Source organism: Centroberyx affinis, unplaced genomic scaffold, assembly GCF_046629955.1.
Source record: "Centroberyx affinis isolate AG114_WGS23_722 - 3 ecotype Tasmania unplaced genomic scaffold, CSIRO-AGI_Caff_v1 ptg004881l_1, whole genome shotgun sequence".
Classification (NCBI taxonomy): domain Eukaryota; kingdom Metazoa; phylum Chordata; class Actinopteri; order Beryciformes; family Berycidae; genus Centroberyx; species Centroberyx affinis.
In genome coordinates, this window is record NW_027282390.1 from 1 (window position 1) to 72,089 (window position 72,089).

The 72,089-nt window shown below is 44.1% G+C and overlaps 2 protein-coding genes across 2 annotated transcripts; one reads left to right on the plus strand and one right to left on the minus strand.

Annotated features, from left to right (window-relative positions):
* Positions 1-1,347: 1,347 nt before the first annotated feature.
* Positions 1,348-36,255, minus strand: b3gat2 (beta-1,3-glucuronyltransferase 2 (glucuronosyltransferase S)). Its single transcript, XM_071545339.1, has 4 exons — positions 35,725-36,255; positions 18,001-18,145; positions 5,933-6,081; positions 1,348-1,434 (listed from the first exon to the last, which is right to left on the minus strand). The coding sequence occupies exons 1-4, from the start codon at positions 36,253-36,255 to the stop codon at positions 1,348-1,350; spliced, it is 912 nt and encodes a 303-aa protein (XP_071401440.1).
* A 19,679-nt stretch (positions 36,256-55,934) lies between these two features.
* Positions 55,935-60,177, plus strand: ogfrl1 (opioid growth factor receptor-like 1). Its single transcript, XM_071545340.1, has 6 exons — positions 55,935-56,145; positions 57,690-57,776; positions 57,955-58,030; positions 58,441-58,519; positions 59,346-59,412; positions 60,028-60,177. The coding sequence occupies exons 1-6, from the start codon at positions 55,960-55,962 to the stop codon at positions 60,175-60,177; spliced, it is 645 nt and encodes a 214-aa protein (XP_071401441.1). The 5' UTR covers positions 55,935-55,959.
* Positions 60,178-72,089: the final 11,912 nt, after the last annotated feature.

Genomic DNA, 72,089 nt, shown 5'->3' on the forward strand with positions numbered 1-72,089 from the left:
TACATTTTCCAATAAACCCAATGTCCTCCAGGTTTATTTCGAATGTGTTTACATTTTCTGGTGCCTAGTACAGAGGAAAAAAAAAAAAAAAATGGTTTCCGTGCATTAAAACAGTGAATAGCCATGAACTTTTTTTTGTGTGATCATCATCTTTGTCCAATGACTCTTTGAACTGTAAAGGTGCGGTTTTATCTTTTTTGAGGTTTTTACTTTTTTGTTTTGTTCCTCGTTTTTTATTTTATTTTCTTCTTGTTCCAAGGTTTACAAGAGGGTCATTTGGAATAAAAGTCGTCCTCCTGGATTTGGTCCGTTTTTTTCTTCTTCTTTTTTTTTTTTTCTCTCTTTCCTTTTCAGCGCACCTAGCTAAACGTTCGCACACGCCCACACACGTTCAAGCCCCCCCTCGTGACCTTCGGTGTTCGGGACAATGCGGCTGCTGAGAACGCGGCGGATAAAACGGTTTCCGAGCTGTGAGCCCCGGCGGTCTGTTCCGATGCATCCCGCCCACTCGATGCGTTCCTTTTCATCCCTCTGCCGGAAAGTGTGAAGAGTTCTGGGTGATTTAAAGGTGCTACATGTAGCATTTTAACATCAATAAATCATCACCACATTAACTTTGAGACATCGGTAGAATTACTGTAAACAAAACGAGACCGAGCGCTGAGAAGATCGTCAGCCTCTACCAGCTTCTACACTGTATTTTACATTGTGAGCCACCGGGGTAAAATTTTGGCGGGAAATCTGCTGGATTGCTTTACGGCACAAAACGGTTAGAGGGCGCTGTTCTTCCAGAGCAAACGGAGGTAAAGATTTCAGAGTTTCTGGCAGCAGATGGTGGAAGGGAAATCACCTCCAACAAGTTGATCGTCTTCAGTAAAGACAAAGAGAAAATGCAACATCCTCTTTGCAGCGGGGTTTATGGGAAATGTAGTCTTAATTTTGAGAAACACTAGCACTAACAAATACCACTGGTGCGAGATAGAGGCGACCAATCGGCTCCACCATGGTCTCATGCGTTTACAGCAAGTACACATATCAAGGTATCACAATTAATTTGGCCATGATATATTGATGTTAAATAACGATACACATCGCACCTTTAAATTCACCAACTTTTTGTTTTTAACACCAGCAAGCCATGGGCAGGGAAAGTGAAGAGAGTCAAAATGGTCCCAGTTTGTAAAGTTCCCGGTCCAAAGCGAGTTCCACACACGGCCCGGAAAGCTCGCAGTCCTCGTCCATCATGAGCAGGTTGTATTATCCAAATAAGGAGGGAGAAGCGAGTCCCAGCCGAGAGACGATAGGCAGACTTGTGGTTTCCGACCCCCCCCCCCTCCCCCTCCCCCCTCAGACCTCGATGACCACGTTGTCCTTCCGATGCTTGGGCTCGTTCCCGAGGTGCGGCTTCTCCGTGCGAGTGTGCCAGACCAGCACCTGGAGAGGAGGGGGGGGGGGGGGGGGAAGGGAGAGAGAGAGAGAGATAAAGGATGAGAGAATGTGCTGATGGGTGGAAATACGGGGCTCTAAAAAAAAAAAAGAACGAGCTGAGATGAGCACAAGTGGAGAGGCGGGGTTTGACCGATAAAGGTTTTGGGAAGACCGATAACTGATATTTTTGGTGGGAAAGCCTCTGAAACGGCATTTAGACCATCATGGGACACTAAAACTCTCCACTGAAACCCAGACTAAGAAATTCTTTCAGGTGGGGTCTATCATCCCTTTGAGATAATCTGATTCCATATCTGTCGCAACGCAAATGCATCACTGTGTTCTTTAAGCCTTTTGGAGCTGCTTTCTAATGGCCATTTCTCTGTTTCCCCCCTTTTCCTGTTGAATGCGATGCTCACCAGTTCTGGGCGGAAGGGATTTCACAACAAACCGTCTGACAGCTCCCGAAATGGATCAAATCAAAAGCGAGGAGCAATTTCACAGCAATGTATTGGTGAGAAAATACCGCAATGATAATGTATTGAGAGAGAGAGAGATTCAAATTCAAGTGGGTTTTATTAAGTCGGAATGTTTTTTTTTTTATACAGCCTATAATGGATGAGCGGATTTTTCTAATTCAGTTGTGTGACGTTTTTTTTTCTGTGCACACACACTCGCACTGACACTGATTTATTGTTGGCTGTGAACCCGCCTTTTGTTGCCGGGCTTCTTCGGGTGGAACGTGTCACTTCCTGCACACTGTGCCCGCTAATTGGGGCCGCTTTGCATATCTAACGAGACTAATGTAGCAGCCACTAAAGCGTCGGTGTGTGTGTGTGTGTGTGTGTGTGTGTGTGTGCGCGTGCCCTCCCCCGTTCCCCCGGACGTCCAAGCCCTCTCTTTCTCCTCCACCTCCTGCCTGACTTTCTCCCAGTTTTTCCTCCCCCGTTTTCCTCATTCATCACTTTCACTTTTTTTTCTCTTTTGCACTTGCTCTCGTTTTTTTTTTTCCTCCCTCCCCGAGGCAACTTGGAGACAAAAAGCTTTACTGGGTTAGAGCTGGGGCTTTTTTTTTTTTTTTTTTTTTTTCTCTCCTTTGCCTTAATTGGATAAGGGGAGGACAGCGTTGTTTCTCCCCAATCAGAAGGAGCTATTTGTGGGGTGCACAGTAGGGGGGTTGGGGGGGGTTGGGGGGGGTTGGATGGCAGTAGTTTCCAGGCATTTCATTCAACAAAGTAGCACAGTGATTCTCAACCTTTTTCATATCAAGGAGCCCTAATTTAGTCCACATTAGGGCCACGGACCCCCCAGTCGATGAGATTTTGTCTCTCGGACCCAAATCTGAGAATATTTTTATTGTTAGATATGATTTTGTCCAGAATTCCATGACTATCTGTATCGTAGGTAGAGAGATAACAGTGAAACTATGATCAAAACAGTCATTCTTCTACATTCTCTAACTGTGTTCTTGTAAATGAAATAATGGGGAAGTTTAATGGGGACCCCCCTGGAACCCCCTCAAGGACCCCTGGTGGTCCGCGGACCCCACGTTGAGTCAACGGTTAAAGGAGGTGAATTTAAACGAGTGGAAGTGACGTGCGTGGCAATCTGAGGGAAATGGTCGGGGGGGGGGGGGCGTTGGCAGAAGTAGGAACATTCTGGTTCACGGCCACCGCCGGAAGAAAGGCCCGACTTTTCATGCCAGCGCACTTCCCTCTCTCTCTCTCTCTCTCTCTCTGTCTTCTCTTTTAATTCTCCACCCCTTAGTCCATCCATCCATCTATCCCCTTTTTTTCTCCGCGTGGGTCCTCCTCGCTCTCCCTCGTCCCCCCCCCCCCCCCCTCCCTTCGTTCCCGGCTATCATCTGTCTCCATCTGCTTCTGGTTCATCCCTCCCTCCCTCCCTCCTCCTCCTTTCTTGTTCTGTCACTGCTGTCTGTCGCCATTACTCTCCCGCTCTAACTACATTACGGCGTCTGTCAGTCGTTCCCCCAGATACTGACCCTGGGGGGGGGGGGGGGTGTCTGTGGTTCAATCTTAGATATCTTCCTAAAAGCGAATAGAGCCTGGAGTTAAGGAAGTATCATTGCGGATACATTTTAAGTTTCAGGATTTCATTTGTGAAAAACGCGTCACTGATCAATCTCTCGCGGGATTATCGATGATGTCACACCGCCACGTGACGATGTAATGTAACGTCCAACTGAGTGATGATGTCACACGCGTGTCCCCCCCCCCCAAACAATTCCGGATTCTAAGCCAACGTGGCATCTTTTCTCTCTTCGCGGGGCTTTATGATCGATGATATCACAACGCCGTGTCTGCGCGGGACGATGACTGATGATGTCACGGCCCGCTAATGGCCCGTATTAATATCGGTGGCGGGGCCCCTCCATTAAGTTAATGGGGCTGATAATGATGATGATAGCTTCAACACTGTGCTGTCGGGGAGGGAGGGGTGGGGGGGGTAAATGATGATCCGCCAGCTCCCAGGTCTTTATCCTGTTCACCCGCCACCCAGCATGCAGCTGAGAGCACACGCTGTGATCTGCACGCTCTCTTCCACTTATCCTATGATTTTTATATTTCACTTTTTTTTTTTTTTTACACTTTGATTCCAGGTGCTGCACTGGGACGCTTTCCCCACAGTGAAAATGCCAATACCCCTAAAAGTAGGGATGGGACGATATATCGCAAATTCAGTATATCGCGATACAAAAATGTGACGATACGTATCATGGGGGAGAAAAATTATATTATATTCTGCTGTAGTAATCACAAATGAGACGACTTGACCATCACAATTTCACAAGCTCTCCATCCAAAATATATTATATTATCACTTTGTAATGACATTTTTAAATTGTTGTTTACATTCTAGCAGCCAATGCCATCGCTAGATTAGTGTCTCAGAAATAAACATAATTCTGCACAGTCAGACTTTTATCATTCAACTTTTATTTATTACATCGTATCGTGGTTGTATTGAATCGTGAAGCTCATATCGCATATCGAATCGTATCTTGACATAAACATATCGTCCCATCCCTACCTCCCAGTATATATTAATTCAATTCACTTACTTTATTGCCATGACTGTTTATCAAAACAATATCGCCAAAGACAGATTTTATTTTTTTTTTAAACTCAGATAACCCAGTTTATTCACTGCTCTAGTATATTACCTGTGAATGGGTAGACACTAGACTAGACTGGTGCTTGTATGAAACAAGTGGGGAACTAGGAGCCACATTCTGACACTTTTTTTTTTTTTTTTTTTTTTTCTTAGCTCACATGGACCTGGATAGGTAAAAATTTAATAGGAGCCATTTCTCAGAAAAGTACTTTAAGGCAGTTCGCTGAGGGGTTGTCAAGAGGATGAGTGGCTTCATAAAAGCGAGTGCCAACAGGGGCTCGGTGTGATCTGAGATGAGCCGCATCGATCTGAGCTGTCTGAGCGCGGGACTGGAGCTGATGGTAATGGAAGGCCATTTCTGTCCAATTCAAGTCGCGTGTGTCTAAGTTTAGACGGTGCCACCGGCTTTTTAGCGTGACTCGTTCTGTCAATAGTGGGGCGAGATGCCCCGTGGCTAGTCGCCGCTGTCATGGCTGCCGCTGTTATGACTGCCGTTTAATGTGTGCCCCAGACGCACACACACACACTCTCACACACACACACACAGTTTAGACTGATAAATTGGGCTGAGATTGGTCTTTTATTAAGCATTGGATATCTGTAGTCCGAGTCGTCCACCTCCGATATGACGAATAATGTTTGTTCGATTACCTATTTATTCTGTAATTGATCAATCCGATCCAATCAAGTAAGAAGTGTGAGAAGTGAAATGGAGAGAAAGTACTTTGAATTTCATCTGCTGCCTTGAAAAAAAGAACTGTTGGTCCACAAGTGGGCTGCATGCAGTGTAATGGTATTCAAGACTATAATTGTTGTTGCAATGAAACCTAAACTATAGTCATGACCTTTAAAGCAAAAATAAGTAGTTATTGTTGTTTGCCTTTGTAGGACAGATACTAGGCTGGTTGTATATGGGAAGCGCTTAACCTGAATCTAATGAGACATTTTCAGATTCCACAAAAGTTAGAATGAAAATGTGTTATTAGTGTTGTTGTGATATGAGTTTCAATGGAGAGTTTTAGTGTCCCATGTTGGTCTAAATGCTGTTTCAGAGGCTTTTCCTCTGTCTGAACATTCGGGAGGAAAGCTAGTATTTTAGGGGGGAAATGTTTTGGAATAAAAATGTTCAAATGTAAAGATCGGCACAAAGTATCGGCTATCGACAGGTTCAGTCTAAAAATGCCGGTATCTGTATCGGTCTTAAAAAAAACCCATATAGGTCACACCCTAATACACACACACACGAATAGCTTTCTTCGCCCATACGCCCCCCAATGCCAATAACACCCTTGACACACATTGTTGCCTAGTCTCATGTCAAAGGTGACGTCAGTCTATCGCCATGGCGACAACGACCCCAGTTACTGACCCGGGTGCAGTTGTTGGCCTTGGGCTCCAGCTCGGTAACCTTGGTGATCTGCTTGAGGAAGTCGGACTCCTGCATCCCCGGCTGGGAGCCCCGACGCTTGAACTGCGCCCGCGGGTTCCCCAGGATCACCCGGAGGTTCACCGCAAAACCTGCACACCGGGGGGAAAGGGGAGGACGGGGGAAGAGGGAGAGGGGAAGAGGAGGAGGAGGAGGAGGAGGAGGGAAGGAAGAGAAAATAGCGGGCAGGGTGAGAAGGCTAGCCAACATTTATTAAAAGCACATTAGTAGTCTATTGAGTCTATTGTAATCACAGCAGAAAATGATACAGTGCATTAGTGTGTTTAATGAGTATGATATGACTGATATGAGATTCATGTACCACAGGGGTCTGCATTGCTCCTGCATAATTGTACTATTGATGTCAACGCCGGGTTCAGGGAAGCAAGAGGAAGTCATACTGCACTTAAAATGCTTACAATGCCAAAGTACAGAGCTACTTTTACAGAGGGGATGGGGGGTGGGGGGGGGTGGGGGGGTGGCATACAGCCAGATTTAATCAATCTGATTGGAAAATCTGATCGGTAACCGTGGGGGAAACAATGGTTATCTGATGGAGAATTTCCTTTGAAAGCAAAAAGGATATTTAGCTGTCCTATAACCGGGAAATATGTTCAAAGGTTAAAAAGGCATTTTGATTGTCGAATTAGCAATTGAAATGTTCTATGTTTAAGTCATGATAACTATGTTCAGAATACAAAATAAAAAAAAAAATCATCTATAACTGTTCATTCTATATAGTTTGGAGACCATTTTGAGACAAAAACAAGTAAACATTACATTATGGTAGACTAACAAATGATAACATTGCTAATTACAAGTATGAGCAGGTTAGCACTCTGTGAGGCTGTGAAAAATAAAACCGCCCCACCTTCTGTTCACAAACATTAACTGAACAGTCCTAGACCATAGAGATAACACATATGATTTCTTTAACCCATTTCTATATGATTTCTTTAACCGAGTGGAGTTTCCCTTTAAGACCCCATACTGCAGCTCCCCCCCCCCCGCCAGGCTGAAAACGAATCCCATCAGCACCTTCTCTCCTCTATCCTGCCTGCTGAGTAACTCTCTCAGCCTTCCCGCTGACTCAACAAACTAGAAAAAACAACATTATAGGGGAGTAGACATACATTCCCATAAATTTGAGGTTGAACTTTACCTGGGAAATAAACTTTTTCGACCGTGACAGTCCACTATAGCACTGAAAAGTCAGCCTTAAAACTCATATTTTACAGTTCATTTTTGGCTGTCACATACACACATGTACTTGTATCTCACCCAGTCAGTCCAGTGAGTCAAGTCTTCAGTCTAATGAATCAAAACATAAACAAAGTCAGTAGATGGGCAAGTGTATTTTAACATGGGGGCTCTAACATGTCATTACACGTCCATATTGGAGGTCAGCTCACATAACTTTGGCAGCTCAACAAAATGAAATAGACATGGTTCATTTTGGTGCTGTTTTTGACTTTTGACTGATCATTTCACCACTGATCTAACTGATTTTGTGTTTTGATGTCAGCTTGTTAGCTAGCTCGCCACATCTGATTTTCTTACTAGCTAACACATCTAGTAAGCTAGCTTTTGTATTGGCTCATTGTTGCATGTTAACATGAACATCAGTTGCTTTGCTAAATTGGCCAGTTAGCTCGCAAACAAAGCCAAAAACCAACTGTTTGTAAGCTAACATCCAACTTGTAGTGCATTGTAGTGACTACGCCCAGAGGTACTAGGTATAAAGACAAGACAGTTTACTGTGTCACAGTAACCTAAATATGGAAACAAATCCACCTTATCACACTATTCACTTTTACCTGGAACTTTACTGCATGGATCTACAGCCACACCACAACATGTACCAGGTATCTTTCTTTTTCTTGCCCAGTTGATACAAATTTAGCCAAATTGTTTACACACAGTCAATTCTCCAATGAACCTCCACAATGGTGCCGGACATGGTTGCTCGGAAATGTGTTACACAAATGCTAATCCTCTATAACATAAACCGTGAAAGTGCTATTGTATGTTCTTTACAGGACAGAAAGCCAAGACAACTGGGGAGCATACAATTCTCTAGACTAGATGGCCAAGCTCCACAAATACAAGATGAATGTATGCAAATGTCTACATTCTCAACACAACATTACAGTCCCAGAAAATGGTTCTTTTGGCTTGTACCTTAGTAGAACTGTATATGGTGCTGTAAAGAACCATTTTAGAAAGATTCTCTAATGAACCATGGTCAAATGGTTCTACATAGGACCTTAAGGTGCTGTGAAGAACCCTTTAAGAAACTAAGAAATGCTCCAAATCAGCAGAATTAAAAGAACCTTTTAAGAGCCACATGAGGCTATTTATTCTCATTTGCCATTTTATTTTAAGGAGGATTCTTTGAGTCATTCCATCTCTACCCTAACCAAAGAACCGTTGACGAGCCTTCCCCTTTCTGTGCGTATAAGAGATACATGTGTGGAAGTGTGTGCGCGTTGGTACTTAACGGAATGAGTGTATATGGGCATTAATCCATGTGTATATGCAAATGAGTGTGTGTGTTGGCAGGATCCGGAGCAGTGAGCCAGAAAGCCATGCTGCATGATGTCAAATTTCCATTCTCCTTCCCTCTGATAGCATCAGTATGGCTTGTTACACTGGAACAGGGGGTACCATCACCTCCTCTAACCTCTCCACTCTTTTCCGAGTGGAGGTTTGCAAAATGATTATAGGTCCTGAGATTTATCACTTTCAACACTCACTTTCCGCCCCTCACTTTGTTTTGAAACAAAATTTCCCCACCCAAAGGAGTTACATGATTTCATGAGGTTATTGCTGAATCATTACATTTTGGTTTTACATTTTATTTTAAGAATGTAGAGATACAAATGAACGGCATGGGGAAAGAATGTGATTGTAAAACTGAAATACTGCCAAACCCGTGTAAATACAAAATGCATTCCATAAGTGCAATGCATCTCAATATTTAAAAAATTCCCACTGGTCGCCAATAGAGGTCATAGATTACTTAATGCCCCTTTTAAGATAACAAAAATTAAAGTGTGGGTGCAGTAAGATAATGAGAAAAACAACTATTTCTCTGCAGCACGAGTAGGAATGCTCAAGTTCACAGCATGAAAACGGGAGAATATTTTGGAGCGATTGTCGTGATCCTCCGTGCACAAGGTCCCGGAGTAATTACTGAATATTTACTTATGCAAATTGATAGTGGGCGGTACGCCTTGGCAATCAATGCATTAGTCTGGGAATTCAGCCCCCCTCCAATAATTCGACATCCTCTCTCCTCCTCTCCTTTTCCTCTTCCGCGGGCAGAACAGACAGCGTTGAGGTTCTGGCACATGGCTAGCAGTAGTCCTCGGAGTGCCGGGAGTGTCAGCGCGGGTCAGAGGGAGAGAAACTGTAGACATGCATATGGCTTATCGTCTCCCTGTGGGCTCAAGGTTTGCCGCATGTTAGGCCGGAGAAGGTCAACTGTCACACACACACACACGTTACACACTTGCAGAAACTCACGTCCCCACATTGTACACACTTGTAGAAACACACATTCCCACATTGTACACACTTGCAGAAACACACATTCCCACATTGTACACTTGCAGAAACTCAAGTCCCCACATTGTACACACTTGCAGAAACACGTCCCCACATTGTACACACTTGCAGAAACACACATCCCCACATTGTACACACTTGCAGAAACACACATTCCCACATTGTACACTTGCAGAAACACACGTCCCCACATTGTACACACTTGTAGAAACACGTCCCCACATTGTACACACTTGCAGAAACACGTCCCCACATTGTACACACCTGCAGATACACACATCCCCACATTGTACACACTTGCAGAAACATGTCCCCACATTGTACACACTTGCAGAAACATGTCCCCACATTGTACACACTTGCAGATATACACATTCCCACATTGTACACACTTGCAGAAACACACGTCCCTACATTGTACACACTTGCAGAAACACACATCCCCACATTGTACACACTTGCAGAAACACACATCCCCACATTGTACACACTTGCAGAAACACACATCCCCACATTGTACACACTTGCAGAAACACACATTCCCACATTGTACACTTGCAGAAACACACATCCCCACATTGTACACACTTGCAGAAACACGTCCCCACATTGTACACACTTGCAGATACACATGTCCCCACATTGTACACACCTGCAGATACACACATCCCCACATTGTACACACTTGCAGAAACACGTCCCCACATTGTACACACTTGCAGAAACACGTCCCCACATTGTACACACTTGCAGAAACACACATCCCCACATTGTACACACTTGCAGAAACACGTCCCCACATTGTACACACTTGCAGAAACACACATCCCCACATTGTACACACTTGCAGAAACTCAAGTCCCCACATTGTACACACTTGCAGAAACACACATCCCCACATTGTACACACTTGCAGAAACACACATCCCCACATTGTACACACTTGCAGAAACACGTCCCCACATTGTACACACTTGCAGATATACACATTCCCACATTGTACACACTTGCAGAAACACACATCCCCACATTGTACACACTCGCAGAAACACACGTCCTCACATTGTACACACTTGCAGAAACACGTCCCCACATTGTACACACTCGCAGATATACACATTCCCACATTGTACACACTTGCAGATACACACATTCCCACATTGTACACACCTGCAGATACACACATTCCCACATTGTACACACTTGCAGATACACACATTCCCACATTGTACACACTTGCAGATACACACATTCCCACATTGTACACACTTGCAGATACACACATTCCCACATTGTACACTTGCAGAAACTCAAGTCCCCACATTGTACACACTTGCAGAAACACACATCCCCACATTGTACACACTTGCAGAAACACACATCCCCACATTGTACACACTCTCAGAAACACATGTCCCCACATTGACAAAAAATACTGATGTCTTATGTAAGAAGGGTCAACAACACTTGTTTTGCTTGAGGAAACTGAGGTCTTTCAATGCTGACAAGACACTAATGACCATGTTTTAGAAATCTTTTGTTCAGTCAGTATTGTGTTTTTCTATGATTTGTTGGTTCGGAAATCTAAGTAAAAACTCTCTTAGCCGGATTGTGAAGCACTGCAGCAAGGTTATAGGAGTCAGTCAGGCCGGTCTGCCCCGAATTATTCAAGAGACAAGCCCTGCAGAAAGCCCAAGCCATCCTTCTAGATGTTGACCACCCACTAGACTCAGAGTTCCAGACTCTCCCCTCAGGTTCCCGTTTCAAGGTACCGAGGATTAAAACAAACAGACACAAGCACTCCAACAGCTATTAGCTTGTTAAATAGATAGGCACTCGCACTTTGCTGTAGTAATGCTTTACTGTAATGCACTTTACTCTAGACTACAACCCACTGCGATGTGTGTTTGGTTATGTCTTTTTTTAACTTTTGTATTGTTCTTTGTGTTGTCTATTGCTGTGTTGCTTTTGGCCTGCGATATATTTGCCCTCTGGGATCATAATAAAGTTGAACTAATAAAGTTGAACATTGTACACACTCGCAGAAGCACACGTCCCCACATTGTAAAAAAAAAAAAAAAAGTACACCTTTACCGTACAGACACAAACATACACAAAAGGGTTAGACTGATTTTTTTGAAGACCCGTACCAATGTTTTTGGATTGAAGCTGATATTTTGTGTTGATGTTCAATATCTTTAAAGAGTCCAAGTATTCAGTGTCTCCCCCTGGATTGTATTCTTGTCAGGGTAGAAAAGCCTCTGAAACGGCATTAAGACCATTAGACCATCATGTGACACTAACACTCTCCACTGAAAGCCAGACTAATGTAATTCCTTTAGCTGGGTTAGCTGCTCCTTAAGGCAGGATGGCTTCATTACAATTTTTTCAATATTCACCCACGCCACACTGGAATGATTTCTCTGGTCGGTTGATGGTGTTGGGGGGCTTCTTTATGTAAATTTCACAACCCTTTAAATTTGACCATTTTCATGCCAATGAAATTACAAGTATTCAGTGTTTCCCCCCAGAATTGTATTCTTGTCAGGGTGGAAAAGTCTCTGAAACAGCATTTAGACATGAAAACTCTCCAGTGAAACCCATGCTAATGAAATTCTTGACCGACAGATATCCAATTTTCAGTCAAAGGCCAATATCGGCAAACTGAAATGTATTGGTCTAACCCTTTTACAGAGACATACACACACACACACAGATCCACCCCGATATAATGCCTATACAGTAGTTAGGTCATTGTGGTATCAGGCTTATTACTGCACTGCGTGTGATACTGCAGGCTAATCAGAGAGATAAATGTGGCTCAGGTGGACTAGATAGATATGAGAGCAATTACAAGATAGACATCTCCTAACCTGCAGCCAGGCTGTGCGATATGGAGATCGCAGCTTATCTAAGCCATGTTTGCCCAGGAGGCTATCGTCCAGACGGTGCACTGACTTCGCCCCACTTTACTTTTGACCCACTCTAGCTGCCCTGTGTGTGTAGGTATAGTGTGTGTGTGTGTGTGTGTGTGTAGATGTAGAGCTCATGCCCAAAACGCGACATCCTTTTCGGAGAAAAATCGTGACCTTTAGTATTAAATATTAGCACGATAGTAGGTAGTAGCTATAAATTAGAATATTGGGTGACTATGGTCGTTCAGAAGCAACGCAAATCTAGTTCTGTCTGTCTTTGTTCCTCTCAATAGAATGGAGAAGTTAATTATTGCTGTGTCCAGTCACCCCATTTTACATGAGGTATCTTTGGCTGAAAACAAAATAAAAAAGGTAAACAAAACAAAAATAGTGTAATGTAAAATAGTGTAACTCAAAATGTGAGTGAGAATTTGACGGGATGCTGCAAGTCAATACATTTTTTCGACAAGAGGTTATGGTCTCAGTAGCTAATTTCACATCTTCTAATGCGTGTCCATATGGTGATTTTCAAAATACTTGCGTCATTAACAGGATATAACGGTTATAAAACAGGGTCGATTTCCTAGTGATTGACAGGTCGCCTGCCCAGTGATCGACAGGTGACCGATTACGGGCCAATAGTAGGTGCCGCTGTCAATAGTGGGTTCCTCCCTTTGCCTCGCTTTGGCTGCTCTGGCTCCAAAACACGTCAATATGGCGGCGACCGTAAACACAATCTCCAGGCTTCAAAACGGCCCTTAGAAGCCAATGGGTGACATCACACTCACCACTCCATCTGTTTTTACAGTCTGTGGTCTGACCTCTCCTTGGGTCCCTCCCTATGAACGAGGCAGCAGCCGCGTTAGTGCTAAAAATAAGACATGCTTTCAACTAGGCGTTAAATACCATGTGCAATCTGAGGTGAAATCAGCAGTGTTTGCTTTAGTAAATCAGACAGAAAGAGTCGTTTTATTAATTTGAATAATCTACAGCTGACACGCCTAAAAATACAGTGCATATTGATTGATTAGGTCAAAAGCGCAACACGTCTGACACACATTTGTGGCGTTTGGCCACTGAAAACAATTAGTGCATTTGAAAACACGCGTGTCTAGCGCTTACAATGCCTTTAAATGGTGCTAAATTATGATTGGCTTAGACACATTTCAGCAACATACTGTAACATATAAATTCAAACATGTGACCACATTACAGTTCAAAGTGCTGTACAGGAAAGCATCTATGCAAAATGCATAGAGGAGATAAAAATAGGAAATGGATTGAAGAGAAAATAGGCTAAAAGAAGAAGAAATAATTGCATAAAATGAAATGAAATGGAAAAACGATGCCTGTTAACTGCTTTATTGATCAGTCTTACTGTAGTGTAACCTGAGGCTGAGTGTGAGGGAACCATGTGACCATTTGCTCTCCTCTTGGTTTACATGTTAGCGTGCAGCCAATTTTATTTCGTCTTTTATTCTCTCCTGCTATTCTTCCTCTTCTGTCTCTGCCCCTCCCCACCTCTCTGCAATCAGTTTTCAATTCAAAGGTTTTTTTATTGGCATGGAATACAAAAGAGCTCATTGTCTCAATGTGACATTCAAGTAATAATTAAAAGTTGTAGTTTTCATATAAATAAATGTCCATTTTGTTACTCTCTATCTGATTGCTATAACACAATAGTGATTCAACCTATATCCAATTCAGGAAAGCTTTTCCATTTGCTGTTCTAAACACCCGGAGTCTGGTAGCTCTTTCCTGGGGAAAAATCCTCTGCCGCACAGGAAGTGATGCGTTTTACATTTCCAGTTTTTTTTAAATAAACAGAAGAAGAAGAAGTGGGTAGTTAGCATGAGCAGCGACAGCCACCATGGCTGAACGGACAGACTGTCTCTCATCTCTCCATCTCAGGAACAGGGTATAAACACTGGGGTTAGCGGGGGTTAAACACTTTCATGTCCCCATCTCAGAGAACACTCCCCAGGCACAAGTACCACTTCAGCAATGGTACAACAGTCTATCTGCGTGTGTGTGTGTGTGTGTGTGTGTGTGTGTTTGTGTGGGCATCATTCGCCCTGTTTTGCTGAGATCTCGTCGGTGCTTGTATGTGCTTTTTGGAACATTGTGTGTGTATGCATGTATAAGTGTGTGTGTGTGTGTGTGTACTGCAACATGTATGTCCACTCATATAAATTCAAGTGCCGGCAGGTGTGTGCATGTGTGTCACTCGATTCGTTGCGTAAGGCAATTGCGTGTGTGTGTGTGTGTGCGCACATATGCATAATCACACACACACACACACACACAGACCTGAACAGTTCTCCATGCCGTCATTGTCCAGGCTCCATTATGTCTGGCTAAATGAGATAGAGCAGTAGATGGGAGGCTTTAGTGGTTTGCTCACAATACACCGCTGCACAATACAACACTATTAGGACACGCACTGCCGCTTACTCACCACTCGGCACACAACCTTTTGTAAAGCCCATGAATACAGATTTAAGTGCAAATAAAGTTTTGGCCGTTCGCTCTGCGCGGCGGTTGTTGTTCATTTAGAATGAATGGCAAAAAAAAAAAAAAAAAAAAAAATCTCGCTTCGAAAAAAAAAAAAAAAAAAAAAACTACAGCCGGAGCGGTAAATCTTCGCGTCGGAAATTGACAGCGTAATTATACAGTGCGAAGTAAAAGAAAGGCTGATAATTACAGTGTGTGTGTGTGAGAGAGAGAGAGAGAGAGTTGGGGGGGGGGGTGAAAGGAGGATGGAAGGATGGGATGTCGGTCACAGGGTGGAGGAGGAAAGGGGCAGGAGAGAAAAGGAGAGGCTCGCTCTTGTTATCGTGGCTTAATTAACACTGAACCCGAGGGTAGGCCCGTAGGCAGGTGTGTGTGTGTGTGAGAGAGAGAGAGAGAGAGAGAGAGAGAGTGTGTGTGCACGTGTGCTGTGCTGCAGTGCCATCTGTACATACGTGCTTGAGAAGGTAGAAGCATGCAATGATATCATTTGTTTCTCTGCACCAGTGAGTTCCTTGTGCGTGTTTTCTACGTGTGTGTGTGTGTGTGTGTGTGTGTGTGTGCCTGGGCAAGGCACCGTCATATCCCCAGGGAGCAGCTGATGGGCTTGTTGTGTTATTGTTACAAGGGATTAAGAAAAGGAGAGGAGCAGATACTCAAACATGGCGCTCCTTCGTCATCCACTTTGCTTGAATCCAGCAGCATCATCTACTTCTAATATCATTTACTACCAAAACTAAAATAAATACATTTCTGGAGACAAAGTGGGTCAATGATCGATGACTGACAAGATAGTATCATTTGGTCAATAAACTATCAGAGGGAACATTGGTCCTGAATGCTCCGTGATTATTGAGCCTTTTATGTATTTAGATATAACTAAATAGATTTCTTGTGATTTTTGCTTGATTTTTCCTCTCCATTATGACGATAAAAACTACTAGGGCTGCAACTAACGATTATTTTCATTGTCGATTAATCTGTCGATTATTTTCTCGATTAATCGATTAGTTGTTTGGTCTATAAAATGGTGAAAAATGTGGATCAGTGTTTCCCAAAGCCCAAGATGACGTCCTCAAATGTCTTGTTTTGTCCACAACCCAAAGATATTCAGTTTACTGTCATAGAGGAGGAAAGAAACCAGAAAATATTCACATTTAAGAAGCTGGAATCAGAGGATTTTGACTTATTTTTCTTTAAAAAATTACTCAAACCGATTAATCGATTATCAAAATAGTTGGCGATTAATTTAATAGTTGACAACTAATCAATTAATCGTTGCAGCTCTAAAAACTACAAGATCAAATGTGAACTCACTGCTCTTCCCTCCACTGTTTTGTCCCTCAGTATTTCCATATAAACTCCCACCTTTACTTGAGTTCCAAAGCACTGAAATCAAAAAGGGAACAAGCACCTTAAATCGATGCAGGTTCCACACTCACTGGCCAAGCTTTCGCTCTCATTCCGGTTTTATAGACCAGGTCTCGCAGGTCTTACAGTACTGACATTCGCCTGTGACAACATTCACTACGCTTATTTGGAAAGCAAAGGCAATGAAAGCGCGGTCAGAAATATAAAGGCGAGGCAAGGAATATAAGAGGAAGCCATAAAAGGGAGGTCCAAAACAGTTAATAAAGGATCACTGCATAAAAAAGCCAGTCTATAAAAGCGAGATTTAAGAAGTGATTTAAAAGATGATAAAGCTTTAGCCAGCCGAAGCCTCTCGGTGTGGATGGCGCTTACTGTTATATATGCACTGAGCAGATTGGACACTAAAGGACAGACTTGTTGGATTTCACATGGAGGCCGAGGGAGTCGGGCTGCGTTCAAAACAGATAAAATGGTCAGTTCCCCCGATGCCTTAAAGTCTCATTCGGGAGGCCGCGGGGTTTAAAATGTAAATCCTTCTAATCTATCTCTAATCCAGGGTAGAGGATAGTTTTGCATAAGTAGACTACGCAATTCTGCTTTCTGATTTGTTTCAGGCAAACAGAAACTGTGTGGCGAGGTCAACAGTCAAACATAAAATTGGAAAGATCAGATCTCATTTTATGGCAAATTAATCCGCGACGAAACGGAGAGTCCGCAGAGAAACTGTTTGGAAGTCTTCAAGGTAAACTCACAGAAGGAGCGGGGTTTGTCGTTTCTGTGCTCTGGCCTTGATGAAAGCCAGCAGGCCAAAACACGATCGGTTGACTTGAACCGTTCCCTTATGAACTGGCTGATGAATAAAGGCTTTTTGACTTGTTTCGCAAAAGCTTTGGCGAAGTCGGTGCCGAGGGAGAATGAGGAACTGAGCTTCATTCACACTCCTCAGACAGAATACAATTGAATCTACTGACGCAGTATAGCTCTAATTTCCTGGAGGGCATAACCTATTCAATATCAGCACAGAACTGGAATAGCTACAGCGGGCTTTCCACAAAGCCGTCAGTCTGTTTCAAACATCCCCCGCTGTGTCGGTCTCTCGCAGCATCCCGTCATGTTTCTCTTCCTTGCTCTCGTCTGGTCTAGTTCTTTTTAAAAGATACATTTTTAGGTGAAATACGACAAACAGTGACAGGAATGATGAAGAGACGGGAGATGACATGCGACATAGGAAAAGAGCAGGAAAAAATATGGAATTTCATCTTGTATTGAGTCCTAAAATCAAATTTTTCTTCAAAGAAGCAAGAAATTCTGCCAATGGGGTGGAGATGATTTAGCTTGTTCCCAATCGAAATCAAAATGTTCTTGAATCAGCTTTGGACATTTTCTTGATACTAGTGCCTTATTTTGTCTTATTTCAAGATATTGACACTTGTTTCTGGAAAATATCTGAAATAACTGAAATTGTATTGGGGAAACGTGAAATTAAGTACATATTCGAATCTAGTATATATCATTCTTCTGGAACACAACCACTAGGGGGCGACAAGATGACTTTTCCAACGTATACCAAACAATTTTGCTTTTTTTAAAATTCGTATTCGAGTGCTTATTCCGCTCGGTGTACATCTACGAGTTGTTTCTTACCTGCCATGTCGGTGGCGAAGGGTCGGTCCGGTCTCCAGCCGGTGTACCAGCCCACCACTTTACCCCCGGACACCAGGGGGCGCTCGTACGCTCTGCCGCCCACGAAGCCCACGGGCCACACCGACACGCCTCGAGTGCTGCGCATCTGGAAGGAGGAAGACGCAAAGGGGGTTAGTTCACTCACCACAATCCACAACTGCATTCACACAAGCTAACAAACACACCTACAAACACATGAATGCACAAAGATCAGTCACGTCATTAAAAGTCCATGTTGGTTGAAATTATAATAGTTCAAGCATTTTGGTCTAAAAGTACATACAATTTGTGCTTACTTAAAATGATCCATATGAGGGTAAGATCGTTATATCGAGCCAATATTGGCCTTTAATTAAAGGTGATATATGTATCATTTTTAAACATATATCTTGCTATAATTACTGTTAACAAATGAGACCATGGTCGAAACGATTGGAAGCCTCTATCTCACACCAGTGGCATTGTTAGTGCTAGAGTTTCTCAAAATTAAGACAGTTCCCATAAACTTTATTGCTTTCTGTCACTAGAGGATGTTGCTTTTTCGATCAAAGGTTTACTCTTTGTCTTTACTGACGAGGATCAACATGTTGGAAGTGATTTTTTCCATCGTTCTTTCCCTCCTTCCACCATCTGCTGCCAGAAACTCTGAAAGCTTTATCTCCGTTTGCTCTGGAAGAACAGCGCCCTCTAACTGTTTTGTGCCGTAAAGCAATCCAGCAGATTTCCCTCCAAATCCGACCTGGTGTCTCACAATGTAAAATACAGTGTAGAGACTGGTAGAGGCTTACAGTCTTCTCACAGATGGTCCCGTTTGTTTCAGGTAATTATACAAATAAAAATTAATGCAGTAATGACCTGCGATATGATGTAGGTTCCAATGTTTTTTATAAACTAATTCTTCATTTAAAGACAGTATTGTATCCTATAGTTTCCCCTACCATTTAATAGGACCCATGTGTCTGGTTTTACAGTGGGGTGTAGAGGGAATAGTGGAGGCTTATAAACCTAAATGCAATAGCAAAGTTGAAAAAGATTGTATTTTTTTGCTTTGTCTACTGTGTGATGTACTGAAACCTGAGTCGACCCATTTGACAGTTGTGTTATTTGGAAAATAGCAGGAGGCCGACTGCTCCGACACCCCCCTCTGTGAGGCTCTTTAATAGTAGATGTTGTACTGCAGCAGCAACAGCTGCGGTGCCATCCAAGGCCATGCCTCTCGCTGATCCACAATCAGTTTTCTGGTCAGTCACATTGCCGTTCCAGGGGAAGTCTGGACCTACAGGCAACGTCCACCCCGATTCCAAAAAGTCGGCGAATATGTGTGAAGACGATTCTGCAGCGTGTTACTTGTCGGTTTGCGCGAGGGACTGGAGATCTTTAATTTCATCTGAGACGGGGGGTGAGAGCTGCACGCGGGGTCTCTGTGGCTAACTGAATATACGGCTAAATGAAACTGTGCAGAGCGGAGCTGCCTTCCATTTTCACAGTGAATGAATTCACACACAGCCGGAAGCGCCGCGACGAGAAACGAGATGGAGAGAGAGGCAGATAAAAGAAAAGAGAGAGTGAGGAAGTGGACTGTGTAAGGATGTTGTCTGAATATATATATATATATATTTTTTTTTTTTTTTTGTGTGTGTGTTGGAGTATGAGACATCTGTATCTTGCCTTTGTGTGTGGATGTGTTGTGTGTGCGTGTGTGTGTACATGCTTGTGATTCTATTTTCCATCCCTGGCCACCCTGAAGCCCATCCATTCAGACACTGCTCCTCATCTCTCACCCAAACAGCCTCCAGCCAGTCTCTCATGACAAAACAACAGAACAAAACCGAGTCAGCGAGCGGCACTGCATTACTGGACCGAGCCATCACAGCCAGAAAGCTACAGAAAACCTAGTATATGAACGTATAGAGGTTTTGCACTTGCGTCACAAATCTCCTAGCAATTATAGAGGTCCATTGCAGAATTGGCTGTGCACGAATAATGTCTAAATATATAACAACCAGGCTAGGAAAAGAGTGACAGCTGAAAAGGTTGTTGTGACGTGGATTTAGGTCAATTCAGTAACGTTCTCAGTAAAAGTGAATAGTGTGATAAGGTGGATTTATTTCCAAATGTAGGGTACTGTGACACAATAAACTGTCTTGTCTTTAGCTCTAGTCTCTACTCCAAAACACTCTTGAGTTATATTGTTTCAAAGTTCAGCGTGGTTCTTTACGAGTCACTCAGCGAAACGAAACGATTCTTTTCGTTCATTTCGTTGATTCTCGTACATTGAAAGCCACTCTTTGTATTGTGAGCGATGTCATGCCTACCAATTACCACTAGATGGCAGCCTAGTGTATTTCAATCAATGAGAACCGTGTAGATTAGAAGAACCAAGAGACGCTTGAATGTCATTTGTCGAAACACTCTGAGTTGTAGTGTTTCAAAGTTCAGCGTGGTTCTTTACGAGTCACTCAGCGAAAGGAGACGATTCTTTTTGTTCATTTCGTTGGACGAGAATTGAAAGAATCGGTTGACTCCACATGATTCTCGTCATTGAAAGCCGCTCTTTGTATTGTGAGCGATGTCATGCCTACCAAGTACCACTAGATGGCAGCCTAGTGTCTTTCAATCAATGAGAACCGTGTAGATTAGAAGAACCAAGAGACGCTTGATTGTCATTCGTCGATTCGTGAACATGTGGCAGCGAACGAATAATGTCTTATTTCAGTAGCATTACTTTTGCTTTCCATAATAAATATCGATAAACATGTCTGCATCATTTACAGCGAACAGGAGGGTAAAGTACTGTGACTTTGTCTTTCTCCTTGGATTTTCTGTTGATGCAGTTTGAGTTTCTCTTTTCTTTGTCTGTTCAGCCATGGTGGCTATCGCTACTCATGCTAACTACCCAGTTCTTCTTCTGTTTATTCCAAGCAAACCGGAAAACGCATCACTTCCTGTGTGCCAGAGGATGTTTTTTTTAACCGGAAAGAGCTACCAGACACCGGGTGTTCAGAACAGCAAATGTAGAAGCTTTCACGGAACTGGCTATAGGCCGAATCGATGCCGTGTTACAGCAAATCGGCGAGAGAGGTTATTATTTCTATGAAACTGTCAAGAGATTATTACTTTAACGTATTAATTTACCTGTCAAAAAAAAAAAAAAAAAAAAAACGTGAAGTGCACTGATGTTATCTTGGGATTCGGCGGAATTGAGTGGAAGCTGATAAAGTGAATATTGAGTTACTGTCCGACCTCCCTTCCAAAGCGTCTTAACAAGAGGGATGCCGAGCGTCTTCTCACTTCCCTCACCTCTTCTCTCTCTTTCATCCATCTTCCTCTTCCCCTCTCTCTCTCTTACCCCCCTCCCTCTGCCCCCGAGCGACGCCTGCAGCTTTGAAGACCCCTTTCTTCCGTTAATGCCGCGGCCCCCTCGAGTTCGCCCCGGCGAGCCTGCGCTGCGCTAAACCCCCCCCCCCCCCCCCCTCGTTTCTCTTTTGCTGCTGTCTGCCTTTCTCTCTTAGGTCATTTTTCAAAGACGCCAGCTCCTCTGCTTTGTGAAAACACAGATGAAAAGAGAAAGAGAGAGAGCGAGCGAGAGAGAGAAAGAGAGAGAGAGGCCGACTTTGTGCGTTGGTCGTTCCTAGAGTGCGATCGTTATTTTGGCTTAGCGGTTAAGTCTTAGTTTGACTGCTAATGATCGCCTGGTTTGAATGCGCCGCTTCTAGCCAAAGCCTAGTACAGTCTGACACATTATAAAAGAGACTTTAGAAATGAAACATGGACCATGCATAGAGCAAACAGCGTTCAGAGAAACATCGGCTAGATTTACACAAGCTCCAGCAATTTCGTTTTTAACACTTTCGAGGCCAGATTTGATTTTGGCTGTCCAAACAGAAAGAAACTATGTAGAATCTGTTTGTTTTTCTCTGCTTAGACTGTCATGAGAGACCAGATTTGCACCACAAAGGGTTGAAAATTATTCTTATTTCCTGTATAAGCGGGTTAGGGTTAGGATTTATGTGTATTTTCTATTTCTTTTCAGTGTATTGTAAAAAACACAACAACAAAAGCAATCCAAAATGTATTAACCAGCCCATCTATGGCTGTTTAGCTGCCAGTTGTTGTATCAACCCCTTAGAATACATTTCAGAATGACAAACGGTGGTTGATTCAATTACATACTATGGCTACTGGTGAGAGAGTTGGGCTATGGTTCGGTTTGTCATTTCAATGCAAATTTTCCAGATTTGATTATCTATTAGAATAAAAGGGAAAAGGGAAAATGGGGAGCGCTGCTGGGATACACATAGGTAAAAAAAAATCTATGTAAAAGAGGGGTTATTAGTACAATCCAAAAAAACAAAAAGACCAAGGCACTCTTTCTCTTTGATTAAAAATGCCTTTATTGATATGGCATGGGAGTGTGAGTAACAAACAAACAGGCACACATTCTGTATATGAGAGAAGAATTACCCCAATTAGAGGGGGGAGTGGCCACAACATACCTACATAAAGGCATTTTTAATTTAAGACAAAGAGTGCCTTGGTCTTTTTGTTTTTTGATTATCTATTATCTTTTTCCTGCCTTTCCTCTCAATGTCTTTATACTGTTCATATACACATTTTGGCTGCACTGTGTCCAGGCTATGTAGGTATGCATCTGTGTACATTGTGAGCCTGACCAAGTAAGGCTGAGGTCTCATTGGATTGCAATACCAAAACCAAACCCAGGATCATCCAGATCTTCCTGTTAAAAAAAAAAAAAATCTCTGCAAATCTGAGCAAACCCAGCAAGCATTTCACCAACAGTTCAACATTAACCCAAACAAGCACAACATTTTCACAATACGATACTGTGGCATGGTAAAAATCCAGATTCAATCAGCTTTGGAAACGGTTTAGAACTGTTAACAGAAAGAAATTTAGGTCTGCGGACGTCGTCTCAATTTTCTCTGTCAACACTGGTGCATTTATGTAATGTCAAGATGTTTGCTGGGAACCAAACAAAGCCGTGCAGTGACAGTGTTTCAACAGATGGTACGTTATCTCCTCTAGTGACTGGTTTAGTAGACGGCCGTATCTGTGTTACCATCTGCAGACTGCTGCTGGCACAGGAAAACTTTGGTGTCACCTCAATCTTTTTTTTTTTTTTTTTACTCCTGCCAACAATATGTATTCAAATTGCATCCTGCAATTTCAAAAGTATGTGGGCGTCAATTGGGAAAAAAATCCTGATTTGATTTCTTATTGTTAGGAGATACCAGACCTTCACCTGAGAGAAAACCGATGAGGAAGATTTTGTTATTGTATAACCGCTACTGAGTGCTGAACTCCATATTTAGGTTTACAGAAACTTGAACAGCAGAATTTCAAGACTGACTGAAACGGCAACAATCTTGGGGAAGTATGGAGTTGGAGAAAAAAATCAATACAAGCTCTAATGTAATCCGCTTCACAGAGAGGCTTCTATTTTGGGAAATGTGTGTGTGTGTGTGTGTGTGTGTGCTTTTTAATGCCGGGAAGTTGAGTACAAATGCGTTATTTTACAGCAACACACCTAGAAAGTTGTTACAGGAGGAAGCAACGTACTGTTAGGGATGTTTTCAACCTGATGAAAGTTGTATGAAGATTGGGTTTTGAGAGGAAAAGAAGCATAAATTGCTACTTTTCTGAAGATATTATAGATTTTTTTTATAAGGCTGGTTGTTTCTTTATGATGATTTCTGACTGGAGGTCATAGTTTACCCTTTTATTTTTATTTACCACTACATCACTGGCTGCAGCACACATCCAAATACATGAATGCTGCCAGGTATGATCACGGTCCAAAAAGAAATCAATGTAACCGTCCTCATAGAGAAGCTTCTATTTTGGGAAGTGTGTTTTAACCCGTATTTTACCTTGGGACGTTGAGTAAAATGTGTTATTTTACAGCAACATCCCCTAGCTGCCAAGTATGATCAGAGTTTTACTGTAGTACTGTAGTTCTGTGCCGCTAGAGAAGGAACAAGGGTTAAGTGCAACACCGCTCGCTTTATGAATCTTACATGCTATTCCTATGGTCTATAATAGTCCGATCCATATTTGCGAACGCGGAACAACTCTTCCCCACAGCCGCAAACCGCAGAGCTCAACCCTGTGATCGAGTTTGTCCTCAAGTACAAACTCCGCAGCTTCCCCCGCAGGGAAGGAATTGGAGAAGGAAAAATAGTAAAGGTGGCTGTGAGAGCGTACAAGGGGGATTTGGCAGAGATAAAAGTACATTTTCTGCTTCAGACCTGCCAGAAAGTCCCATAGAATGAAGCTCTCCTGTGGTGTGAAATTGCTACAAATGTTCTGCGGGTCCAAAAATGTCCACAGTCCAAGGCAGAGGCGGGAACTCGAGTCACGTGACTTGGACTCGAGTCACAATTTGAATCACTTGAGACTTGCCTTGATGCATGAAGAGAAGACTTGAGACTTGACTTGGGTTCTGGTGACTTGGGACTTGACTTTGACTTGTACTTTGATTACTTGAAAAGGTTTCTAAAGTCTTGACAAAAGATCTTGTGTTTGCCTAAATGACTTAGATCAAACTCATGATGCACTTTATATCTTATTAAAACCATATTGCATTGAAAAGTACTAGATATTTAGTTTTCTTTAAGATATTAAATTGATACTGGACTCTTGATTTGTTCTGACTTGACTTGCTGTTCTACATACAGACTTGAGACTTGACATTAATGACATGGGCTTTCACTTGGTAATCTACATTTCGACTTGGGACTTGACTTGAGACCTGTACCTGAAGACTTGAGACTGACTTGGGACTTGACTTGAGACTTGTATCTGAAGACTTGGGACTTGACTTGAGACTTGTACCTGAAGACTTGGGACTTGACTTGAGACTTGTACCTCAAGACTTGAGACTGACTTGGGACTTGACTTGAGACTTGTACCTGAAGACTTGGGACTTGACTTGAGACTTGTACCTCAAGACTTGAGACTGACTTGGGACTTGACTTGAGACTTGTACCTGAAGACTTGAGACTGACTTGGACTTGACTTCAGACTTGTACCTGAAGACTTGAGACTGACTTGGGACTTGACTTGAGACTTGTACCTGAAAGATTTGAGACTGACTTGGGACTTGACTTGAGACTTGTACCTCAAGATTTGAATCGGACTTGAGTTAAGTTGACTTGGTCACACCAATGGTCCAAGGTAATGAAAATCAACTGACTAGTTATATTCACACTAATACAATCAACTCTACTTATGAAAAGCGAGCAATATCTGCTGTGTTTATGGTTGATTTTAAATTCTATTAGTTCCTATGAGTTTAAGACATTGTTCCCGCACCATACATCACATCTTCCATGGGTTTAGGCTTGATAGCTGAGCGTCGCCGGCAGACACTGTCAACCGTTAAGGAATCTCTGTAGCTCCTGTCTCATTATCAATATGGATATCTACACCAGAGGGCAGACACTGTAGTGAGATAACAAATAATTCATCATCGCCTCGGATACCGAATAATTTCAGATGCAGCCGGGCGCACGACAACCTGTAAGTCCTGACAAATTACAGTAGCGGCGGCTCAGTCAGTAATGCGTGCCATTTACAAGTAAACAAAAAAAGAAGAGCCGGAGTGAAAAATACAGCGCTGAGAGGAATCGCATTACATTTGACTCCCAGCCAGGACACTCTATCCCGGGGCGGCTCGGCTCGGCTCGGCTGGGTAATCGACGCCGACTCCCTTTCCCCTCAAACAAATAGGTGAAGAAGTGAATTGTGTGTACGCACACAATGAGACTCTTAATGACGAAGTATATGAAATCCATTATGGATGTACTCAGTTTCCCGCCGCCCTGGCCCCCCCGGGAGAAAGAGCCGTCACCGGCGTTGTTTGCGCGCCCGGGACGAAGCGTTCGGGTGGCTGGGCCGGGCGTGATTTTAATCAAGCGTATTTTTTATCTGTGCGTTATTAATATGCATGGCGGAGGCAATGGGAGAGAGAGAGAGAGAGAGAAAATGAATGAATCAAATTAGTGGGGTGGTGGGGGGGTTATGAAACGGTGATGCAATGGAGCGTGATATGTGAGCGGGTTGAGTGCATGATGGGTTTAGATGAGCAGGAAAAAGAAAAAGATGAAAATGCATGCATATTGTGTGTGTCCTTATATTTCTATGTAGTGTACACCAAATGTCATCACAAATACAGAACAATGAGGAAAATACTATAAAGTAGGAATGGGACGATATATCGAAATTCAATATTGCGCGATACAATTTCACAAACTCTCCATCCAAATGATATTATTTGCACTTTGTAACGACATTTTTAAATTGTTGTTTACATTCTAGCAGCCAATGGCATCTCTAGAAAGATAAGCATATCGCCCCATCCCTACTACAAAGTGAAGGCATTTTTACAATGGGTTAGGAGGTTTAGGATTTGGGTTTAGGTGTAGATTAGAACTAGGTTTAGGTTAGGCTTAGGAAATGAATGTATTCCATGGAAGGTCCTCACAAGTATAGTACTGCAAGCATGTGTGTGTGTGTGTGCATGCATGCGTGTGAAACTGAGTTATCTCTTTGTGTGTGAACGTGCACACATAATGTCATAATGCCTCTTGTCTCTCCAACACTGGAACCAGCTCTGTGTGTGTTTGTGTTTGTGTGTGTGTGTGTGTGTGTGTGTGTGTGTGTGTGTGTGGTGTGTGCATGTTGGAGGATGGAGGATGGAAGGGCAGGCAAATCAGGATGGGGGTTGGGGAGGACAAAGCTGGCATTCAGATACACTCAACCATGTGGGTCCCCAGGCAGAGAGAGAGAGAGAGAGAGAGAGAGACAGAGATCCTCCATGCCACACAGCCTGTAAACCCTTTACATGATTTGTTAAATTTGCATCTCTTTTATTATTATATCTTATCACTTTATGCACTGTTATCGTTATATCTTTGTATGTTATATTTATTTTATTGTTTCTACACAAACACTAACACACTACTTACACATCAAGCTACTGGCATTCACTGTGTGGTGAAGAGTCTGGTTATGGGAGCTGAATACGCAGCAACCCATAGTCTACACTGTCCAGGTACTGACACACACACACACACACACACACACACACACACACTGATACAAGGAGGAAGGGATTTTAATGTGAACATGTTGATCCATATCGCATGTACTGTATTGCTTTGGCAACATTGGTTTCTTCGCTGTAATGCAGATAAAGCATATTTGAATTATTTGAATGAGAGACAGAACCAGTGAGAGAGAGATGGAAGAATGCAAATGAGCAAAGATGAGCGGGATGAGTGTTGGACATCACGGTTGATCGATGTCACCTTACAGGATTTTATGGGTGTTGAAGTTCAGATTTTTTCAACCAGTTACCTCTTCCTGCCAAAGTCGCCTAGTGCAGCTTCACACCCAGACTAGAATAAATTGTAATGCATTTTCTTAAAGGATAAGGCTGGTGTTTTTTAATGCATTTCTTACCGTCAACAAATCCTATGATAATAACACAATCAGCAGTGAATTTGTTTTGCTAACAAGTCTCGTCCATGTAGCCGGTGCCCAATGCAGCCATGTCCCAGCAGCCACAGAACTCCATTGTATTAAAAAAACGATTAAAAACACGTCACAGAGCCATGCTGTTGCTCTGGGCAACATATTTCATCATTGCGATGCAACTAAGTCGACTGTAAACACGTTTTCCATCTCAGGAAAGTAGTTCCGTAGCACAGAAAATAGTCCCCGGCGTAATGAAGAATTTGTTCCCATTTGAATTTGATTTGGTAATAACTACAACAGCCTGACTTTTCATGGTAACAGTTAGCGATTTTTAAAATTGAAACTATGTCTTTGTGAGCTGTATTTAAAGGTTTTAGCTTACAATTGGAGCCAATGACTTCTGGGTTCACGGCTAAAAACGGAATGTGGGAAGTTAGAAAGTAACAGGAGTAGAGCAAACGCTTTGTTGATTTTGTTATTTTCATAGGATTTGTTGACAGTAAGCAATGTATTAAAAAACACCAGCCTTATCCTTTAATGTTTGCAATGTTATTACAGTTGAAGCACTGTATTGCTTTGGCAACATGGACTCTTTCCTGTCGTGCCAATGAAGCAAATTTGAATTTGATAAGAGCTAAGATGCCTATAATGTAAAATGTCATTGATCACTGTGTTGAAATGACATTCTGACACCAACTAACTAGAAGGAGAGTGCAAGCCACTTCACCGCCAACGCTACAAAACAATAATCATGTCACGGCAGTAATCCCAGATGTGGATCACCACCAAAATCGGATCAATTGCTCCTTGGCCCGAGCCCCATCTGTCCACCAAATTTCATCCAAATCTGGTTTTTAGGTTTTGGAGATGTCCTGCTGAGAGACAGACAGACAGACAAACTAACGGATTCCAGCCTCGGCTAGAGACAGCAGTGAACTGGAAGAAGAAGAAAAAAAAAAAAAAAAAAAGATTCTATGACGCATAGGTGAGGCCAGGTATTCAAACTAATACAGAAAAAGAAGAAATAATCAGACAGCTGGTGCACAACCCCCTCTTTTTCAAACGTTCACATCGGCCCTTAACACCCCCCCCCCCAAGGTCTTCTTCCTCCCTCCTCCCTCCTCATCCTCCCACCAGCTCAGCCACGGACAATTTCTCTCTCCCGGCGAGGTTCGTTTCCTTTCTGCTTCGCTTCCCTCACATTACAACACCCCCCCCGCCCCCCCTCCACCCCCTACTCCCCCCTCTCCCCCAGCTCCCCTTCGCTTCTCCCACTACAGTATGTAATTATGATAATTGCTCGCAGGGGTTTGATGAAATTGAATTTCCCATTTCTCTCTGGTTCCTTCATTCCTCCGGTTTCTCTTTGTGCCCCCCCCCCCCCCCCTCCCCTCCCCTCCCTCCTCTCTGCAGGCCCCGGAGTTTCGCTCCGAGATACTTCCACTCTTGATCAAATTTGTCCTGACTGTTTGCCAGTGTGTCTTTAGACCGTTTCCTCCTCACACAGAAAGTCTTTTAGCAAACCTCACCCCCCCCTTCCCCCCCCTTTCCCCCTGCCCCCGAGGGACGTAAATCATTTGGTCAAAGGAAATGTTCACAGCGCCGAAATGTAATGAAACTGTCAAAAAAAAAAAAAAAAAAGAGACGTCCAATCCATGCGAGTGTGCGTTCTTAAATATGACGTGCAGTCTTGACTTGAAATTGAAAGGTTTTCAACAAAGAAACTCCAACAATTCCAACAATTGAATAGCTAGACACAACTAGTTTTATGGTATATTTATACTTTTCAAATGTTACTTCTGCCCTTCTGGTGTCCCTTTATGATGTTGGTTGTCTTGTTTCTGTCCTTGGCTTTCATTTTAATGGCCCTGAACTGTTTTTAACCATGTGTGGGGTTACACTGTTGCATGAAATGTGCTATATACACAAAATTTGATTTGAACAATTCCACATAATCGATAGAATACATTATTTTATCCCATATTTTGATTTGGTGTGGAGTAGTCAGTGCAGAAATGTGACGTTAAAGAAAATTAGGTTATACTACTGTCCAATAGGCCTTTACATATGCAGTTTGCCTCTGCTTCCATGTGCATCAGACTAGAGAAACCAAGGTGCATTGACCACTTCAGAGGATTTCCACAATGAATATAAATAGGATTACAGCAAAACTAAGAAATCACCATCAAAACCAAGCATGCCTACGTTTGAGAAACGAGTCTTTGTCCTGATTCACGCTTCAGCCCTGAGCGCTCGCTACCTGCTCCTTAAAATAGTCGGGCAGCAGACTGAGCGCGGAGCTCTCGGGCCTGGTGGAGTTCAATTATTCAAAAAAGGTCTGACAAAGTCCTGCCTGGCTGACAGGCTGCTGCAGCCGACTCCGGCAGCTCTGCTACAATGAAAAACCCTCTATCTCCAGTGAGTCAGCTTTTCAGGAACGAACGGGGGCGAAAGAAAAAAAAAAAAAAAACACAACCTCATCTCGCCGATTGACATCCCTGTATTTTTGAAGTCACACCGGCGAGATTGAACGGGATCCTCTGCCCTCTTGGGGGCTGTGGAACTGACCCAGCACATAAAGCGCTAGGTTTAGAGTTATATGTGCCGTTACCTCAGCCGTTTGTTTTCAACCGCGTGTCGTGATTGTCCGACAGCGCTCATAACAGCCGTGTACGCACTTATATGCTTTATAACGCCAACAGTATCACAGTGTGAATGGAGCGAAGCGAGCGAGGATGTGAATTGCTCAGCAGCCCTAACTCATTTTTTCTGTTGGAGGGGGGCCAAAAGAACATTATTAAATTAAAACCCAAAGCTTGTATCTCTGTTTAATGTTTGCTACTGTTGTAAAAGTGTTGGATGAAAGCAATAACGCACTCAAGGTCATGCTACACTGTGGTTATTGACACCGGTGTGCTGATCTACGACCTGCAGCCTATGAGCACACACACACACTAGTGCCAATGATCACACTATAGCATGACGTGAGTGTGTTATGGCTTGAATACGCCATTAAAACAATATATGGGTTAAGATTTTACTCAAAACCTGCAGTGAAACCTGCCTTAAGGAACTTAATTTAATTAATCTGGCATTCAGTGGAGAGTTTTAGTGTCCCATGATGGTTTATAAATGCTGTTTCAGAGACTTTTCCACCCTGATGACAATACAATTCCGGTGTAAAAATCGAAATCCTTGTACTTTGTAGGACTTTTTTGGCATGAAAATGGTCAAATTTAAATATACTGAACACCGGCACAACATATCGGCTTCAGTCCGAAAGTAATGAGTTTCCCATATCAGTCAAAATCCCATGTAAACAGTTAATTTGAGTGAAAGGGAGAGAGTTACAAGGTTTTTTCCCATGATGGCAGCACGCTGACTCCTGAGGGCGAAAATGCAAAGTCACCGTAAGACATCCCACAGGAGAAAGTGTGTGTGTGTGTGTGTGTGTGTGTGTGTGTGTGTGTGTGGAGGCGTAATTGCATGGAGGGGCATTAAAAGAGCAGCCTTCCGCTCGCTGACACCCATATCGACTGCCAGGAGGGAGGCTTCAGCCGGAACGCCGAGACCTGACTACTGTGCAGAACGGAGCATACACCCCCCCCCCCAACACACACACACACACACGCACACACACACACACACACACCCCTTAACTCTCGTCTTAATGCAAAATGCCTTTCCACCTGGCTTCTCCCACGCTGACTCCGCCGCCCGAGAGAAAGGGGGGAAAAAAAAAAACCGCGGGGAGGCTTGTAAAACATTTGCTACGTCCCTGATGTTTTTTTCATAAGGGGGGAGGTGGGGGGGGGGGGGGTGCAGTTGTAACAACATTTTTGCTCATTACGCCGCGGTGGGTTTTGTAGCCTTGTTCCTGAAGCAAAAAACAGCCCGGGCAGCTACTTTGATGTAATCAACAACCCGGAGTCAACAATGAGGCTGATTTTATCCCGGCTGGAGCTCCTCGTTTGTTAATTGAGCGACTGCGGGTCAGAAATCCCCCCCCGCCTGCATGTGCTCTACAGTCGCTGAAACATAAAAAAAAAACAAAAACAAAGGAAATTGGTCCAAAAAAGACTTCTTTCGGGGGGGGTAAAGTCAACACAGTTCCTCACATAGCCATGAGTCAACTGGGCTCACCTGGGCTCATGTCTAAATATACATCATATTAATTATCAGTTACATAATTCTCGCTTACTCCAGCTTGGAGGAATTGAGGGTGTTGCATCTCTCCCCATGTTACAATTATCTCTGCTCTCTGCTGAGTCGCTTTATACGCTGGAGGTTTATATCATACAATGAAAAACTGCCTATATTTACATTCCAAGTGGGTTTTTTTTTAGAATTCTAGGAAAGTATTTAAATGTTTAGGAAAGGTCGTGGGAGGATGAGTTTAAATTTAAATAAAAAAATCGCAATTTAAGGTCTTTCTAGTGTTCATGTGAAAATGTTTCAGATCCTAAAATGACGACTTGCTCTTACAAAAGGAAATAAACCCCCCCCCACAATGGATTACTATAAAAGCTATTATAACAAAGGGACTTCGGTTACAGAAGAGTCATTTTTAGATGTTGCTTCAATCACCATCAGGTATCAATTTTCTCCCCGAAATGATGTGAAGGTTTCTAAAATGAACCCGCCACCCACTATCAGCGCAATTCCCGTCATCAGTCTCGGCCCTGCAGACAGTTTCTGCAGGTTATTACCGCCGTATGACAGCTTATTATCTCTCTATGACAGGCCATTACCTGCACAGAGGAGCCGGGTAATGAAACAGGCGGGAAGACAGAGAGGAGACAGTGTGCTATCAACAAATCAAACAGATGCTCTTTACAGCCGAGCCCCCGGGCATGGGAATCTAACGCTGACTCTGGGTCAGAAGAGACCCGGCCGCGGATCGATACGCCGCGCTCGTCTCAGTGGGGGGAAAGAATCTAAGCACTGTTGCCCAAATACTGCAGGGGAAAAACCCACCGAGACTCACGTGCAAAGCAGTTTTGAGTCAGAACAGACTTTATCACGTACATTTTTATGGCATAGATCTGTAGCAGTGGTTCTCAACGTGGGGTCCGGGGACCACCAGGGGTCCGTGAGGGGGTCCCCAGCAAATTGATGAATTGTTAAACTTCAGCATTATTTCATTTACAAGAAGTTAACACAGTTAGAGAATGTAGAAGAATGACTGTTTTGATCATAGTTTCACTGTTTTCTCTCTACCTACAATACAGATAGTCATGGGATTCTGGACAAAATCATATCTAACAATAACAATATTCTCAGATTTGGGTCCGAGAGACAAAATCTCATCAAATGGGGGTCCGTGGCCCTAATGTGGACTAAACTAGGGGTCCTTGATATGAAAAATGAAAAAGGTTGAGAATCACTGATCTATAGTAGGCTTATATATCATTCTAAGTAGCATCAAACTGGTGTAAGTTATATAAGGATAGTGCATTTTAAGGTGGAAGAAGAAGAAATTAATGCATTTCTGATAAGTGTAAATGATTTTTGTTTCTATTGGTGGTTGTTTGCTTCCAGGCGTTTAACGGCGGCGACACTCAGGAGGCGGCCAGGTTCAACACAAACATTTTCAAATATTAAGAAAAATTCATATCAAAACAGCTTTGGAAACTGTTGAACACTTGAACTGACATCAGAAAGATATTTAGGTCCTGATTTCACAAAACGATGCAGGTAGAAGCTATGGGCGACTATGGACGATGTCTCAACTTTCATTTTGGCGCTATATTTACACAGGATTTCAGCATTGGTACAGAGCATCCCATCAACATCTATTCGGAATCAACATGTTTGCAGATGATCACCTTTTTTATTTACCTGCTGAGGTCAAGTTTGAAGGTACTTTCACTATAAGCATTACAATGTTTGCCATGTTTAAAAGTAAATATCCCAACTTAATGTTTTACTATATTCCATTCCATTCATTGCAGAGTTCCTAGCTTATTTGAATGAAACCGTTTCCCATACGGAACATTTTATTATTTCACAAAATTTTCGATTGTGGGGGCCAGCCATCTTTTAAAAGGCGGCAATCAGAGCGAGCAATCAGCAATCAGAAAACCATTCTTCCAAAGTGAAAGGAGTGAAAAGATCGGCGTGTTTCTTCTCCCGCTGCTACCGACTCATCTTTCTTCATTACCTGGAAGTCTAGAGCGTACCGTCTAGTGAAGCGGGGCAGTGCAGCCATCTTTTACAAGAAACGAGAGTTGATGCTGAATGTTGATGTGCGAAGAGATGGGCCAGGATTCACTCTACCCCCCTACACACACACATGCACAAACAGAAACCCTCTCACATATAGGGGTTAGATACTGGCAAACCCATATATTGAACTTATAATAAAAATCTGATGTCGGCATCACTGTTTCCCGCATGATGGAGGTTCCTCCCTGACCACAGCTAGTCAATATGTTATTATTATTATTAATTTTATATCAGATGTCTGACCAGAGGACTCATTCCAGTGTGGTGTGGGAGGATTTGACTCGACAGTCTGTAAAAGCTGCAGTGAAACCTGACTCACTCTGCCTTAAGGAGCTGCTGACCCACCTAGAAGAAGTTCATTAGTCTGGCTTTCAGTGGAGAGTTTTAGTGTCCCATGATGATCTGAATGCTGTTTCAGAGGCCTGACAAGAATAAAAGTCTGGAGGAAACACTGACTACTTGGAATTTTGAGGCATGAAATTGGTCAAATTGAAGATATCAGCATAAAATATCAGCTATCGGCAGCATCAGTCCAATCGATAACTCTAGACACATATCCACAGACGGCTAGCTTGAGGAAACAAAATCATCTAGTGTGAACACACACACACACACACACACAAGCGTGCCTATTCATTCTGTGCTTCTTCATCTTCCAGTTGCAATCACCGGCAAGTGGATCAGCAGAAAATTGGACAGCAATGTTGGTGAGATAAAGATGTGAAAGAACTCGCAACCCTGGTGAACCAGTACACCCCACACACACACACACACACACACCACCACCACCTGTGTCTCTGTCGGTCTTTCTCCCTCTCTCTGTCTTTCTCAAACTGTCACTTCTCTCTCACACACACACATACACACACTCCTCTGTCTGTTTTTTCTCTCTCTCATTTGCTCTCAAGTTCTCTCTCTCTCTCTCTCTCTCTCTCTCTCTCTCTCGCTCACACACACACACAAAGACACACACAGGTAATATCAAGCCTGGTGGTATGGCTTAGGTCCACCTAGTTTTACCAGTCAATAGAATGGCTTTGATAATGGCTTAATTCTACCTTAATAGGATAAACTAGTCACGGTCTAAACTATATTGGCTCTCAAACTGAGGTCTGGGGCCACTCAGGGGTCCTTGAGTGGGATCCAGAGGGTTCCCATCAAAATGAAGAATAGTTTAATTTCACTATGATTAAATTCACTAGAAATTATCCCAATTAGAGAATGTATGAGAATGAATTTTTGTACATGCTTCGGATAAAGGTGATAAAGGTGTCCGTCAAACAGTATACAGTATATGCTATTATAATACTGTATAATGTAATATTGTAATCATAGGTTTCACTCTCACCACTATTATCTCCCCACACACAACGTAGACAGTTGTAAGATTCAATACTGAATCAACAGCAACAAAAACCTTCTTACATAGCTTCTTTGGGATGAAATCTTATGAAATGGGGGGTCCTAACATATCTGTGCAGAGGATTTTGCAGGATTTATTGGCCACCAAACCGGACTCAATCTGCTTATATTCAAATAAAAGAAGCCAAGTTGAGTGTCCATAGTGAGTGTTCAAGCAATGAGGCAACACATAGGACTACAAATTCTCAATAAATAGTACCTAAATGAACTGATCTGGTTATCAGCCACAAAATATCATATAATTTTTCACCAAAACTTCCAAACCTGCTTCTATAAAAAGAGCAAGTTGCTGGTAACAAAGTGGGACAATGACTGATGAAAAGATATTATTATCTGGTGAATGTGATCAATTACAAGCTTAGAGGGAACATTGGTCCTGAAAGACTGAGACTTCACCTGAGTTAAGACTGACTCAGGTGAAGGTATGGAGAGTGCCACACCTTCCCATACCCAGTTGACACCCATGATGCTTTTGGCCACAACATGCTCTGAACCTGAAGTGTATAACACAGGTGATAAATGAGCGCAATCTACCTCTTCAAACAGCTCCAGGCTGTACGTGTTGTCGTCATCGGCGAAGAAAACCACCCCGGCGTCCCGCGCGGTCCGGTGCTGCCTGAGCCACGCGAGAGCCACGTTCCTCTGCTCGGTGGCGCGTGGCATGCCGGCGCGCTTGAACCGGCGGGGCGTGAACACGTGCAGGTGCGTGTACGGCACGCCGCACCGGGCCAGGAAGCGCGCCACCAGCTCGGTGCGCGCCGTCGAGTCCTCCACCACGATCCAGTGAAACCGGGGCACCTGGCGGAAGGCGTGCGCCAGCCGGGTCAGCTCCGCTTTCTGCACCGGACGGGTGTAAGTCGGGGTGATGGCGTAGATCACCGGGAGGGCGGATTGGTTCTGGTTGCCGCCCGGCGCGCCGGTTCGGGCCCCCCGCTGCTGCGCCCTGCCGGTCCGGCCGGCGGCTGGAGCCCGGACCGTCCTTTTAGTGTCGATATCGATCATGATGATGACGATGAGGACCCAGGGCAGCAGGATGAAGAAGCGGCTGAAAAACACCGATTTCATGGCGAGGCTGAACTTGCGGTGCGCCCTCGCTCTCACTCACTCCATCGCAACGGGCAAGCACCGACCAACCGACCGACCGGCCGTCCGTCCGCAACTCCAGGAACCCCCCCGGTCCAAACCCCTTCTCTCAAATCCCGTGGTTGTATTCTTCACTATTAGACCCCAAAACCCGGCAGGCTGAGTCCATATCCAACTCCGTCCCGGCGAGGCGCACAACCATCCGTTGCGTCCCCCCCCTCCCTCCCCCGTCCCGGCGGGACCGATTCCCCGTCCCTCCCGGAGTCTCCCCTCTCTCGGATGGGACTTGAGCGCTTTCTTTTTCGTCCTATCCCCTCCGGCGCACTCAGCTCGCGCAAAGCCCCGTTAAATTCCCATGTTCGGGCGTCCTTCGGTGCGCGTTTCCAGAGGCGAAAACAAGACGGTCCCGGTCCTTCCTCCGGCGGGCGGTGATACCTACCGACGTGCGCCGCCGAGGAGCATCACTTGTCGGGGGATGGAGCGCTGGCTCCGAGTCGGCGGATAATAAGGCAGGAGGGGAGGAGCAGGTGCAGAGCAGAGGAGGAGAGATGGGATAGAGGAGAAAACCTGGGGAGGGAGAGAGACAGAGAGAGAGAGAGAGAGAGAGAGAGAGAGAGAGAGAGAGAGGAGGGGGAGAGGGAGAGAGGCTTTGTTATGTTGTGCGCATCAGTGTCCGCTGAGGATAAAACCCAGCTGATAGAGAGAGAGGGGGAGAGAGCGAGAGAGAGAGAGAGAGAGAGAGAGAGAGACGTTGCCTTGGCTCGTCCTTTGTTTGCGTTTGACAAAACAAGAAATGAATCAATCAAATCTAAAATAAACATGAGCGCTTCCAGTTTTTGCCGGAGTAGCTCGGGCCAGCGTTTACCACACCGGGGTCTCCAGGGGGTCCTCATGCAGCAACAGTCTAGTTTTACTATAATTGAATGCAGTAGAAATGATACCAATTGGAGAATGTATAAGAATGAATATTCTAATCATAGGTTTCACTCTCACCACCTACAGTGTATATTATATTATACAATTCAATACTAAAATCAATAACAAAAATCTTCCTATGACAAAATCCTATCAAACCTGCCCATTGGGGGTCCTCATATTTATTTATTTTTATTTTTTTATAAATATTACAAATAAATATGAGGACTTTGAGTTTAGCTTAAGGCCAGTGGTTCCCAAACTGGGGTCTGGGGACCTCTAGGGGTCCTTGAGGAGATTCCAGGAGGTCCTCAAGCAGCAAAAATGGGGAATATTCCTTTTTTTTATTTTTTTATTTTTTTATTTTTTTATTTTTTTAAAGACATGACCACAATGGGAGAATGTATAAGAATGACCGTTTTGGCTGTGGTTATCACCCCACCTATAGACAGTTAACTCTGTACTACCACATTTCTAACAACAAGCACCTTCTCAGACGGGGTTCCTTGAGGCGAAATCGTATCAAACGGGGTCGGTGGTCTTTAGCTGTGGATCTATTTAGGGGTCCTTGACATGGATAAGCACAGGAACCCTGGGTTTTAGGCTGTTCTCCACTTCAACTGAGCAGCTAATCATTCTTGGTTAATTACACACACAACACAGATCAAGAGATCCGTCTGGTAGTGAGAGAAATCACCGAGCTACACTAATAGAGTCGGTTCACACCAGACTAATTGCAAGCGAATAAGCTCATAATTTCACAGGATGAAAGACTACCTTTGATTATCTGGATTAGGTAGGGCCTGGGAATGCTGTTTAGGGAGTGAGGTAGAGACCAGTGGTGTTTTCTAGCACTATGTTTGGCACTTTGAGAGTTATTGAGCTTATTACATTGCCCTCAAACAAAATCCCTTTTTGAGGTTTAATCAATCTCACGCTCACTGATTTGGTTGAAAACCAAGTAATGGGCTTATTCAATCATAAATCACTTTTAAGTGACTGATGTGATGATGGTGAACGCTTTAATAGGCTCTATTCCAATATTATATAGACATGCTTTATCGACCTTGATTGCATGTTCTTCCATCTGTTCACACACAATGAGCACTTTTGAAATTAACCAAAGATGAATCATCTGGCAAAATGTAATTTTAAATGAGATCATTTAGATTAATATTGCTTCAGATATTATTAGTAGCTAAATCAGAGTAAAAGTAGCTTTTTTATGGTATCTTGGATGAGATTGGCCACAAAGCACAGTCACTAATCTTGTCCACACAGTGGGTGAATTTCTGAAGTGGAATCTAATGATGATCCTTTCAACAACAACTGCACATTCAAAAATGCCATTTAAAAAGATAAAAGGGGAATTAAAGTCACACTGAAATGAAAAAAGATACTTTTTTTAAGCTCATTCTTGTTATCATACCTATTTGAAAATTGATTTAAAAAAAAAAGAATAAAAAATCATGTATTTTTCTTGTAAGTACTTTTACTTCCTGGAAAATGGAAAATCTTTAGTGGTGACATCATCGTGTACCAGGAGGCGACATAAAAACTCAAACCAATAAAACCATCACAGTCCCGTCCCTCCACCCTTCCCACCTAATTAAACTTTGTTTCTCCCCGTAACTGATATCCAATTGGTTTACACTTTTGAATGATCCCTCCCCACGTTATGCCCCACCCCAATATCCTGTTTCAACAGGAAATACATCACATTAAGGAAGCAAGATGCTCTCAAAATGCGGTTTCATTGTGACTTAGTAAAGTCTAGCAATCTATGACTTTTATTGACCTCTATCAGTGACCCACAGGAACTGGAACAACATCAACAAGTCTCTGGCACAGCTTACGGTAGCCTGTGATTGACACAAATAATAAAGTCTCATTTTCATAATAGAGACGAGTAAGCAGAAATATCTAGTGAAAAAGTCATACATCACCATGCTAAAAACTGGAATAATAATACTGCTTTGTCACTTACTTTTTTGGCTGGAGAACAAGGCTTTTTAACCTTCGTAGCTAAAGGAGAAGATTGTCTTTAAACTCCAATGGACCTGGTGACATAATCATTGAGTCATTGGTATTGATCAACAACCCTATCAACCCCCTGCAGACATATTACGGCCATGTAAAAATCGTACTAATTGCACCTTTAAATCCTGCCGTCAAAGGTTGCACTCATAATGTCAGTACAATGTCAAGTCATGACTCCCTTCCATGGAGTTGTTCCTACTCCATCAATCATAACATCTTCACCCAACCCCTCCTCCTGTCCTGCCTTCATACCTGTCAATCATCAGCTGTCACCCAAACTGCCTCGTCAGTCCCCATCCCCACTATTACAAACATTGTTTTATTCATAGGAAGTAAGTGTGTGTGTGTGTGTGTGCACATGCAAGTGTGACGATTGACTGATATGAAGGTGTCAAAGTAAACTAAGTTAAGTATCTAGTTTTATCATTTATTCATTATGTTCTGATATTACCTTTCACCTATATTATGGACAAAGAGACCCTAGTAGAGACATTTAAGTGAAACCAGATGTTGAGGCTCTGTTTTGAAGGTGTCCTATAACATGACTGCATGTATGACAAACACATGTGGTAGACGCATGATCAGGGGATGCCCTCTCTCATGGCTTTGTGCCAATTGGTTGAAAGTATTTAAGAAAATATGTATTGACCAACCACAGATCATTTCTTTGTCTCTTAGAAAACTATATAAGATCAAGTATTCTGTTTTTTAGTTGAGACATACTGATGTAAGCTTTGGGTGTGATCTTATGTCTCCTTATTATTGACTCAATAATAATCTCATTAATCTTCAAAATCAATAAGTGGCTTGTGTCTTTACTTTGTGTATGAGTCCAGTGCTTTTGACAGATTTCCACGACAAAGGGACAATTGGGCCAAACATGCAGTGATGTATATGCATGCATAACTGCAATTTTCTGTGACACTTTGTCAACCAATCCTGCTGCAGAAATGTCACACTCTGCAATGTAGGCCTAAGGATCAGCTATTGAAGAGCAGGTTCAAACAAATTACCTCTAGCATGTAGTTTTCACATCTAATATATTTTTTTTTAAGTAACTAAAATTATTTACAATTGGCAAAGCATTGTCAGACAATATGTGCACATTGTAGTTTTAGTTCTACAAACAAGAGCTGCTCTGGAGGCAGAAATAATCCATTAGTGGAGGTAAACCTCAATGAGCGGAGCCAAAGAACCACAGTTTTTCTGGCTACTGTTAGACTGAAGCCTAGTGAAATAGGCAAGAGGTGAGAGAGGAGGAAGCTAATGCTATGAAGCCTAGTGTCCTTGATAACCTACTAACGGAAAAAATGCAATATAACCATACTAAGTTAGCTAGTTAGCCTAGCTGACCTTCAAAGTTCAAACTAACCACACTAGCCGAAAGCTATCTAGGTAAGCTAGTTAGCTAGCTGCTGACCTTTTTACTTAGGGGAGCTCCGGTACGAAAGTAACACTTTTTCCCAGTTTACTCCGGTATGGTCTCACTGACTAGCCTGTTATTCTCATAAGGTAAGCTAACAATTGAACAACTTTAGTAACCTTAGCAGCTCAGGTGAAAAACATTACACACACACACTCTTCTTTCCTAGTCTCCACTAGGGCTGTCCCGAATACCATTTTTTGGGCTTCGGAGCTTCGGTAGTAATCAACAGCGAATATTCGAAGCTTCGGCCGCAGCGGGGGGGGGGGGGGGGGGTTAAGAGTCACGCACCTTCAAACTGCTTGGCGTCCCATACACGGGTAACAGTTCACCCGACAAAGTTCACACATAGTCACAGTTCCTCCTCACAAAAAGACAGCGCTGAAAACATACTTAACATACATATAACTTCAATTAAGAGAGAGAGAGAGAGAGATGGTCGAGCGAGCTAGAGAGAGAGAGAGATGGTCGAGCTAGAGAGAGAGAGAGAGAGATGGTCGAGCGAGCTAGAGAGAGAGAGAGAGAGAGAGATGGTCGAGCGAGCTAGAGAGAGAGAGAGAGAGATGGTCGAGCGAGCTAGAAAGTGAATGAAGAGAGGGAGCGGTAATAGCGAGAAAGCCGTTGAATCAGAGAATTAAAACGTTCTTTTCTGATTGTTTCACAGCGGTTACGTTCTAAAGCGCAGAGAGAGAGAGAGGGAGAGCCCCGTATCAAAATACCGGTAGCCTACCTTAGAAAAAAGATTAAAAAAAAAAAAAGATCAATGGAGAAATGTCTTGCTGCTGCAGTTTTGTTCAGCAAATTTGAAACTGATCGCTTGAATTTCAGGTCGTACTTTTTTCTCTGTGCCACCATGGCGATCAGCAAATGTGACTGACATTTGAATGAAAGTTAAAAAAAAAAAAAAGAAACTGCTTCGTAGCGTCAATGGCAACCGGTTTACGGATTACATATAAAATTAAATTTAAAAAAACGAATATCCGAATCCCAAAATTGAAAACCGAATACCTACCCAACGAACGAATATCCGAATAGTCGAATATTCGGGTCCAGCCCTAGTCTCCACCTTCTTACCTGGGCCAATTACCCACTACGGTGAACACGTCCCTCCAATGAAATATGCCAGCAACACATGAACACATAACATTTTGTACTTAGCCCCTTCCTGTCTCTAATAAATCCCCCCCCCCAGCTTCAATGTCCATAACCCAGCGTTACAATATCATTGTTACTTTCGTCCCTCCCGGTGTCTGCTCTCCATTCAGCCTGGATAGCATGCTAAATGTGGTAGCCTGTCTCTTGAAAACTATTCTGACATTGAGACAGTAAAAGTGTTAAGAAATCCCCATAAAGTTGGATATTGATACTTGAAAGAATAAAACATAATTCGGAAAAAAAACGTCCCGCTTCCGTATTTTTACTTAACGCATGACAAATTCGTTTTCGTTCAATAACTTTGGGAAGGCAGCACCGATTCACATTATTTTTGCTATACGGATAGCTGTCGGAGATACACACTCACTGACTTCATCACTTCACTTCTGCTCATGTGTGCTTCGAGAAAAGGTCCGTGTTACTTTCGCGGCGCGAAAGGGGAGGTCCAGTACTTTCGTACTGGACCTCCCCTATATTTTGACCAGAATTCCTTCTTTGTCATTCAAGTTTGCCAGTTTGGAAAAACTGATTTTGGCTCTGCCCATTGAAGTTTATCTCAACCAATGAGATTATTTCTGCCTTGCTCTGCCTCTGACAAATGTCTGTAGAACTAAAATTCCAAAATGCCAGGATTACCTCGGTTGCCTGTCACTAACGTGTGATGGGAGTTGACGCAGTATTTTTCTTGTTTGGTTCCAGGGAATCTAGTGCATGACTCTTTAACCATACCACACTCCTAGACCCGCTCTTTACGTTGCGGCCATTGAAAGCTTCATGTGTAGCGGAGCAGTAAACAAATCGATGCCAGTGAAGTAACGCCAGGCGATGTGCTTTCCTGTGAAAGGCCGGCCGTTATTACCTTTGACTCCCGAGTTGCGTCAGTCGCCTGTCACCGACGTACGCTCGCGTTCGGGGGAGCGCTGTTGATTTGACCCAGAAGACGGGGGCCATTATGTGACATCATGTCAAATGTCAGGAGGCTGTCTGATTGAGGGCGACCGGGGACAGCGGTGACACACACTGATGTGGACTGCTGAGGGCTTCTAGTGGCAGAGCGCTGCCACAGGATGGATCTCAAGGTCTCAAGAGGGAACACATGAACATTACATCCCCAGCCGCACAGGCATAGGCACAATGCTGTAGATAGGCCCAGTGCAGACACATTAAAGGACTGTACAGACACACAGAACATGACAACACACACACTGTATGAACATTCTTAGGTCAAACTAATATATCAGTTCACTGCAGTTTGATTACATATTTATTGTAGAATTGCTCAATGCTACACTGGTTGTCTATGGGAAGCCCTTAACCTGAGTTGATTCTAATGAGACATTTTGATCAGATTCTACACAAGCATGCATGAATACACTCTGTTATGATTGGGATTATAATATATGATTAGGTTTCAATGGAGAGTTTGGTCTAAATGCTGTTTCAGAGCTTTTCCACCCTGACAAGAATACAATTCTGGGGGAAACACTGAATTTTTTTAAATTGCTGTTGGCATGAAAATGGGCAAATTTAAAGGTATTCAATATCGGCACAAAGTCCAAAAATATGGGGCTTCAAAAACCCATATTGGGTGATTTCTAGTACGTATGTGCAGATATAGGCTACAGACTTACATACAAACATACACACATGCCTATATAGTACAGTGCAGGTAGACAGGATGATTGACTGGCACATACAGAGAGAGAGAGAATGTGTCAATGCCAGACGCTGAGAGAGAACAACGGCAGAGAAGAAAAGATGTACGTGTGTGTGTGTGTGTGTGTGTGTGTGTGTACGCGCACGCGAACTCATTTCAGGCTATGAAGGAGGTAGCGCCATAACCCGGAGGGCACCTTACTGTCATCCCTTCAAACGCAGCAGAGAGAGAGAGAGAGAGAGAGAGAGAGAGATGGAGGAGGGGAAGTAAAAAAAAAGAAGCAAGCGAAAGCGTCGGAAGGGCCGGGAAAACGGAAAGAGACAAGAAAAAAAGCATGAATGAACGAAAGGAAGAGAGGCGGAATGAAAGAGACAAAGCAGGAATAAATGACAGAACGAGGGGAAAGAGGGATGGGGAAAAAGGAGGGGGGAAGATTGATGTTTACGGGGAGGGAAACATCCTGCGGCGTTTGGAGTCGGAGCAGCCCGCGGAAACGCCACCGACCGGCTAACCGGAGCGCCGCGGCCCCCGATGTGCACATAAATCACGGCTGAAAAATGCAATTATATGATAATTCACAGTTCAATTCAATTCGGCGGCGGGGTGGGGGGGGGGGGAGGGGGGGGACAATTCGAAATCCGCTCCAAAAAAAACGGCGACCCGATCACAACGCATTTGTCAACACCATTAGCATAGAAATAAGTTTCTGTCCGGCGCTCTATGGAGATGGGTGGGGTGAAGTCGTTTGGGCGACGGCGGTTTGCATTAGAGTAAAAGATTGTAATATCCCATTGGTTTATTTTAGAGGGGTTCAATATTTTTTTTTGTTTTTTTCTAAAACAGTTATTAATGACAAGTGTTTCGCATCGGGACCCCAAATGAATGAATTCGTCCCCATACAGCCCAGTGTATAAGATTACACATTTATTTGCCTCTCTAAGTTCTTAGTTCACAACCCTGTCAGAATTAGGGCTTGACGGATATGGGTTTTTTTGCGGGTGCTGATATTCAATATCTTTAAATTCTGACCATGTTCATGCCAAAAATGGCCCAAAAATTCAGAGAAATTACAAATATTTTACACAAATTTCATTCTGTTCAGGGTGGAAGAGCCTCTGAAACAGCTTTTAGACCATCACGGGATACTGAAAGTCTCCACTGAAACCCAACAATAATAATAATAATAATAATAATAATGATGTATTCATGCGTACTTATGTGGAATCTGATCAAAATGTCATTAGAATCAGGTTAAGGGCTTCTCCTAGACAACCAGTGTAGTATTGATCAATTCTGCAATAGCTATGTAATCAATCACACTGCATCATATACAATGTTTAATAAAAGGCCAATATCGGCCCCATATATCAGTCTAAACCTAATGGTGACTCTGAATTCTTCTTTAAAGGGAAATTCCAACAAAATTGATGCTTAAAAAATATGTTATGCTCAGTTATGCTCCTATACGGATATGGATTTGTTTCAGGATTCTAGATGTTAACATAGGTACAGAGAAGTGCAATCTCCAAATGACAGGACTACATTCCCCCATTTTGAGCTTAAAACTCATAAAACTACTGAGCCTACTTTTGTAGCATAACAATTTCAAGGTCAATTCCCTTTATTTTCTTTTACCCCAGAGGTGGATTCCAATAGCCTGAAACACATTATTATCTATTAACAGCATATAGGATTTGTTTTCAGTTTGATACTTCCAGTTTGATATTAACTAGTCCCTTTGGCTTTTTGGATGAAACCTGAACAAAGTAAGTACATCTGAAAAAGGCTGGAAAAAAGCTAAATCCACCCCCTCTGTGTTCAGGCAGAACCTGGCAGTGTATTGAATTTACTCTCTGCCTCTGAAATCAAATCAGCGAAATGACTGGAATTTTGAAAAGAAGTTTTTGCGGCCCCCTTTTTTCTTACCAGACCGACCGGATCAAAATGAAGTACAGATTCCCCTCTCGCTGTCTTTCCCTGTTTATCAATTTCTCCCTATCTCTCTCTCTCTCTTTTCTTAACCCCTTCCCTTATATTCCATTCGGTATCACTCTCTGTGTCTTCTCTCTTTCTGAAGGCACTGAAGCAATCTGAGCTGATTTGTTTGAGAAGAGCAATACAGTGGGGAGATTTGGAAAACGCACACACACACACACACACACAGCAGTCAATTAAGACCCATCCCAAAAGGGCCCATCTGCAGCATCGATTCGGACGATCGGCATTGACAGATTGTCTATCAAGCGCCTTTAAAGTGTACTTATCTAAGCCTGGCACGTAAGGACGACAATATCTCCCTCTCTTCTCTCTCTCTCTCACACACACACACACACATATGGAGCTATACCCACCCTACTCTTTTGCCTTTGACTGCGTTCCCTGGCTCGCCGCCTGGCTTTTTTTATTGTACACAACACAAGGACCGGATTGCAAAACAAATGCTCTACCTAGCGCTGTCTGTGCGATGACATTGACGGCTGTAGGCCTGCCAGCGCGCTGTCGGCCCGGGCCCGGCGCGCGGGGAGAGAGAACTCTCTGGAGCGTGCCCAGCAACCAAACAAAACTGCTGTTTGGCTAACCTTGAATCGCTGGCAATATCTGGTCCGATTTGCATAACAGAAGAGACCTTCCCCTTAGAAGCGCAGTGTCGATGTTAAAAAAAACAACAAAAAAAAAAAAACAAGACACAGAGCGCGTGCGTCCGATGTTAAGTAGGCGCGGCGTGCGGGCGAGTAAATGAGTTGTGTGTTTGAAGTGTTAGCGGAGGTGTGTGATTTTTTTTTTTTTTTTTTTTTTTCAACATTCTGAGGCATTTGGCGGAGGCTTTTCTCCGGAGGGACTTGCAGGGAGCGAGCAGGTGTCACGGTTCAGCGTGTCGCCGTTTCCATATAGGACACATTTGGCTGTTGCCGAGATCAAACCTGTGATGACCTTCTGGTTATGAGATGATTGCTCTAGCTGCCCTGTGCAATAGTTAAAGCTGCACTAGGCAAGATTTGTATCTATCCATCCATTTTATCAGTCTAAATCACAGAGTGGGGCTGCAACAGAGGAGAGCGTCCCATTCCCACTAAATCGAGGGCTTGGAGTAAGTGCAATTTTGGGTGAATATGAGTATTATGTATCAATTGAAAGGTCTCAGTGAGATCTTTTCAGTGCCAAAAGGACACAACTGAAATCATGACCCATAAGTTTTAATTTAACAAAAACAGTAAAAGTAGGGTTTTGTTTGCTGCCAAAAGGGTGTAACTGCACTTACACCCTTTCTGATCTTGTTTTATATTTCAGTGTTGATTGAAGTGTAATTGCTAGATTTGTATTAAAATGAATGTGTTTTACAATTGTTTACTTCCATACGCCCATATTCTGCATGGCTCTATTGGGACAATGTTTGTGCCAAAAAGGCGTATTTCACTCTTTTGCCATTTTTAAAAAGGTTAACAAATATAAGTCAACTTAAACTGTAGCAGTATTGTTTTTATAGTAATGCTCAATCTGATAACACAAAAAATTTAAATATTGTGCTTAGTATGTGGTAACAGCAGCTGATCCAAGTTTGATAAAAATTTGTTTTGGCTCTCCTGTAAAATCTACTATAACGCACTTACGCCCCTTTGGCTCCAAGCCCTCGAAATGAGACGCTGTAGATTCACCCGATTTACCCAAATTCAATTCTGGTGTCAGTGTCGTCACTGGTGGGAAATCTTCTCCAGCACAGGACGACCCGAATCGAAATCTAAGAATGTAATTCAAAAGTGTCTCCTGAACAGCACTCTGTCCAGAGAAAGCTGGACTCACCAATGATGGCTGAACCTCTTCACCACCTCCAGATAGTAAAAAAGACATTTACTTTACTGGCTTCACCTTATAGGATCTCTGGGTAAAGTCCTTCACTACCTCCAATCCCTCACTGAACTACAACTAACTGAAAAGAAATCAAAATATGGGTGAAAGGTTTTTATTTTTCATCTTTTTGTTCATGCGTGCGGTAAAAAAAAAGAGTGAATTAAAGATCGAAGTTCATCTGATCCTGTTCCTTTTGTTCCTCTAAGGTAGAATCACTGGAACTTCTGTTTTTATTTCCTGCTCGGATCGAGTGTCTATCCAAGTCTGATTTCTTGATGATGTCTGATTTGCATGTGATTCTACTTGGATGACAGTTTGTCACGTAACATATTTATGGGGAATTATCATATAAGAGTAATGGGAAAGATGCTTAATCCTCATTCCTGTCTTTCATGTATGATTTTGGTAATGACTTGAAATCCCTCAAATACGTGAGATGTAAAAACAAAACAGTATTTTCAGGTCAATGTCTCAGTCTCCTATTCTAAATGCTGATGTATATTGACCTCCTACCTCATATTTGAAGAATGCCAGTTGTTCTCGTGCCCCTAACTTGTAATGTACATTTGATTTAATTTTGATGAATTTATTGATTGAATTGATGTACCCGCATTTGTGGCCAGCATCTGGTGCTCATTCTCCACCAGCCAGGGCGAACCCAGCGCCGCGTGACGGATGAATGCGTTACCGCGGGCCGGCGTTCACGCCCGTAGACTTTAGTGTCTGTAAACAGGTCAGCGTGGGCAACAGCCTCATCTGTTACACTGACACTTAGTCGTTAGCCATGAGCCAGACTGTCGGGCTGAGAGATTAGCTGCTAGCGCGCCGCTAGGCCTACTTAAAAAAGCTCCGGGGGGAATAGAAAATTGAGGTGAAGCCGGACGCGCTCGGAGAGGGGTCGAGACGAACCTCCGGCGGCGAGTTCCACGGCTCGGGAGAAAGTTGACGGAGCGGCGTACTCTTTCTCCGCTTCGCGCTCATAGAGTCACAAAGCAGATTAGCCGGAGATCAGCGAGAGGTCCTAATTACCGAAGCGGTGAGATAGCGATTCTCCGTGAGCTATAATCTTTGCTGATTGCTGATTGTTAATCCTAATTGACTTTACACAGTGGTCATAGATTGCGATACTCATTTGCGGCGGCGCTGCGTGACGCTAATGGTCCAGGTGTCATTCACAAACCCGTCAGTCCTGGTCCTGTTGGCATGAGAGAGCCACGCTACAGAACAGTATTTCTACCAGAGGAGGGACTTTTGCTGACGTCTTTAACTCCATTGCAGGTGCTGTTCTCTCTCTCTCACTATTGAATTTCACGTCAATCTCCAGTACTGAAATCTGTTTCCATAGTTTCCAGCGTATGACTTAAGACCTTTTCTGAATCGTTAGGGTCGGGAGCGTATCCATGTTCCCAGGGTCCTGTGTTCCTAGGGTCCTATGTTCCCGGGTTCCTATGTTCCTAGGGTCCTATGTTCCCAGGTTCCTATGTTCCTAGGGTCCTATGTTCCTAGGGTCCTATGTTCCTAGGGTCGTATGTTCCCAGGGTCCTATGTTCCCCAGTTTAATATTCTGTTAACACACATTAACCCTCCTATTGTTTTCGGGTCAAATTTGACCCGTTTCAAGTTAAAATATTTCATAAATATTATCCTTTTTTTTTTATTGGAACAAGGCTTCAAAACAGCTATATGAACACAACAAAACCAATAGTTTTTATTTGATTTTGAAGGTCCCTAAACCTAACCCTAAACCTAAACCCTAACCCTAACCCTAACCCTGAACCCTAACCCTAACCCTAAACCTAAACCCTAACCCTAACCCTAACCCTGAACCCTAACCCTAACCCTAGAACTGGGGAACATAGGACCCTGGTAACATAGGAATGACTTTGTTAGGGTCCAGCGGAAAATTTGGCACACACATGATCCACCAAGCAACAATTACTGCAATGAAACTTCAAGTAAAGGCTGAAATGCGAAAAAGCTTTGATATTTTGACGTAAATAAAAATGTTGCTACTCTGTATCTCACAGTTAATAGTGATTCAACCTATATCCAGTTCATGAAAGCTTTTACATTTGCTGTTCTAAACACCCGGTGTCTGGTAGCTCTTTCCTGGGAAAAATCCGGTTTGTAGAAGTAGAAGTTTGAAGTAAACAGAAGAACAAGTTAGCATGAGCAGCGACCTACAGAAACTCAAACTTCATCACCAGAAAATCCAAGGAAAAAGATCTCTCTTTTCTCTTCCTTCTCTCCTCTGTGTTTGGTCCCAGGTCTCCACCTGCCATGTGGGGCTACGCCTGTGTTCCTTTTGCACCTTTCAACATTCACACACACTACACTTCATTCATCCATGCATTGCAGACATGACTGATGGTTTACATTTATTCCCACCGATGCCTTTTGGTTTATTTTTGGTTCGCTTGAGTTTAATTAAGTTAAAATAAATTACTTTTTGAATTTGGATTCATGTGTGGACTCCCTCTTTGTCACTTACTACAGTGGTTCTCAACCTTTTTCATATCAAGGACCCCTAATTTAGTCCACATTAGGACCACAGACCCCCATTTGATGCGATTTTGTCCCTCGGACTCAAATCTGAGAATATTTTTATTGTTAGATATGATTTTGTCCAGAACTCCATGACTATCTGTATTGTAGGAAGAGAGATAACAGTGAAACTATGATCAAAATAATCATTCTATAATTGTTCTTGTAAATGAAATAATGAAGTTTAACGATTCATCAATTTGCTGGGGACCCCCTGGGATGCCCTCAAGGACCCCTGGTTGTCCCTGGACCACACGTTGAGAACCACTGACTTACTAGACCCGGTTTGAGACAAATTGGGGGGCTCGTCCAGTTCTGTTGATAAAGTTCAATTGGTGACAGATTGGAAGTTTATCTAGTGTTGGTTGAATCTTGCTGGCATTTGTTTGAGTTCCTGTTGGCTTAATCTATATGTAGGTGGGCTAATTGGTTGAGGATTACCACTTAAAACCCGCCAGCTTCCTGCATAGCGTCGATGCTGCACGCACCGTATCGGAGCATATCACGCATCCACGCATAACACCGGCCCCCGCCAGGAGAGCTGGGCTCAGCATGTACTCTGGATCAGCAGGCACCAATGTCCTAGGTGTCCTTCATGCTAGTAAGGACTATAGCTTCCTCTCTGGGTCAATCCCCAGTCTCAAACCCACAGGTCCTATTCCTGCCAGCATGACAAACGGCGGCGCCGGCAGCACCCATCGAACCGAATCAAAAGGGCACCCTTGAATTAGCCGAGGGATCGTATTCTCGTAATAGGATAGAGTTAAAGCGGCACTTTCATCTCTATTACGCCTATATTGCGATAATCCTGCTCCATCTTCCATTTGCGGTCGAAAACTGAAGGGCATAAATGAACCAGTTTCCAGGTTTGCTTGGAATAAGCAGAAGAAGAAAATCCAAGCTCCGCCCACACTGTGTGATTGACAGGTGATCTCTGGGAAGTGCGGTGCAGAAACACCGCAGAGACGAGCGCTGAGCACCAAAAGATGAAGACAAAATTCAAAAAATAATAAAAACAGTAATGAGTGCTTAGTACTTAGTATCAATCTATTCAGTCTATTTCTGTACCTCCCATTTCTCCTTCCTTCCTCCTTTCACTCTGTCACTCCATCCTGCTATGACATGAGCAGCGGCCCCCGTCTCTTCACAAAGAGACAGCTGCTTACCCTTCAATCTCACACACACACACACACACACACATACGCACATGCACACACACACACATGTATACACAGGTTTGGTCATGATGGTTGATGTTTGGCTTCTCGGACTCAGCCCAGGTAATTAACATGTTGTTAATGGCAGTGTCTATGCCACTGGCACACCCAACTCAGTCCCTGCCCAAAGACCCATCCATAACAGCGTTTAACACACACACACGCACACGCACACACACACACACACACACACACACACACAAATTGCAAGGCAGGCAGAGAATACTGAGCTGCCCATTTCACTTAGAAGCCTTTTCTCAGCAGGATGCTCCTTTGCTGGTACTTTAGCACCAACCAACCCTACATTATGTGTGTGTGGCTGTGTGTGTGTGTGTGTGTGTCTTTGCACACACACACGTGTGAATGTTCATGTGCTTGCATCTGCCTCTTAGATTTGCTGTTTTGACCTGTCAACACTATACATTATCAACCTCCTTCACTTGCTCTTGCTCTTCCTCTGGCAATCTGCCCATTATCACAAATACCTACACACACACACACACACAGTAAGCGAGAGAAAGCGTGAGATGGCCTGGCAGCATTACATAGGAAACACTGCTCCCTGGTGGTGAATATAGGCATAGCAGGACACCCAAACCCATCACTTTCTCACCCTCTTTTCACCTGAATCCTACATCCTTCAATGACCCCATTCATCCCACTGTTGTTGTATTGTCATTTCCGCCTTTGTGCACTCTCTTTTCTGACCAAGTGCTCACCATCAAGGAAGATAATGGGAATTAAAGGACAAATGCTGTTTTTTCCATGTGATATTCAGATGATTCTGGTGTGGAAGTAGTCTAAGAAACAGGCAAAATTGCAATGTACATCTATGTTTCAGATGTTTTTGCTGCATTAATGCTTGGTTTTTAAACTACTACACTGCCATAGAACTGTCATATATCACGTATGACAGTCACTATTTAGCAATACACAGGATCTGGTGCAGCTTTGCAAGAGCACCTGTGTAGAAAGGTAGCTGGGATAGCTGTGATATGTAATTGTATGCAGGTTCAGACTGAAAGCAATAAAAATGTGTTCTGGCAGCAAACTCCTGGGTGACAGACACAATATTGGAGCAATAAAGGGATAAGAGTATGTAAACAAAGAGGCAACTGCAGAACTGTCCCCATTCATTTTGTGCTGTGCTGTATGGATCAAATTATTGATGAAACGCTGACATCCTTGGCACCTTTACAGCTCCTCCAGCCTCAGATTAGGAAAAGATCAACTTTGAAAGATGGCACTGTTTACCTCCGCCAACAAAACCCACCCCAGACCCCTGTCTGTCTGTTTGGTAGCAAGATATCTCATAAAGTTACAAATGGTTTTGGGTGAAATTGAGTAGACAGATAGCCCTTGGCCTATGTTTTTCACTTGAGTAGATTTTGGTGGTGATCCGGATCTGGGATTTCCGCCATTTAGTAAATATAGTTTTTTCATCATAACTTTTATGCTGCATGCATGCATGTGCTGGTGGGAAAGTCCGACATCCTGGACTTCCTAGTTGGCTACTAAACAGTAAATTTAAACCCGCAACACAAACAATAAACCACATAAATATAAAACCTGCAACCTGGAGAATTGTTCAGCGTTGGTGGAGATTTGCTCTCTACCTAGTTTGCATATTGTTTTTGCATATTGTTGCATATTGGGCGGCTTGGTGTTACAGGTGTCGCTCGCGATAGCAAAGAGCATAGCTTCCATTCCTGTGCTTGCCGGCATGACAGAGGCCCTGCTGTCGATAGCACCGGCCCCACTTCGCTCCAAAAGCGAGCGCTTGATTTCCACATATAATCGCTTTTCTACCAGAGGAGTGATTCCCCCCCCCCCCCCCCCCCCCCCCCCGACTTCTCCAACTCTGTTACACCCAATTCACACATTGCAGCGGCAGCAGCCCCAGCTGGAGGGCTGGAAGCGCCTTATAATCTGAGTCACGACACCAATGTCACAGGTGTCGTTCACGCTAGAGAGAGCTGCAGGTTCCTCTTTCCAGACCAACAGGCGTGTGCTTGGCAGCGTGATGGGTGGCCGTTCTACTGGCTGAGCCAAATCAAGTGCATGCTAAGGTTAGACTCGTGGGTGTTTGAAGGCCGATGTTCTTTGGATTGAAGCTGCCAATTATTTACTCTAAAATTTACCATTTTCATCCCCCGAAAAGTCTAACAAAAATCCAAGTATTCAGTGTTTCCTGCAGAATTTGATTCTTCTGAAGCAGCATTTAGACTATGAGACACTAAAACTCTAAATTGAAACCCATGATGATATCAATACTAATGCTAATACTAAAACTAATGCTGATACTAAAACTAATACTACCACTAATACTGCCACTAATATGAATACCAATATTAATACTAATGCTTATTTAATTTAGATTCATTCTTTCTTGGAATCTGATCAAAATGTTGCAGGTTAAGTGCTTCCCATAGACAAAGAGTGTAATACTGATCAATTATACAATAAATATGTAATCAAACAAACTGCATCATATGACACTGATTGGACCAGATCTCATTTTTAATCGAAGACCAATATCAGTGCTGACAGCATTATATTTACTGGTATTCTTTATCCTGGACCTTGTCACCTGAAAGACAAGTGCTGTACACTCTATTCTTAAATGAATGGACCCTAGCCTAAATTGTAACGAAATCCAACCATTTTATTTAATTAGATATAAAGTCCAGTTTTCGAATGGGGGAAAGGTTGACAAAGTACATTGTGCATTTGCAGGATTTTCCCAACAAGGGAACTAAAGGGGGTAGCCTAACAGTGCTTCTAGCTGCTGTTTCCTCAGAAGTAATGGAGTAGGAAATCACCATCTCTTCACACCAAGTAAAGGTCAGAATGTTGATTGTTATTATTACAAGTTCTACAACTGTCATATTTTCTGTCACATGGTGTAGGAACTGAAAAGCTGAATCATATCTAAAAAAAAAAATCCCACAGAAAGGGCTAGTAGACACTACTAACAAAAGGCAAGGAACTGAAAAAAAAGTAATTCACTACTTTTAACATCTTTCATGTCTTTTGTCATTGACAATTTGTAATAATATATGAATATGTCCAGGCTTTCATCATGGCCTGAACTACTGTATTTTGGCCTAGAAGCAAATAAGTAACCTGGTTGGAAAAGACAGCTACTCATATATCATCTGTTTGGTTAATGCCTTAATACCTGGAAATGATTACCCATGCGTGGTTTATCTGAAAAATACATGTTCCCTTTCCATTCTCTTTCCCCCTTTGTTCCTTGTGTGACATTGATTATCTCAGGGGAGATACTGTAACCTCCTCCAGTCCCAGTGTCACGTGACGCAGCTCTGGTCCTGATGCTGCTGTCACTGGGACTGCCTGTATGGGAGGTGATTAATGCCACAGAGAAGCAGGAGGAGGAGAAGCAATAGTGCCCTCAATCACATTGTGGAAAGTAAGATATTAGTTTTTTCACTACTCTGAGAGGGGAAGAAAAAAGACTGTAGCACATACAGTCTACATTAAAGTTTTGTAAAGCATGCGATATGGAAAAAGAAAGGTACAGTTATTGAGAAATTATTGACACATGTATATATATATATATTTATATGCTCACTTTCTGTACGAACCAGTAGTCCCTTAAAATAACCTTACATTTACATTAATTCATCCCTTAATTCATGCAAAATCATCATAAAATTAATTAAGGGAGTTCTTAATGGAGGAAACCCCATCAAAACCACCTTAAACACCCCTTAATTTTAACTTTCTATCCCTTAATTCCCTTAAATTCCCTTAAAATCCCTTAACTACTAGTGTCCATGAATCAACCCATAAATAAATCCCTAAAAAACCCATGATACTAAGCTTACTTTTTTAAAGTTATGTTATTTTTAATGGATAATGCTTATGTAATGGAGAAATGTAGGTAGTGACATTTCAGAGATAGAATTAAGGGGTTTGGTTTCGTAGTGTTTGGTTTGCAGTGACAATGATATAAGACTTCTAAAAATGTTCCTTCTGTCTACTGTTATGCTGTAAACCTGAATAACCGCCACCACCATCAGACAAACATGAAGTTACTAATTAAGCACAGTTGCTGTTTCTGTTAAGGAAAAAATTTGCTTCTTCACTTCGCTCTTTTTCAATATATACACAAATTGATTACCTACTTGAAATCATACTCTATATTCCACTTTCTTGTGCAATTGTGGCATACTTCCCCTCTTTCATTTGCTCTCTTTTCTTTACTCACCAGGGTGGAATTTAAGGATTTTGGGCATTAGCCTACTGGTGCAGCAGAATGAAATTTCTACTAGCCCAGACAAATTATTAGTAGCCTGGTATAGATAATGTAATGTAATGTTCAAGTTCAATGAGGCAGATCGAGCTCTAAAATTATATGTGTCTGTAAACCTTTATTTAAGTCTTGGGGTGCATTGTGGGATGAACCCTCATTTACAATGCAGTCGAGAATATAATGATAATCAAATTAAGTCAATTAATCCCTGTTAAAACTAAGGAAGTAAATACAGTATTAATTTAAAACACTACATAAGTTTGTGTTCTTTTTGTGTTTAATATTTTATGATTAGGGTACTAGCTCAGTGTAAGTAATGTAGGCTAATGTTCAAGGTTAACAAGGTACATGCGTAGCTTAGTTTACACTAGGCAGTCCTGCTTCTGCTCTTTCTGCCTCTCAGTGGCATCAATCACCCCCCATACCGACACGCTCATCGTCGTCGCTGAGCTGGAAATTCCCCCCTTTTCTGCCATTTAAAAAGCTCCGCTCCGAGGGCAGTCCGAGCCCGACGCTCTGTCAACCGAAGAACGGTGTTGTGAGCAAAATGATGTAGTACGCTGTGGAAAGAAGAGGATAATAAAAGAGGCCCGGCGTTGCGTGGTTTTAAATGGGAAATCTGATGGGCAGCTGGCGCTACAAGGAGCCGAGCACCGTGGAGGAATGCGACTCGACGTGGGGGTCGGACTCAGAGAGCGACGAGCCGGCGGGCGAAGATGACAGCGGCATCTCCGAGTCCGTCAGCCCGGCGGAGAGCGGCCGAAGCGCCGCCGACCCCGGAGACATGTCCCCGCAGGTACCGTGGAGTCGAGATGTGATGCGTTTGGGGGACACCGTGGGGGGTGTGGCGCGGGCGGGGGACACCGGGACACAACGCGGTAAATAATACATGTGCCACCAGCAGCGCACAACATTGACAAGGCCAGAGCACAGGAAGGGCAACCGGAAGAGCAGCCCCGGTACACGCCGTGGTCTTGTTTGGAGAGAGCGTCACGCCAACTCCAATTACCAAATCTGTCAATTTAACGTAGCTTTAGTTATAGGCAAAGGTACACACCCACAAGATGTGACTCATGGCATTTTCTAAGTTTGTTAAGACCCACGCTTCAATTCGGCATACATAACTATAATCCACCAAGCAGCACTTTAGTAAAATGTCAACTTTTATTTGTCCGCCTGTTTCCTGCGATCTCCTTCCACCAAAATACACTGTGTAGGTGGCAGCGAGTGAGTGAGCGAGTGTGAACCAAGTCTTGACATTTTATCGAAATGAACTGCTGCTTGGCGGGTTATTTGTATACCGAATTGAAAAGTTCCTCCTAACCATTAAAAAAATGTTTTTAGTCTAGGTCTATATAGAATTGCCAGTAGCCTAACCAAGGTCACATTAAATTGACAGTTGTTTTTTTTTTTTTAAAGGAGTTTGGGGTGACGTTCTGTCAACACATTATGGACTTGGTGAAGTTTACTAAGGCTAATGTCTGTTATTTCCAGTTATTTCCCCCCATATTGCTTTCCCATGTGATAGCCTATTCCAGTGCCTACTGGTTTACAAGGAAATAAAATCGTTTTTAAATCAGGGTCAAATACTACTGACCTGAATTGCGAGAATACTTGACTGGATGGTTTTCAGATATTCAGGCTACTCCAGTCTATTTCAGACTATTAAAAACTATATCAAACTACCTCAGGCTGTTTCAGACTATTAAAAGCTACATCAAATTGTGTCAGGCTATTATAGACTATTAAGAACTATATCAAACTATGTCAGATTATTTTTTTATTAGGTTTTGCAGAATTTCTGAGAGATTACTCAGCCCAAAAATGTTTGATTTTGCGAGGGATTTTCTGAAAATATTTGTCAGTCTTTTTGTAGTAAAACTGCAGGAACTCCTAGTCGAGGAAAAAATACTACCAAAGGAAAGAGTGTAGGCTTGTGCACACATGTGGAGCTAAAGAGGGCCAGATATAGCAGGATTAGGCCCAGTGCAACACTGCATGCCTTTCTAAGTGACCCACAGAAGGTAGCATGACCCAGATTTTTGCCGGGAATCAGATCTAGTTTCTAACATCCATTTGTAGCCGATGTGAATTGTCCTCCTTTTTTTTTTTTTTAGAGAGAGAGAAATGGATGGTGACGGCCCCCGACCTTAAAAGCAGAGTCGGTGCTTTTAATTCAGCTGAATGGCAGATGAGCGCTCCGTGGCATCTGTTAACTCTGGCTGTTTTTGTGTCAGGACTGCATTAAGACTGAAGTCTGAAGTGTTTTCACGACAAACCTGTTTGAGTCAAGCTTCTGTCTTTCTTTCTTTCTTTCTTTCTTTCTTCCCTCCCTCTCAGCTGACTGGATCTCCAGAGTCTGCTCCGAAGATGAAGAGGAGTTTCTACGCTGCCAGGGATCTCTACAAATACCGTCACAGCTACCCGGTACACACACACACACACACACACACACAGAATCTGAAACACAAAGATGATCTCACTCTCTGCCTGTATGCACACACACACACACAGTTTCTCTTTCTCACACACACTCGTTCTCTCACATACGGACAATTAGGCATGCAGTGTGATCTCTGTGATCTGTGTGTGTGTGTGTGTGTAGAACAACAAAGAGTCCCGGCAGCCCGAGTACCGTAACCTGCGCTTCTACCTGAACAAGATCCCTCTAGTGCCAGATGGTGAGTGGCTGCGCACACACACACACACACACACACACACACTCACTCACTCTCACTATGTATGCCGACCTTGTTGGTTGTCGGGCTTAGTGAGTTTTGATTGGCTAAAGGTCATGTTTGTCTGGGAGAGACTAGCGGATTAGTGGACTGATCCCGTGTTTAAACATGCTCTCCCTCTCTCTCTCTCTCGCTCACACACACACACACACACACACACACCACACACACACACAGGCACACATACACACAGAGAACAATTAAACAGTATTATGGCTCTCAACTTTTACATGTGAAAACAGCCTTGCTTTCCTATATTCTCTCTCTCACATACACACACACACACACACACACACACACACACACACACACACACACACACACACACAGCTAATTGGCCTGTCTTTCCTCAGGTATCTACATAGAGGAGATTCTGACAAAGTGGAGAGGCGACTATGACAAACTGGAGCACAATCACACCTACATTCAGTGGTGAGACGTTTCATCTATCTGTTCTCATTTCTATACACTGTGTAGAATGAATGAATGTGAGTGTGTGTGCACTAACTCCTCTGGTTCACTGTGTGCTTAACTGACACAAGCCATTCATGGACATGTCAAACTGTATTTTTGCATTAGCTATTCATTTAAATTTTTACAAATACGCCTTTTTAATTTCCATACATCATCATTCACATACAAATAATGGGTGTCAAGAATGTTATCTATCTATCTATCTATCTATCTATCTATCTATCTATCTATCTATCTGTCTGTACATCTATGTTGGTGTATTTATCTATCTATGTTCGTCTATCTATCTATCTATCTGTCTATCTGTCTATCTGTCTATCTATCTATGTTGGTCTATCTATCTATCTATCTATCTATCTCTATCTATCTATCTATCTGTCTGTATATCTATGTTGGTGTATTTATCTATCTATGTTGGTCTATCTCTATCTATCTATCTATCTATCTATCTCTATCTATCTATGTTGGTGTATCTATCTATCTATGTTGGTGTATCTATCTATCTATCTATCTATCTATGTTGGTCTATCTATCTATCTATCTATCTATCTATCTATCTATCTATCTATCTATCTATCTATCTATCTATCCATCCATCCATCCATCCATCCATCCATCCATTTGGAGACTATATATTTTACATTTGCATTATAGACATTTCGCTTTATTGCTGGGAAAAGAAACAGAATAAGAGCTAAGCAGAGAGATGGAGAGGATTTTTTTTGCACTTACATGGTGTGTATGTGTGTGTGTGTGTGTGTGTGTGTGTGTGTGTGTGTGGCAGGCTATTCCCATTAAGAGAACAAGGGCTCAACTTCTACGCACAAGAACTGACTCAGGACGAGATCAAAGTAAGACACTCTCACACACTCCAAAATCCCTCAGAGGTTCTTGTCTCCTCTGCTTGCCTTTGTCCTCCTTTCAACCTGGAATTAACATGGATGGAGTCTAGATACGATTCAGCCGGATTACATGTACACCTGACAGTAAACGGTGTCTCCAAAATGCATATTTCTGCACACGTCACTCCTTCCCATAACACTTCTGGCCTTTAAAAATTGACAGTAAACACCTCGCCTCGCTTGTTCCCCATCCAGCAACATGACAACCCATTCTATACGATTCCATACTATCTGAGCTGCCTGCCACCTGTTTGATTCGCCTGCACTTCCTCATTGCAACCGCGTGTTAAAGTTCATTTCTGTTTACTAGTGTTGAGCGATAGTGTACATCCTCCTGTCAACCAATTCATCAAAACATACCTTTTAAAAGGGATATTTGTACATTTTTGATGATAGTGTAAATCCTCACAGTCAAGAAAAAACTGATCAACAAGTATCAGCTTGTTGGGCTCATTTGCACCCAGATTTCATGCGTTTTTTCCTCTACCCCAATAACAAATCCAATGCATATAATAATACCAGGGCGTAAAGGAGGTCTTGTACCTTTCTGGGTTTCCCCACCAGGAATTCCAAAGCACTCGGGAAGCCAAGCGGAGATTCGTAGCGGCCTACTCCCTCATGCTGGACTTCTACGGCATCAAGCTGCTGGATAAGAGCGGGAACGTCGCCCGCGCTCCCAACTGGCAGGAGCGCTTCCAGCACCTCAACGAGTAAGTGCACGCACACACACACACACACACACACACACACACACACCTGCTGCAGCAACTCAGGGGGTATGAAACTGCAGCCAAAATATTAGTGATTTTATCGCCTAAGTGGCAATCACTGCTTTTGCGCCCTTTAGCAAGGCAGTTAGTCTAAATCTCTCCCGCGCGACTTAATTGGCGCCGTATCAGCAGCCAATCGTAAGGCGACACATGTTCCCGTCGACGAACAGATGCTTAAAGGGCAATTCCTGATTTTCGCGTTTTTGTCTTTCGCGTGGCATTCGGCTCGTTCTTTGGCCTGAGAGAAGTCGTTGCTCTTTTCCACCAAAGAACCATCTGAATACCACACTTCAAAAAAAGACAGGTTTCTACTTTACTATGTAGAATCCGTTTTTCTCTTTCTACCCAGCAAGTGTCCCGGTACAAGTACTATACCTCCTGAGGGGCAGACGCTCCTTCTAAAGCCTTTTTCCCTGGCAGTTAATTGTCGCCGTTATCCCAGCCGCATGCAAAACAACACATTTTTCATCGTGAAACAGATGTTCAATGGAGTTTTCTCCCGTTCCCCCCCCGCTCTCGATGTCCCAACAAACATGCGTAACAACTTTGGCATCTGGTGCATTGTGGAGGCTAGACTCCTGTCAGGCTAAAGAATCATTAGAAAATCCTAGGAAAAAAACAGGAGCTATTCTTTATAAAGATTTGATACTACACACGATATTAGATGCCTTGTATGAGACTTAAATTTGCAGTGAACTGATACAAACTACATAGTGTGTCTTTTTAGTGTTGTGGTATATGATTGCACATTATTCATATGGTTTAGGGCAGTGATTCTCAACCTTTTTTCATATCAAGGACCCCTAATTAGGGCCCGAGCACGACTTCGTGCGAAGCCCTATTGAAACTGAAGGAATTATTAGGGCCCGAGCACGACTTCGTGCGAAGCCCTATTGAAATTGAAGGAATTATTATTATTATTAGGGCCCGAGCACGACTTCGTGCGAAGCCCTATTGAAACTGAAGGAATTATTATTAGGGCCCGAGCACGACCTCGTGCGAAGCCCTATTGAAACTGAAGGAATTATTATTACGATTTTTATTTTTACAATATGATCGCATTTTTGAGGGGCTAAACGTGCTCGAAAAGTTGTGCAACTTTGCACACACATCAGAAGTGGCGAAAAATTTGATATTTTATGGGTCTTGGACATGGGCGTGGCAAAATGGCTCAATAGCGCCCCCTACAAAATTTCAAAACCAAAGCCCCCGCCTTTCTATTTCAGCTAGACGGACGAAACTTGGTAGGCACATGTATAATGTCCAGACTTAAAAAAAAGTCTCTTGGAGCCCTGGCCTAAACCCAACAGGAAGTCGGCCATTTTGAATTGATTGCGACATTTTTGGGCGTTTTTGGGCGTTTGCAGGGGTCGTACTTTAACGAACTCCTCCTAGGCGGTTCATCGGATCCACGTCAAACTAGGTCAGCGTGTATAAAAGACCTGGACGATGAAAAGTTATCAAAAGCTTGAGTTTTCGTCACACGGCGTGGGCGTGGCGTGGCGTCGAATTTCCGCGTTTCGCCACGAAACAGGAAGTGGCTTGTAACGCCACTGTACATGGTCACATCTGGCCGAAACTTCACACATTTGATGAGAGTCCCAGCCTGAACACGTCTACGTGTGGATATTCGGTTATAGTCATAGCGCCACCTACTGGCGACAGGAAGCTGTGTGAATTTGCAGGGGTCGTACTTTAACGAACTCCTCCTAGGCGGTTGATCGGATTCACGTCAAACTTGGTCAGCGTGTATAAAAGAGTTTGACAATGAGAAGTTATCAAAAGCTTGAGTTTTCGTCACACGGCGTGGGCGTGGCGTGGCGTCGAATTTCAATGTTTCGCCATGAAACAGGAAGCTGCGTTAACTTGAGTTTACGTCGTCCGATCAGCACCGGATTTCACATGCTGGACAAGAGACCGGGCCTGAGGACATCTACAGGCCGATTAGGAGCAATAGTCATTGCGCCACCTACTGGCGACACGAAACAGGAAGTGGGTTGTAACGCGACTGTACGTGGTCACATCTGGCCCAAATTTGACACGTTTGACTAGAGTCCAGGCCTGAATACATCTACAGGCCGATATTCGGTTATAGTCATAGCGCCACCTACTGGCGACAGGAAGTTGTGAGAACTTGAGCGTACGTTGTCCGATCTGCACCGGATTTCACGTGCTGGACCAGAGTCCAGGTCTGAGGACATCTACAGGCCGATTAGGAGTCATAGTCATAGCGCCACCTACTGGCGACAGGAAGTTGTGTGAACTTGAGCATACGTTGTCCGATCTGCACCGGATTTCACATGCTGGACGAGAGTCCAGGCCTGAGGACGTCTACATGCCCCGCGGCTGAGGCACACCCCGACTTGCACACGGAGGCGAGGGCCCGCTCATCACTGCTTGCAGTTTTAATTATTATTATTATTATTATTATTATTATTCGCCGGACAAAAAAATCGGACTTTTGAGGGCCTAAACGTGCTCGGAAAGTTGCGAAACTTTGCACACGCGTCAGAAGTGGCGAAAAATTATATATTTTATGGGTCTCGCGCATGGGTGTGGCAAAATGGCTCGATAGCGCCCCCTACAAACGATACCTCGCCGTACGTTTCCCCTAGACGTACGAAATTTGGTAGGCACGTGTATCATGTCCAGACTTAAAAAAAAGTCTATTGGTACCATGCGCCTAAACCCAACAGGAAGTCGGCCATTTTGACATTTTTGGACGTTTTTTGCCATTTGCACGGGTCGTACTTTAACGAACTCGTCCTAGGCGAATGATCGGATCCGCGTCAAACTCGGTCAGCGTGTATAAAAGAGCTGGACGATGAAAAGTTATCAAAAGCTTGAGTTTTCGTCACACGGCGTGGGCGTGGTGAGGCGTCGAATTTCCGTGTTTCGCCACGAAACAGGAAGTGGGTTGTAACGCCACTGTACATGGTCAAATCTGCCCCAAACTTCACACGTTGGATGAGAGTCCCGGCCTGAACACATCTACGTGCCGATATTCGGTTATAGTCATAGCGCCACCTACTGGCGACAGGAAATGACATGTTTTATACTGTGGTGTACTACTCCCAGCGGGTTAACCAGAGCCACCTCAAATGTGGTCAGAAAAGCCGTAGGACCTTGATGACGCTTCGTGGTGAAGATCGGGAGCTTTCGTGGAACGGCGTTGCCCTGGCGGTGCGGCGAATTTCGATGTTTCGCCGTGAAACAGGAAGCTGCGTTAACGTGAGTTTACGTCGTCTGATCTGCACCAGATTTCACATGCTGGTCCAGAGTCCAGGCCTGAGGACATCTACAGACCGATTGGGAGTCATAGGCATTGCGCCACCTACTGGCAACACCAAACAGGAAGTGGGTTGTAACGCGACTCTACGTGGTCAAATCTGGCCCAAACTTCACATGTCGGATGAGAGTCCCGGCCTGAACGCGTCTACGTGCCGATATTCGGTTATAGCCATAGCGCCGCCTACTGGCGACAGGAAGTTGTGTGAACTTGAGCGTACGTTGTCCGATCTGCACCGGATTTCACATGAGGGACAAGAGTCCAGGCCTGAGGACATCTACATGTCCCGCGGCTGCAACACACCCCGACTTGCACACGGAGGCGAGGGCCCGCTCATCACTGCTTGCAGTTTTAATTAGGGCCCGAGCACGACTTCGTGCGAAGCCCTATTGAAACTGAAGGAATTATTATTATTATTATTATTAGGGCCCGAGCACGACTTCGTGCGAAGCCCTATTGAAACTGAAGGAATTATTATTATTATTATTATTAGGGCCCGAGCACGACTTCGTGCGAAGCCCTATTGAAACTGAAGGAATTATTATTATTATTAGGGCCCGAGCACGACTTCGTGCGAAGCCCTATTGAAACTGAAGGAATTATTTTTTGTTTTTATTATTATTTTTCTTCTCCTTACTCGGACAAATAAATCGGACTTTTGAGGGCCTAAACGTGCTGGAAAAGTTGCGAAACTTTGCACACGCGTCAGAAGTGGCGAAAAATTATATATTTTATGGGTCTCGCGCATGGGTGTGGCAAAATGGCTCGATAGCGCCCCCTACAAAATTTCAAAAAAATACTCACGGCCGTACGTTTCCCCTAGATGTACGAAACTTGGTAGGCACGTGTATCGTGTCCAGACTTAAAAAAAAGTCCGTAGGTACCATGCGCCTAAACCCGACAGGAAGTCCGCCATTTTGAATTGATTGCGACATTTTGGGGCGTTTTTGGGCGTTTGCGGGGGTCGTACTTTAACAAACTCGTCCTAGGCGGTTGATCGGATCCGCGTCAAACTCGGTCAGCGTGTATAAAAGACCTCGACGATGAAAAGTTATCAAAAGCTTGAGTTTTCGTCACAGGGCGTGGGCGTGGCGTGGCGTCGAATTTCCGTGTTTCGCCAAAAAACAGGAAGTGGGTTGTAACACCACTGTACATGGTCACATCTGGACCAAACTTCACACGTTGGATGAGAGTCCCGGCCTGAACACGTCTACGTGCCGATAATCGGTTATAGTCATAGCGCCACCTACTGGCGAAAGGAAATGACATGTTTTATACTGGGGTGTGCTACTACTAGCGGGTTGACCAGATCCACCTCAAATGTGGTCAGAAAAGCCGTAGGACCTTGATGACGCTTCGTGTTGAAGATCGGGAGCGTTCGTCGCACGGCGTTGCCATGGCAGTGCGGCGAATTTCGATGTTTCGCCGTGAAACAGGAAGCTGCGTTAACTTGAGTTTACGTCGTCCGATCGGCACCGGATTTCACATGCTGGTCCAGAGTCCAGGCCTGAGGACATCTACAGGCCGATTGGGAGTCATAGGCATTGCGCCACCTACTGGGGACACAAAACAGGAAGTGAGTTGTAACGCGACTCTACGTGGTCAAATCTGGCCCAAACTTCACATGTCGGATGAGAGTCCCGTCCTGAACGCGTCTACGTGCTGATATTCGGTTACAGCCATAGCGCCGCCTACTGGCGACAGGAAGTTGTGTGAACTTGAGCGTACGTTGTCCGATCTGCACCGGATTTCACATGAGGGACAAGAGTCCAGGCCTGAGGACGTCTACATGTCCCGCGGCTGCAGCACGCCCCGACTTGCACACGGAGGCGAGGGCCCGCTCATCACTGCTTGCAGTTTTAATTAGGGCCCGAGCACGACTTCGTGCGAAGCCCTATTGAAACTGAAGGAATTATTATTATTATTATTATTATTATTATTATTATTATTATTCCGCGTGTTTGATTGCATTTTTGAGGGCCTAAACGTGCTCGAAAACGGACCAAACTTTGCACACGCGTCAGAACTGGCGAAAAATTTGATATTTTATGGGTCTCGCGCATGGGTGTGGCAAAATGGCTCGATAGCGCCCCCTACAAATTTCAAAAAAATACTCACGGCCGTACGTTTGTCCTAGACGTACGAAACTTGGTAGGCACGTGTATCGTGTCCAGACTTAAAAAAAAGTCCGTAGGTACCATGCACCTAAACCCGACAGGAAGTCCGCCATTTTGAATTGAGTGCCACATTTTGGGGCGTTTTTGGCCGTTTGCAGGGGTCGTACTTTAACGAACTCGTCCTAGGCGGATGATCGGATCCGCGTCAAACTCGGTCAGCGTGTATAAAAGACCTGGACGATGAAAAGTTATCAAAAGCTTGAGTTTTCGTCACACGGCGTGGGCGTGGCGTGGCGTCGAATTTCCGTGTTTCGCCACGAAACAGGAAGTGGGTTGTAACACCACTGTACATGGTCACATCTGGCCGAAACTTCACACGTTGGATGAGAGTCCCGGCCTGAACACGTCTACGTGCCGATATTCGGTTATAGTCATAGCGCCACCTACTGGCGAGAGGAAATGACATGTTTTATACTGGGGTGTGCTACTACTAGCGGGTTGACCAGATCCACCTCAAATGTGGTCAGAAAAGCCGTAGGACCTTGATGACGCTTCGTGATGAAGATCGGGAGCGTTCGTCGCACGGCGTTGCCATGGCGGCGCGGCGAATTTCGATGCTTCGCCGTGACACAGGAAGCTGCGTTAACTTGAGTTTACGTCGTCCGATCAGCACCGGATTTCGCATGCTGGACAAGAGTCCAGGCCTGAGGACATCTACAGGCCGATTGGGAGTCATAGGCATTGCGCCACCTACTGGTGACACCAAACAGGAAGTGGGTTGTAACGCGACTCTACGTGGTCAAATCTGGCCCAAACTTCACATGTCGGATGAGAGTCCCGGCCTGAACGCGTCTACGTGCCGATATTCGGTTATAGCCATAGCGCCGCCTACTGGCGACAGGAAGTTGTGTGAACTTGAGCGTACGTTGTCCGATCTGCACCGGATTTCACATGAGGGACGAGAGTCCAGGCCTGAGGACGTCTACATGTCCCGCGGCTGCGACACGCCCCGACTTGCACACGGAGGCGAGGGCCCGCTCATCACTGCTTGCAGTTTTAATTATTATTATTATCTTTATTCTGACTCTTAAATCGCATTTTTGAGGGGCTAAAAGTGCTCGAAAACTCACCAAACATTGCACACCCGTCAGAAGTGGCGAAAAATTTGATATTTTATGGGTCTTGAACATGGGCGTGACAAAATGGCTCGATAGCGCCCCCTACAAAATTTCAAAACAAAAGCCCCCACCTTTCTGTTTCACCTAGACGTACGAATCTTGGTATGCACATGTATCATGTCCAGACTTAAAAAAAAGCCTCTTGGTGCCCTGGCCTAAACCCGACAGGAAGTCGGCCATTTTGAATTGAGTGCCACATTTTGGGGCGTTTTTGGGCGTTTGCAGGGGTCGTACTTTAACGAACTCGTCCTAGGCGAATGATCGGATCCGCGTCAAACTCGGTCAGCGTGTATAAAAGAGCTGGACGATGAAAAGTTATCAAAAGCTTGAGTTTTCGCCACAGGGCGTGGGCGTGGTGAGGCGGCGAATTTCCACGTTTCGCCACGAAACAGGAAGTGGCTTGTAACTGGCCTGTACATGGTCAAATCTGGACCAAACTTCACACGTTGGATGAGAGTCCCGGCCTGAACGCGTCTACGTGTCGATATTCGGTTATAGTCATAGCGCCACCTACTGGCGACAGGAAATGACATGTTTTATACTGTGGTGTACTACTCCGACCGGGTTGACCAGAGCCACCTCAAATGTGGTCAGAAAAGCCGTAGGACCTTGAGGACGCTCAGTGGTGAAGATCGGGAGCGTTCGTCGCACGGCGTTGCTATGGCGGCGCGGCGAATTTCGATGTTTCGCCGTGAAACAGGAAGCTGCGTTAACTTGAGTTTACGTCGTCCGATCAGCACCGGATTTCACATGCTGGTCCAGAGTCCAGGCCTGAGGACATCTACAGGCCGATTGGGAGTCATAGGCATTGCGCCACCTACTGGCGACACCAAACAGGAAGTGGGTCGTAACGCGACTCTACGTGGTCAAATCTGGCCCAAACTTCACACGTCGGATGAGAGTCCCGGCCTGAACGCGTCTACGTGCCGATATTCGGTTATAGCCATAGCGCCACCTGCTGGCGACAGGAAGTTGTGTGAACTTGAGCGTACGTTGTCCGATCTGTACCGGATTTCACATGAGGGACGAGAGTCCAGGCCTGAGGACATCTACATGTCCCGCGGCTGCGACACACCCCGACTTGCACACGGAGGCGAGGGCCCGCTCATCACTGCTTGCAGTTTTAATTATTATTATTATTATGATATTTATTCTTATTGTTTCATGGCATTTTTGAGGGCCTAAAGGTGCTCGAAAACTCACCGAACTTTGCACACGCGTCAGAACTGGTGAAAAATTTGACATTTTATGGGTCTCGGAAATGGGAGTGGCAAAATGGCTCGATAGCGCCCCCTACAATATTTCAAAACCAAAGCCCCCGCCTTTCTATTTCAGCTAGACGGACGAAACTTGGTAGGCACGTGTATAATGTCCAGACTTAAAAAAAAGCCTCTTGGAGCCCTGGCCTAAACCCGACAGGAAGTCGGCCATTTTGAATTGATTGCGACATTTTGGGGCGTTTTTGGGCGTTTGCAGGGGTCGTACTTTAACAAACTCCTCCTAGGCGGTTGATCAGATCCGCGTCAAACTCGGTCAGCGTGTATAAAAGACCTGGACGATGAAAAGTTATCAAAAGCTTGAGTTTTCGTCACACACCGTGGGCGTGGCGTGGCGTCGAATTTCCGTGTTTCGCCACGAAACAGGAAGTGGGTTGTAACACCACTGTACATGGTCACATCTGGCCGAAACTTCACACGTTGGATGAGAGTCCCGACCTGAACACGTCTACGTGCCGATATTCGGTTATAGTCATAGCGCCACCTACTGGCGACAGGAAGCTGTGTGAATTTGCAGGGGTCGTACTTTAACGAACTCCTCCTAGGCGGTTGATCGGATCCACGTCAAACTTAGTCAGCGTGTATAAAAGCCCTCGACGATGAAAAGTTATCAAAAGCTTGAGTTTTCGTCACACGGCGTTGCCCTGGCGGCGCGGCGAATTTCGATGTTTCGCCGTGAAACAGGAAGCTGCGTTAACTTGAGTTTACGTCGTCCGATCAGCACCAGATTTCACATACTGGACAAGAGTCCAGGCCTGAGGACATCTACACGCCGATTAGGAGTAATTGTCATTGCGCCACCTACTGGTGACACGAAACAGGAAGTGGGTTGTAACGCGACTGTACGTGGTCAAATCTGCCCCAAACTTCACACGTTGGATGAGAGTCCCGGCCTGAACACGTCTACGTGCCGATATTCGGTTATAGTCATAGCGCCGCCTACTGGCGACAGGAAGTTGTGTGAACTTGAGCGTACGTTGTCCGATCTGCACCAGATTTCACATGCTGGACAAGTGTCCAGGCCTGAGGACATATACAGGCCGATTGGGAGTCATAGACATTGCGCCACCTACTGGCGACAGGAAGTAAGCCTTGCGTGACGATCGCCACATGATTTACATGGAATTTTCATGGTGTGGGCCACGTCGACCAGTCGGTCTCCGGTAACGACGCCGCGGCTGCAGTACACCCCGACTGCGGCACACCCCGACTGCGGCACGCCCCGACTTGCACACAGAGGCGAGGGCCCGCTCATCACTGCTTGCAGTTTTAATTAGGGCCCGAGCACGACTTCGTGCGAAGCCCTATTGAAACTGAAGGAATTATTATTATTATTATTATTATTATTCGCCGGACAAAAAAATCGGACTTTTGAGGGCCTAAACGTGCTCGGAAAGTTGCGAAACTTTGCACACGCGTCAGAAGTGGCGAAAAATTATATATTTTATGGGTCTCGCGCATGGGTGTGGCAAAATGGCTCGATAGCGCCCCCTACAAACGATACCTCGCCGTACGTTTCCCCTAGACGTACGAAATTTGGTAGGCACGTGTATCATGTCCAGACTTACAAAAAAGTCTATTGGTACCATGCGCCTAAACCCAACAGGAAGTCGGCCATTTTGACATTTTTGGACGTTTTTTGCCGTTTGCAGGGGTCGTACTTTAACGAACTCGTCCTAGGCGAATGATCGGATCCGCGTCAAACTCGGTCAGCGTGTATAAAAGAGCTGGACGATGAAAAGTTATCAAAAGCTTGAGTTTTCGTCACACGGCGTGGGCGTGGTGAAGCGGCGAATTTCCGTGTTTCGCCACGAAACAGGAAGTGGCTTGTAACGCCACTGTACATGGTCAAATCTGGCCCAAACTTCACACGTTGGATGAGAGTCCCGGCCTGAACGCGTCTACGTGCCGATATTCGGTTATAGTCATAGCGCCACCTACTGGCGAGAGGAAATGACATGTTTTATACTGGGGTGTGCTACTACTAGCGGGTTGACCAGATCCACCTCAAATGTGGTCAGAAAAGCCGTAGGACCTTGATGACGCTTCGTGATGAAGATCGGGAGCGTTCGTCGCACGGCGTTGCCATGGCGGCGCGGCGAATTTCGATGCTTCGCCGTGAAACAGGAAGCTGCGTTAACTTGAGTTTACGTCGTCCGATCAGCACCGGATTTCACATGCTGGACCAGAGTCCAGGCCTGAGGACGTCTACAGGCCGATTGGGAGTCATAGGCATTGCGCCACCTACTGGCGACACCAAACAGGAAGTGGGTTGTAACGCGACTCTACGTGGTCAAATCTGGCCCAAACTTCACGTCGGATGAGAGTCCCGGCCTGAACGCGTCTACGTGCCGATATTCGGTTATAGCCATAGCGCCGCCTACTGGCGACAGGAAGTTGTGTGAACTTGAGCGTACGTTGTCCGATATGCACCGGATTTCACATGAGGGACGAGAGTCCAGGCCTGAGGACGTCTACATGTCCCGCGGCTGCAACACGCCCCGACTTGCACACGGAGGCGAGGGCCCGCTCATCACTGCTTGCAGTTTTAATTATTATTATTATTATTCGCCGGACAAAAAAATCGGACTTTTGAGGGCCTAAACGTGCTCGGAAAGTTGCGAAACTTTGCACACGCGTCAGAAGTGGCGAAAATTATATATTTTATGGGTCTCGCGCATGGGTGTGGCAAAATGGCTCGATAGCGCCCCCTACAAACGATACCTCGTCGTACGTTTCCCCTAGACGTACGAAATTTGGTAGGCACGTGTATCATGTCCAGACTTAAAAAAAAGTCTATTGGTACCATGCGCCTAAACCCAACAGGAAGTCGGCCATTTTGACATTTTTGGACGTTTTTTGCCGTTTGCAGGGGTCGTACTTTAACGAACTCGTCCTAGGCGATTGATCAGATCCGCGTCAAACTCGGTCAGCGTGTATAAAAGACCTGGACGATGAAAAGTTATCAAAAGCTTGAGTTTTCGTCACACGGCGTGGGCGTGGTGAGGCGTCGAATTTCCGTGTTTCGCCACGAAACAGGAAGTGGGTTGTAACGCCACTGTACATGGTCAAATCTGGACCAAACTTCACACGTTGGATGAGAGTCCCGGCCTGAACGCGTCTACGTGCCGATATTCGGTTATAGTCATAGCGCCACCTACTGGCGAGAGGAAATGACATGTTTTATACTGGGGTGTGCTACTACTAGCGGGTTGACCAGATCCACCTCAAATGTGGTCAGAAAAGCCGTAGGACCTTGATGACGCTTCGTGATGAAGATCGGGAGCGTTCGTCGCACGGCGTTGCCATGGCGGCGCGGCGAATTACGATGCTTCGCCGTGAAACAGGAAGCTGCGTTAACTTGAGTTTACGTCGTCCGATCGGCACCGGATTTCACATGCTGGTCCAGCGTCCAGGCCTGAGGACATCTACAGGCCGATTGGGAGTCATAGGCATTGCGCCACCTACTGGCGACACCAAACAGGAAGTGGGTTGTAACGCGACTCTACGTGGTCCAATCTGGCCCAAACTTCACATGTCGGATGAGAGTCCCGGCATGAACGCGTCTACGTGCCGATATTCGGTTATAGCCATAGCGCCGCCTACTGGCGACAGGAAGTTGTGTGAACTTGAGCGTACGTTGTCCGATCTGCACCGGATTTCACGTGAGGGACGAGAGTCCAGGCCTGAGGACGTCTACATGTCCCGCGGCTGCAACACGCCCCGACTTGCACACGGAGGCGAGGGCCCGCTCATCACTGCTTGCAGTTTTAATTATTATTATTATCTTTATTCTGACTCTTAAATCGCATTTTTGAGGGGCTAAAAGTGCTCGAAAACGGACCAAACTTTGCACACCAGTCAGAAGTGGCGAAAAATTTGACATTTTATGGGTCTTGGACATGGGCGTGGCAAAATGGCTCGATAGCGCCCCCTACAAAATTTCAAAACAAAAGCCCCCACCTTTCTGTTTCACCTAGACGTACGAAACTTGG

Bases quoted from the DNA above. Each gene is read 5' to 3' on its own strand.
- ogfrl1 (XM_071545340.1), top strand. From the start codon at position 55,960: ATGGGAAATCTGATGGGCAGCTGGCGCTACAAGGAGCCGAGCACCGTG. The intron at 57,777-57,954 runs GTACACACACAC...GTGTGTGTGTAG, and splicing joins AATACCGTCACAGCTACCCG to AACAACAAAGAGTCCCGGCA. The intron at 58,031-58,440 runs GTGAGTGGCTGC...GTCTTTCCTCAG, and splicing joins GATCCCTCTAGTGCCAGATG to GTATCTACATAGAGGAGATT.
- b3gat2 (XM_071545339.1), bottom strand. From the start codon at position 36,255: ATGAAATCGGTGTTTTTCAGCCGCTTCTTCATCCTGCTGCCCTGGGTC. The intron at 18,146-35,724 runs GTAGATTGCGCT...TCCTCCTTCCAG, and splicing joins GCCTGGAGCTGTTTGAAGAG to ATGCGCAGCACTCGAGGCGT. The intron at 1,435-5,932 runs GTCAGTAACTGG...CCTCCTCTCCAG, and splicing joins AGGCCAACAACTGCACCCGG to GTGCTGGTCTGGCACACTCG.